The sequence below is a fragment of a genome, unplaced genomic scaffold (genome assembly GCF_019419815.1).
Source record: "Pyrus x bretschneideri cultivar Hongxiangsu unplaced genomic scaffold, Pyrus_bretschneideri_v1 Contig4, whole genome shotgun sequence".
Classification (NCBI taxonomy): Eukaryota; Viridiplantae; Streptophyta; class Magnoliopsida; order Rosales; family Rosaceae; genus Pyrus; species Pyrus x bretschneideri.
The window spans coordinates 10,333,749-10,405,837 of NW_025999723.1; the positions used below are offsets into that span (position 1 = coordinate 10,333,749).

Sequence of the window (72,089 nt, forward strand, 5' to 3'; positions counted from 1 at the left end):
TAAATTCAGTCAAGAAATTTGTAAATTCAAAATAAATTATTTAACAAGTAAACAAATCCACAAGAAGATCCCATGTGGTTCAACACGGCGTCGTATAACGCTGTGAAATATCGATACTCCCCTCCGTCGTTAACCCAACGGAGAGAAATAATAGACTTTATTTATAAAAAGCAAAGCAAAACAGAGTGCTCTGCTTTTTGGGTTTTGGATTTTCGAAACCATCAAACACCCATAAACGACCAAATTTTGAATCCAACACGCAGATTCAATCCCAGCTTATCCTCAAATCAAAACCCACCAAATTCTTCAAGTTTTCGACCAAACGGGTAGCCGAATCAAAACCCAGGATCCGAAATTTTTTATGGCTGGTCTGTATGTAAAAGCTGTGCCACCTGCGGATCTGAATAGGAACACAGAGTGGTTCATGTACCCTGGTGTTTGGACCACCTATATCCTCATCCTCTTCTTCTCTTGGCTTCTCGTGCTCTCAATCTTTGGCTGCTCTCCCGGCATGGCTTGGACCATAGTCAATCTCTCTCATTTTGCGGTGTCTTTCTCTCTCCTTTGTCTTTCTCTCTCTATGTGGTTGGTGGTGTGCATATGTTGTCTACTGGGTTTGATTTATTGGTGTTGTTTTCAATTGGGTTTGTGGAATTTTTTATGCTTGTTGATTAGAGGCTGTTGGATTTGATGCTTAATCATTCAAGTAATTGCATTTAGTTGAATTTTGTATAAAACCCATGTTGTAATTATTCAGCTCAATGATGATACGTTGTGTTTCCACGCATATGATTAGGTGTAGCTTTCGTAACTCTACATGGGTTATTTCGATTCTTAATTAGGGCGTTTCATGTAGTTATTGGTTTCATATGAGGTATTGTGTGGAGGGTGAAGACCTAGTTTGTGAATTTCTTGATTTAAGTTAGGATTTAATCCATTTTGTTATCCTGTAATAGAGGGTATGAGTTGGTTCTTGGAGTCGTCGGTAGTTTAGCTTAGAAAACGAGGTTAATCATGTGAAGCCTATTGGTGCGGATATGCTAATTTCACTATTTAGTTTGGTTGCTACTAAAATTTTAAGGAGAGTAGATGGATGACATTTGAATATTACAATTTCATTTTTTATTAGAGATGCAAATGTTACCTTAACTGAGCTGAGCAGTGTTTTTGAGGTCAGTTAGTTGTTAAGTTTTGGAAGACAATGGCATGAAAGGATTCCATACACTTAGTCCACGACTTGGGGGGATTGTCATTGTAACTCGTATCGAAAGCTATTCTTTGTTTTATTTTCAACGGTACTCTTATGTCCTATTTTCTGGGACTTGGGAGTTCAGGAATAAGTATTAGATATGTCCCCATTGATTGCATGCAAATAGATAATTCTTCAATTATGTGGTGCTATGGTTATAACTCATAACGGTTCTTCATATCCAATTAACGCACAGAACTGGTAGTTGTATTTTTAGAGTTGTATACTTTGTTGGAGACGACCTTGAGGTCGCCTTTTGTTCCCTAGTTTGGTATGATGTTTCTGTGTTTAATCATTCAACGGTCTATCCTGAATTATCTATTGATCAAAGGCTTTGGGCCAAATAACATTTTGATTTATAATCCTTATGCATTCTGTTCAGTCTTCCGCTTTGTTAGTTTGACCTCTTAACTCTAGGTTAGTCTCATTCAATTTCCATCTACCGTATTTGAAGAGTCTGGTTCTTCTTCAGATCACATATCACTTCTTCCACTGGAAGAAAGGAACTCCCTTTGCTGATGACCAGGGGATCTACAATAGACTGACGTGGTGGGAGCAGATGGATAGTGGAAAGCAGCTCACTCGCAACAGGAAGTTCTTAACCGTTGTTCCTGTGGTGCTGTAAGTTGATTTTTATGCTGTAAAATTAGCATTTTCAACTCTTTACACTAAGATTAAATATTATTGAACCTCTTGGCTGTTAAAGATTTTATTTAAATTAACCTGCCCAGCTCCAGAAGGCTGTTGTCAAACCTTTCCAACCATGTGTTTGTTGCATATACACTTTTGTTAAACTGTCCCAAACATACTACACCAAATATTTCAGGTCCAGTTTAAAGCTAAGCCTGTACGTGGGTTGGGACTCTGTACCAGACTCATTCAGGTGGCCAACTACAATAAAGAGGACACCAGTTGCTTCATTTCCTATTTAGAACTTAGAAGTTAAAAAAAATGAAAACTTGTGATAGTACATTTAGAATATTAAGAATTTCTGGTTCTGGTCTATTGGCTTTTTGGGATTACGCTGAACACTCCACGTGCAGTTCAGGCCAGATTTTACTGCTCTATACATACTACAATTTGTTTGTTTGTGGTTGCCTTATGGACCACATATCAGTGTTCCATATTAATGCCTGCAAGGAAGCCAGATTTTAGTAAAATCTACATAATTTTTGGATAAGAATATGACACCTCCATTTTTGATGTATGCATGTCCATGGAGCAGTTTGTGAACACATAACATAATCCTAGGTATGAGTTCAGTCATATCCTCTTGCTATTTTCAGCCTTTTTTACCATCAAATAATTCACGTAATCTTATTGATCACGTCAATATTTGGTATGGCTTGGATTCATCTACCACTAATATGTGCTTGATTGGCTTCCCAACTTAGAAGGATGGCGTTTGTAGATCCCCAAACCCATATACCAGGAGTGAGATTTAACCTGCTGCGGTTGGAGAAGTTAGCTTCCTAGATCTTGGTAATTTTGGGAGTCAGTTTCTCTTGGTCAGAATCATTGCCCGTGTTTTTGTTTAACACATTATTACCAAGGCATTGGAAATAAATAGAAATTTCTGAAGCTCTGATTATGATAAGATTTGTATGAACCTGCTGACAAATACCAGTCCCAAAGATAACAGTTTTTACTAGGATTATGTTTTGGAAGCTTTGTTAGAACAAAAACCATGTCGGTTCTCATTTTTGTCTTCCTTATATCCTGCCAGGTACTTGATAGCCTCGCACACAACGGACTACCAGCATCCGATGCTGTTTTTCAACAGTCTTGCAGTCATTGTGCTGGTCATAGCAAAATTCCCCAACATGCACAAAGTCCGGATCTTTGGAATCAATGGAGATAAGTGAGTTGCGCTTACATTTGGGTTGACATGTTCAAAAGCCAGAACATTGTTATCTTATTCGGATGGAGAGCTATATCGTTGTATAGAAGTTGGAACTCGAGGGATATTAGAAAATATAATGTTTTTTCTTTGTGCTTACGGTGTTTCAAGGTGCCTCCCAGATGATGGAATAATTGTATTATCTTTGTACAGTAGAGAAATTTTTATGTATGTGGGAGAGTCACTGTGCTATATGAGCGTATCAATTATTTTGTCTGTTTTTTCTCTTCGTAACTTCCATCTATTTGATAATTTTCCATCCTGAAAACGGTTTTATGCCTGAAATCGGTCAGGGACCACCTTAGATGTTCGACACACGTGTCGATGTTGAAATGCGGCACCAATGAGAGATAATTTGGTTGGTCAGTATTAGCGTCTAAACTCAATGTCTGCATATATTATAGCATGTGGATTAGTAATACTATATGACAGTACGACGTCATGGGTTTTTCTTCACAAGCGAAGCTACTAGTGTTGCTAATGGGAGGTCGTTTTCATTTTCTTTGTTTTGGTTAAACTGAAAGGGGTCAAAATCTTAATCTATCTTAACGTTTAACTTATTTATTTTTTATTAATTTTTTATAAATTCTCCTCACAATCACCACTTGCACTGAGGGTGGCCTTGTTGGAGTTGTGCCCTAAAAACTAATTTTGTAATATTGGATATATTATGTAGTAAATTCATTCTAATTAACTAATAATAAGGTCAAGTTTTGTTCATTTTTGAGTTTGGCTTTATATCATGGTGATAATATACTATGAATGAGTCTATAAGATTTAAGGTATGGAAGCAATATCCTAAACGAGGTTAGGACAAGAAGAAGTGTATTCCATAGTGATTTAGTCCTTTAAGAAAGTTTCAAGCCGTTTGGAGAGTCAACTAGACATTGACTATCTGGTAAAGCTTGTGTATATCGCATTAAGGTTAGCATGATATCACACTACGCGTGGTGGATGCTTATAGAAGTGTTTGTTTGTTGAACAAGTTCACTGAACATTGACCCCTAAGAAGCTTAAATGTACGAATGCTTACCATGTGTCTAACATTACAAAGTTTCGGGTTGTATATTCAAATAATACTTAGAACGGATGATTCATTGGATGCTTATAGATATGAACTTTGACTTTACATCAATGCCCTCACTACTTCGTAGGGCACGATAAAGTGTTGCTTGAGTTCATGTATACGAGGATGGAGATATATGAATGTGCATTAAGAAATCTATCACCTTCTAGTAATTGTTTAATAGAAGGTGATATATCTCAAAGACACTTGAAGATGTATCTCAAAAATCTCTTATCAAAGTAATCATTGATCAACATATGTTTGTAAGAACTATTTCAACATGAGATGGATCATGGCGATCATAGATGACAACATGTGATTGGACAAAATCCATATCACATGAATCTTGATCGGGATATAGATGACAGAAGAACCAGATTCCATTATAACTACAATTAAGGTCTGAAAGAGTTATGATTATATTACGAATACTTCAATCTAATCCAGGTAGCCATGAAATGCTGCTAGATGTCACTCATGGCTTGTGGAGTTGAATTAAGTTATTAATTAATTTCATAGTCAACTTTAGTTAGAACCTAAGGTCACACACTGATGATAGTACTAATGACGCCACGTGGATGATGATAGGATATAATTAATTGTTAATTATATTGGATTAATTATTTGTGCCTGATAGACTCATATTTATACAAGTTTTTATCACCTTAGTACTTGGATATGTATAGTTTTCATCCCTTAGTAGTAGTTTATTTGTGGTTTTCTTATTTTGTAGGATTAATTGCAAAGAAGGGGATTTTGAGGCTAAAAAGAGGAGTTTTGATAGCCTAAAAACGGTTCGGAAACATTCAAAGGAAGATCATAGGACATCAAAGTGGTGCCTAAGACAGGGAGGTGACACAATTTGGAGAATCTGGGATATGGGAGTTTCTGTCCAGCGACTTTGATGAACTAGAGGAACCTCATTGCATACCATAGATGGATGGAAAGATACGGAAGTCTTCTTTCAAATGGAGTTGGAATCATGTCAATCTGATATTCTTGCAATGAATTATGATCATCTTAGTGACTGTTGTTCTGATTTTCAGGTTTGGTTAAATTTGCAATTCAAGTGATTTGGGCCAAATATGTGCAGTTTATTTGAGTTGGAGATTTAAAGCCCAACAAGTAAATTAGTCTGACCATTTGATAGAGAAATATGAGCTGCCCTTTTAGGTCTATTAGTGTACCTAATCCTCATCAAAATACAAGTGAAGGGTGGAGATGAAAAGCAAAAAATAAAAAATAAAAATAAAAAAATTGGAGGGATTGAACGATTTGGGGGTTCCAAGTGGCTGTTGTGGAGAGAACAGCGAAAAAAGGGGAGAACAGCTGCAGACTTGAAGGGGCAAAAAAGAAAAAGAAAAAAAGAATGTAGAAGACGGGGAGGAAGGCACACAAGAGTTCGGCAGCTTGAGGAGCGCAAAATTCTCCTTCAGTTCAAGGGTTTCTCATGTTTTTCTTATCTTTAATTTTGTTTTCCATGACTATGTGTTTCTAAATTCTTTTGCTAAGGCTACAATGTAGCCATAACAAGAATATTTTGTGTTTTTAGCTATTTGATTATCCAAGACAATTTCCGTTATGTTGAATCTCAAATTTTGGGCTTAATTCGCTAGTTCTTTCGTTCTTGACGATTGGCCATCACTTGTATGAATTAATGAGTGTTTGTTGCAGGTTCATAGGCATCCACCCATGTTATATTCTTGTTCAAATCATGAATTTGAGATCACAATTTACTAGAAGCATACACCATGTTCTAGATTTTGTGTGGTTGTATAAAAGTTTCCATTGTACTTAAAGAACTTCAAGTTGTGAAATCTAGGCATACACCATGCTAGGTTGCTTCTTAGAAGAATATAATTTGATGCATACATCATGATCGGATTATAGAGTTGGGAAACTAAATCATCAACATAGGAGTTTAAATGGATAGTTGATAGCTAAGAATTGGAATAGGATTGTTATTGGTGAAATTGGATGCCTTAGTCATTAACGTCTTGTTGGTTCTTAAGTTTTACTGTTAGTGGCTTATTTATTTTCTTAAACTTTTAGCAATTTTATCTATTAGTATTAATCATCACAACCAATATTTCCTTTAATTTTCTTGCTCAATAATGTTTTCAATTTCACTTGTGCGTTAAGTGGTTAGTTATCGAATTAAATCACCGTTCCTTGTGGGATTCGACTCCGTACTTGCACTTTAATACTATCTACGAACTGTGGGCTTTATTTAATTAAAAAGGGTCCAAGTCACAAGCCCAAAGTGGACAATTGAATGACCTTGATGCAAGGCACAAGGCCTAGGCATCAATCCCTATAAAGAGGTGCGGCAGTGGTATTATGAATACCCACGTGTTTTCTCATATGTCCCTAATGCAATTGCGAATGCAATCAATTGCCCCCTTAGAGAAAAGAAAGAAAACCTTAATTGAAAATTCACCTAGTGTGCCACCCAAAATTATTGTTTGAATTGAGTGATCCTGCTAAGATAATTGAATCCCTTACTCTATCATCTATCATTGGTGTATTAGTGTTTATACTTCTAAAAGCTCAACATTTGAAGAGCTTAACGTGATCAACCATGAAGAGGAATAAAACAAGCATAAGGATGATCCTAAATGGTGCACACATGGTTAAGGATTCTTGTAAGTAATCTATTTGTCATCTTTCTTTATTGCTTTATCATTTACAACCAACTGGGTATATAATTGGGATAAAATATTGTATATTATTTATTATGTTTTGCTAATTATTTAATTATTGAAAAAAAATTACACATAGATTACACTTTTAATACTTAATTTTATATTGAGACAACACTTTTTAAACATTTCAAAGAGAGATAAAAGTTAATACATGTGGAAGATGACATCATTCCCTTTTTTCCTCTGGAGTTTAAGTTACGGTAAAGTCTTTTCACACTTCTATCTCATTCATCTTTTATTTTCCTTATCATCCATGAAAATTGGCCTGCTTTTTCCTTCTCTTTCCTTCTCTTTCTACTCATTTGATAGCCTACTACTACGTTTTAGCACCACAAAATATTTTCAACAAATTTATATTAGACTACCAAGAAAAAAAGAAAGCTTTGTTAGCATTAAGAAGAAGAACGCACAAGAAGAGTTATTAAAGAAAGTTGATAACTGGGTTATTAAACTACAAGGAAGGAAGGAACTTCCCTTCTCTTTCTTTACTATTAGGGGTGGGCACTGTGCTGTTCGGTGCAGTTCCACCATTAAATCGGAACCGGAATCGAAAAATATCAATGGTTCAATTCGGTGCGGTTTCGCTTAAATTTATTACTAGAACAACATGGTTCGGTCTACACCAAGGTTCTAAATGACTGTTACGCACTAGTTGGGTGGCGGGTTGGGGCCTAGCGCCTAGGTGGACTAGACGGTTTTATTATACATCTATAGTATTGGTCGATTAATAGTAAGAGATGAAAGTACAAATGGTTATAAGTCCATAGCACTTACTAAATATTTTTCAAGGATTTTGAATTTACAAGGAACTTAAAAAAGAAGTAAAAGTATTAAATATGTGTTATAATCTTATAGTCGTTGTAGGCTTGTAGGGGTGAAGGAAACTAGGCAACATAAAAGGGGAATGGGGCGCCACCACACTAATATTTAATATATTAGGTTGTTAGCTGTCAAATTTTAATAGAAGCAATTTAATAAAAATTTAAACAAAAAAAGTGGGGTGGTCACTGGTCACATCTATCACGTGGGTGGGAAATGAAGAGAGAGACTCATTTCTCTTTTCTTATTCGATGAACATAAAAGTCTGAAACACAGAACGCACAACTAGAACCAGAACGAAACCCAGAACAAGAACTCAGCTGCTCTCCAAAAAATATCTGCAAGGTCCAGACGCTTGTCTAGGCCACCTACTCACCTGCCTAAGCCACCCAAGCACGCCTAGGCTGCCCAAGCACCGCCTAGGCCGCCTTAGAGCCTACCTAATCCCTTTGCTGCTTTTCCTCCCAACTATGGGTTACTTGCAGCTGTTGGCCATCACGTAGTGCCTAGGCGGCCGCCTAGGCTGATTTTTAAAACACTGGTCTACATTAGTTACGATTCGGTTCTTGCCAGTTTACAGTTTCAAATACTAATTATTTGAACACCAAATCATCATGCATTTAAATACATCTTCTAAAATGATTATATAAAGTTGCATACAACACAAATCCTTTTTAATGCAAATGTCTTTGGCAGTGGCACCAAGTCAACAAAAAGAGGCAATTAAAAGAAATATGCATTGGTCGGTCAGCAAACAAAAAAAATCAGGAACTCAAGCAGCATTGGTCTCCTAATATTGGTAGCAACAACAAGTAAAAACAAAAATGCAAATGTCCTTGGCAGTGGCAGATTCTTTTTCAAATAGCAGCTCCTAATGTTGGCAGCTCCTGTACATAATCAAACAACATATAATCAAATCAAACAATAGCTTCTTTTTTTCAAACAGCAAGCAAACAACATACATCAAATAACAAGGAAACCACATATATGAAATAGCAAGCTTACAATTCAAATTAGTAAGTGCTAAAAAACTAAAGTTGCATACATACCATAAGTAGTAAAAGGTGATAAGTTATGATTGAATAGTTTTAAAAGCCCTAATACTAGATGCGCCACCATTCCTTTTTTTTTTTTTTCCTAGACATATAAAAATCAAGAACTCGTTAGAAAATAAGAAAGCAAGCATGCAACAAAACAAGAAAAAAAAAGTAATGAAAAATAAATATTCATACCTATTTCAAGTGTTTCATAAAACTCTATATCTTCTAAGATTGTCTTATCGTCTAAAATTGAGATGTTATCTGACATCAACCATTTTTGAGTACAAATTAATCTCTCTACCATTAGAGGAGTCAATGAAGAATGATATGAGTTCACACTCCTTCTTCCCAAGCTAAAGGTAGATTTTGAAGCTACTATTGAGATCGGAATTGCAATGACTTCCTTTACAATTAATGTCAACACTAGGTATTTAACACCATTCAATTTCCACCAATTTAAAATATCAAAATCTTGACCCACTTCTACTTTTTCACTATGATCTAACAAGTACCTATCAAACTCATGCTCCGAGACCACGACATTACTTGCTTTAACTTCTTTTTCCAACTTTCGTCAATTTCCGCTCGTTTTTCCCCTTCCACATTGTTTTGGATTGGCCCTACCAATAGTAGCTATAGTACTAGTAGTATTAGAACAACTATGAGCACTAAAACCACTTGGTTAGTTGGAAGAAGGAAACACATTCATCATATAGTTTCAAGATTAGGCTTTTTACCTCATCCTTCTTAACTACAGCTTCATCAATACTACACCCGCAACGCTTCAAAATATGTGCCACATAGCCCAGTTTATATCTTGGATTAAGTACAAGTCCCACAAACAATAAAGGATCTTTGATCACCCCAATACTTATCAATTTTTACCTTCATGCTTAGTGCCATTTCATGCAATATCAAGCTTGCATGGGTTTGAGTTAACAACATATCTTCTTTGACAAACAAATCATCTATTTCTTCACCAATTACAAACAAATCATAAAAAGTACTATGGCAAGCCGGATGTACAATAACACTCATCTTCAATGTGATTTGATATAACACTTCCAAAAAAATTGACAAAGATAGTGGCATTACTCCAATCTTCCATATTTGGTGGCTCATACCTCATTTTACTACTGGAAGATCCACCCACCGCTCTTCTCCCGGCAAATCTTCACCAAACCATGACAAGTATGCAATCTCATCATCTTCTCCCATTCTCACAAAAAACTTTTTCAAATTTCAAGGCGTTCGTTAACATCAAATAGGTGGAATTCCACCTAGTTGGCATATCTAAAAAATAAAAACAAGACCTTTGCGTTCATTTTTCTCCTTTTAAAACAACTCCTAAAAGTTTCCATCCTTTATGGAGAAGACGTTACATAAAGCAACGCATTCCTAATAATTACGATGGATTTATCCAACGTCATCAAACCATCTTAAACTATCAAGTTAACAATATGAGACAACACCTGACATATATGTGCTTTCCCTCAAGTATCAACCGTGAATTTTGCTAGTGATACATCTTTGTCTTCGAATAATTTATTGCCACCTTGTTTTATCGACCGTGATGGTTAGTTTATTCTCCATACCCCATTCTAGCAAACAAACCTCAATACTTTTTCCAATTGAGTTCCCCTTATGATTAGCTATGACACAAAAGTTTATTATTCTTTTGTATAACTTCCAATCACTATCTAGAAAATGTGCCGTTTTCACCATATAGTTTATCTTTTGAAGACTTGTCTAGGTGTCGGTTGTGAGGCTAACTCTGTTTTCAATTTTTCTTTCATTTCATCACACATGAGAACAAAGTGTCACACAAGTGTCCTACGAGATGGTGGATAACAATGGGGGCAAACAACACTAGAAAAACCTAAACCCTCTCCCTTTAACATGTGTAAACGGCAACTCATCTAAGACAACCATTTGTTTCAACGCCTTTATGCAATCCTCTTTAGTATTCCCCTTAGCCTTAAGATTACCTTCATTAAAAGACAAAATCTTTTACCTTTTATTCTTATTTATCCTCGGGTAACTCTTACATCTTCCCTCAATATCTTTTGTAACGGTTGAAGTACCATTTCCAGAAGGGTAAGTAGCAAAGGTAGTAGAGCAGTGCTTACACCTAGTTCTCTTTCTAACAATTGTTTCTTTGGTCCCATCTGGCTTCAAAATGCTTTCTATGTCATCATATTCAACAATATGCTCCCACACTTTTGCCCTATGCTTACTATTCCCAAAATGAGGCAATGGAGGAATACCACTTGGTTGAGTGGGTGATTGTGCTTAGGGTGGAGATGGTGGTTAGGGTTTTGGTGGAATTGGTGGTTGGGATTAGGTTTGAGTTATGGTGATGAAGAAGAAACAGATGTAGAAGAAGAACAAAAATCATGTGATTTTGATTGGTTTGTCATCCCTAAAATAAACCAAAAACAAAACTCAAATTCAATACAGAGTTTGTTAATCACATACATATATTGAATTATATAAATATACGTTCACACATACATAAGATTAGGGATGGGTAAAATACCCACAGGTATGGGTAACTGCGGTTACCTGGCCCATTTAAAATTAATGATTACAGTTATGGTAACCTTTTAAATAAATAAACGGTTATAGGTATAACCGTTTACCCGTTAAACTTAAATGGGTGGTTATGGGTATTACCCGCAGTTATAAATGGGTACCGGTTTAACCGTTTATTCTAATACACACACACACACACACACACACACACACACACACACATACATATAAAAGATTAAAAAAAACTAAAAAAACCTTAAAATTATTTGACAAATCTCAAACTCTCGTCACTCATCTCTCTCCTCACCGCCCTCTCTCTCATCTCTGGCAAAACAGTTGGTTATCCTCAATTAATCAAAAGAGAGGATTTATGGCTATCACTTGTCATTTTATTGATCCTTCATAGACACTACAAAGTCAAATTTTGAAGTAATTTATTAGTTCATATAGTACATGTGATACATGTGATACATTTTATTGATCCTTCGTAGACATCCTAAACCTTTTTTTGCATACTTTAGATTCAATGACATGCTGCATTATTAAGTTTGCATATTAATGACAAAAATGATCAGTTTTATTGTAAACCCCAATATCTCCTAATGACATGATAAAAGTAGATTAATTCTTAAACTCGTCTATTGTGTCATTCATCTCTGTTTTGCAAGAGACGGAAAGGGTAAAGTGGGTGAGCCTGCCATTGGAACACTGCTATACACATTGTTGAGACTTGAAGCTCGTATCAGAGTGATTTTCCTGACTTATGTAAATGTATAAATTAGATATATCCTAATCTCTCTCTATATTGAAATGGTATAAGGATTTAAAATATTAAAATACGGAAATGCATGTTAAATGTATATATAAATGGATAAAAAAAACGTGTAGACGGGTAAAAAAAAAAGAAAAAGAAAAAAAGGTAAATGGGTAAAAAAGGGTAAACGGGTAAATGGGTAAACGGGTATGCGGTTATGGTTAAATGAGTACACGGTTTTGGGTACGGTTAACCGTTTATAAACGGTTATGGGTATGAGTATAACCTTTATGCAATTACCCAATGGGTAAACGATTATGCCAGTATGGACTTAAATAGTTATGGGTAAATAACCATGATTACACGTCCGACATAATCATTGCCCATCCCTACATAAGATAGGCATGTATGTTAGAGTACAAACACAATATTGTTTTAAATATTAACTTAAAAGACTCTTATGATCCAACCGGCTCAACACCTTATATTCTCTAATTTGTGTCCCTGCTCAACACCTTATATTATGATGACTTAGTCACATTCATCATCTCCCTCCATACAATTAAGTTATTAACCTAGATAACGAACATATACAATTAACCCTAATCTGTTGAACTTTACATATTACAAATTCCATTTCAAAGTTGAACTTCACAAATTACAAATCAATATGTGTGTTTTTGTGTGAAAAGTTCAATATATTCCTAATCTCAAATATGAGAAAAGATAGAGAAAATACCAAGGAGGGAGGATGGAGGACGGAGAGCTGTGAGCAATTGCAGAGGAGGGAGGACGAGGGCCGTCGCGAAGAATTGAGGTTATGGGTTGCCTGAGGAATCACTGATGTTTTGGATGTGAGACCTTGAGTGAGGGTGGGTGAGGCTTGACTAAGTGAAAAAGGAAAACTGAATGAAAGTCTATAAGTGTGAAACGGTGGATGTGAGACCGTGAGTGAGGATAGGTGAGCCCTAATTGAGATAGGATTCACTGCTTTGCAACTTGGTGAAGCTAATTCGTCAACCTATTATACCATGACAAACACACACACACACATACATATATATAATCAATTTATTATAATAATAATAGTTCGGTTTGGTTCTAGCCAGTTCTTGTTCTTTAGAAACTAGAACTAAAACCCGTTTGAACCGATCTGCTTTGGTTTTTGATTAAATGTTGACTTTTTCGGTCAACGCGGGTTTTCTCGATTTTTTGTTTCATACAGTTCGATGCGGTTTTTCAGTTCAACGGCTTCTATGCCTACCCTTACTTATTGTTGTTGTTGTTGAACAATTTTATTAAGTGGATTCACTCCTCACCCTACTTCTTAAATAGCCTTTTTGTTTTTCTTTCTCTTAACAAAAAAAAAAAAAAAAAATTAATCAAATTCAGACAAAGTAAGGTGGTGGAATTGATTGAATTTTAAAATTTGATGTATAGGTTCTCCAAGTAGCAGGAAACAACAACTCTAAGGACCTCCATATTTCTTTTGTGTAGGTTGAATTGATTGAATTTTAAAATTTGATGTATAGGTTCTTCACATCTTCCGTAATAGAGAAACCATTATCCTTTATGTGGAAGGAATGATATATGCATACACAAGTTGAAGTGATTTTCCTCTTTATAAAGCACCTTAAGTAGTTAAAGAGCCTTAGTAGAAAAAAATCTTTAACCACTCTCTCTAATAACAGGTAAAATAGCACCATTGACCTAAGTTTATAGTTACTTTCAAGAAAAATGACCCATTGTACCTTAGGTTTGATAGAATCACCAGGGGAAGCAATGAACCCTCCCTTTGATGTTGTTCCCTCTCCAAATCATGTCGGTATTATGTTGTTATAAACTGATTCTACTAAAAATATACCAACTGATTCTACTTAAAAGAAAATATACAAAACTGATTCTACATATATTTGAAACTGATTCTATAAAAATAGTCGAAGACGGGTTGAACTGATTATGCAAAAATGGTTGAATACGGGTTGAACTGATTTTACACAAATGGTGGTCGAGGACAGGTTGAACTGAGTTTGCAAAAATTATCGAACACAGGTTGAATTGATTATGCAAAAATGGTTGAGGACTAATTGAATTAATTCAACAAAAATGGTTGATGACTGATTGAACTGATTCTGCAAAAATGGTCGAAGATGGGTTGAACTAATTCTGCAAAAATACACGAGGACTGGTTGAACTGATTCTGCAAAAAAAGTCAAAGACTGAATGAACTGATTGCAAACATAATCGAAGACGGGTTGAACTCATTATGCAAAAATGGTCGAAGATAGATTGAACTGATTATACAAAAAATGGTCGAAGATAGATTGAACTGATTATACAAAAATGGTCGAAGATTGATTGAACTAATTATGCGAAAATGGTCAAGGATGGGTTGAACTGATTCTAGTAATAAAGGGTACAAACTGATTCTATATAAATTTTCAAAGCTAATTCTGCATAAATGGTTGAGGATGGGTTGAACTTATGACACGTATTAATTTTGTTGGAGTTGTGAAGGTTGGTTTCTATTGACAACCCTAAAGCGTTAAGGTTATGACTAGTATTTTAAAACATTATGTTCATGTTTTTGGGCTGGGCTTTAGTTGTTTTTATGTTTTTGTCTCTCCTTGACGTGTTTAAAAACTAGTGGAGTTTCTTGAGATACAGTGAAATTTGTTGTCTTGTTATAAACTTCTTATTTAAGTGTGATTGTGTAAATCCTAAATTATATTTGATTCTAGTTATTCTTCCCTATCATGACTTGTATTCCTTGGAGGAGAAGGATTTCTTCTATTCCTTATCACTATAAATAAAGGCACTGCGTAGGGGGGGATAACACATGCTCTATACAACCATACAAACACACCTCTCTCTTTATATTTTTTCTGTGCCGCGGGCCCTATCTTCCTATCAGTTAAATATAGGCCACAACACGTTATCATCACGCTCATACCGCTACACTTAGGAATCTGACATGGAAGTTTTTTGCATTAAACTAGTTCATCAATATCACCACGCAATCAAGTTCTTTCAAAATAACGGTTTTTATCTCGATATTTTTGTAACCCTGATAGCATGAACATTCACCATAATGCATGACCCAACTTTACATTTTTCGAATTTTAGATTCTACATAAATTGTGTATGCATTATATCCATAATTGTTGAATTATGTGAATTGATATTGCCATGTATTGCATCATATATCTGTCCATACATTAAACTATATGTTGAAAAAATTATTTTATTTAGGGTTTTGTTGAAACCCAACCATGTCGCATGGGCTATCCTTTTCCCTGAGATGAGAAACCCAATTCTGGAGCCACAGCTCCAGGCCCAAGCCCTAAACCTGACGCCCAAACAACATTGCATCCCCTGCACCATCTAGTAGATGGCCTGCAGCCATGCCCAGCCACCACAGTTACCTTCCCAGACAACCTGAAGTTGTCACTGACGAGTCTTGACTGAGATTCATTTGAATCTCATCGGTTTTTCTTTCGAAATCTCGATTTAATTTTCAGGGTTCCTAAAAACAACGTTGAGAGTTTTTACTTTCCGTTCAAAATTTTGGATTGCCGTTAAACCACGACCTTCACCATGATTTTTTGCACCATAACATGACCACCTGAAGAGGTGGTGCTGGTTTTCTTCTCCTACGAGCTCACCTAGCTCACGCTGGGGTGTCTGGATAAAAAACCTAAGCCCACTTGGGCTTGGCCTGTCTTTCGGCAAGCACCAGCTCTTTGGACTTTGGCCATTCTCTCGGCCTAACACCGACCTATTGGCCATGGTGTTCCCACCGCACTCAATCCCAGCTGCTATGCTGGTGTATCCGTATCTGTTTTACAAATGACTGGAGCCCTTATTTGGGCAATGGCCATTTCGGCTTACATTTGTAGCCCACGTTTGTGCATATATAATTCTTACTTAAAGCCCGACCTGCGAATGACACCAGTCAAATTGGGCTTTGGTGTCTCTATGTCCCCACTGTGGCAGGACCCAACCCCCGTAGGGCTCTCCGAGTTCCCTGCACCCAACCACACCAAATCCTAGCTCGTAGCGAGTGATTTGGTGCACCTGGCTTGTGACGCACTCGATTGCACCGCCCGGGAACACATACAGTGTAAAGCAGCGGATTTGTACCTATTTGTCTTGGGCTTATAGCCCAGCCAACCTAGCCCAATTTTTGGGCATGGGCCGCACGTTTTAAATTACTCAGCCCACCCATGGGCTTTGGCCCATTATTTTGGGCCTCGAGTTTAAAGCTGCCCTATGGGTTATTTTTTCACCTATCATTTAATTTCGGCCCAAAGTCCAAATAATTAAGTCAATTATTATCAAGACTTGAAGATCTATTTGCATATTTTCTTGTTGCATATTTATGTATATATATTTGTGTTTATCTGCATGAACATATGAACCTGAAGTTCATAATTATTTTGAAACTTGAAGTTTCTAGAAACATGCCTTGTTTGAAAACCTGAAGTTTTCCTTCAAAACATCATCCATGAAAACCCGAAGGTTTTTTTTCATGTAAATTTAAAGCAATACATGTTCATTAGAACCTGAATGTTCTACTCCTATGTGAATGGATTGATTTTCTCTCCATTACACTAACCACATCTTGTCCATTTATTTTGTGATAGGAACATGTCAAATTTGAACAAACTCGACTTCACCACTTTTGAGATTTCTAGAAGAAACTACCTCATGTGGGTCCAAGATGTGAAGCTCCACCTCACTGTAAAGAATTTGCGTCCCAACATTGAAGATGAGATGGACAACCCGGTTGGCCAAGCTGAAAAAGCCACTCCTATGATCTTCATTTGAAGTCACATTCATGATGCACCACAAACCAAGTACCTTGCTGAGAAAGATCCACGAGCACTTTAGGTCACTTTGGCTAATCGCTTTGATCACCAAAAGGACATCTTCTTGCCTGAAGAAAGATATGACTGGCAACATTTGCACTTCCAAGACTTTAAGTATGTGAATGAATATAATTTTGAAGTTTGTCGAATTTGATCACTTCTCAAGTTTTGTAACGAGACCTTCACCAAAGAAGATCTCTTAGAGAAGACTTATTCGACCTTCTTTGCTACTAATATTGTCATGAAACAACAATATAGGGCTAAGAAGTTTACTAAGTTTTTAGATTTGATCTCTGTTTTACTTTTCACTGAAAAGCAAAATTAGTAGTTAGTGAAAAATCATCAAGCTTGACCTATTGGGATGATTGCTGTTCCTGAAGCACATTATAGCACAAACCAACACCCAAAACACCAATATAGGCATATAGGGGTAGCTATAAGCCACCCCGTCGAGGTCAACAGAGCCAAGGCCCACCTAAGGGAGGAAACCAAGCCCAGAAGCACATTAACCTCGTTCCCAAGGCCCCAAACTTCAAGAATAAGGGCAAAGCACCAGAAACCATGGATGCGGACATGTGCTATTGATGTGGTTCAAAGAACCATTGGTGCCGTGTTTGCTGACCTCCCCAAAAGGTTGTAGTTGAATATCATTCTCATCGTAAGAAGTTTGAATCAAACTTTGTGCAAGTGGAAGAACCAGAAAGTACAAAGATGGAGGTTTCTGACTTTCAGGAGGATACCAACCCTATAGAATATTAGAATCTTAGACATAAACTATTTTGAGTTGAATTTAGAACCCTAGGGGGGGAATTCCACCTACTGGCCGAATCCCTCATTGTTTTTGGTTTAATTTTGAACAATTTCCTTTATGTTTGGATTATTTGTTGGTGATTTATTTTTTGGATATTAAGTTTTTATTAATTATCATCCTTGAATACTAAATTATTTTGAATGGATATTTGTTGTTTTTAGAACTTTTATGCATGTGATCGATTCAAATTAATTTTTATTTCTAGGTATGACTAGTGGGAAAATTAATTGTCTGGCACATAGTGCAACCATGTACACCGTTTTGCATGATCGCATTTATTTCACTAACTTCATACCTAAGAATGCACATCTAACAACCCTCACATGCCCATCCAACCTGATTGAAGAATACGATAAGGCATGTATAATGTTGTCTAATGGTACAATCTTGACCATTGATGAGGCACTTAATTCTCCACGTTCGAGAAGAACGTTGTTGAGTTTCAAGAATATTAGAGATAATAATTACCACGTTGAAACCTATGTAGAAAACAGAGTTGAATTTCTATGGATCATTTTCTATGAATATGGCTAGAAACATATTCTAGAGAAGATGGAGCGTATCCCGAGTGGCCTGTATATTACGACCATACACCCTATAGAAAGCTACTATGTGGCCGACCCTACCTCTGGGACCGCACACGAAATTACACTTTGGCATGATCGTTTCGGACATCTTGGACGAATAGCGATGCACCGTATCCTCAAATCATCACATGAGCATCCATTAACTCGAAGTTTATGTTCAATTCAAGGAATCGCATGTCAAAATTGCTTTATGGGAAAGCTTATCATTAAGTCTTCTTATGACGAGATTCGTTCAAATCCTCCTATTTTTCTACAAAGGATTCAAGGGAACATTTGTGGATTCACCCTCTATGCGGACCATTTAGACATTTTATGGTTTTGGTTGACGTTTCCACACGTTGGTAATACGTGTGCTTGTTGTCCACAAAAAACGCTGTATTCTCCAAACTGTTGGCTCAGGTTATCAAGCATAGGGCTTACCACCCTGATTATCCAATCAAATCTATTTGATTGGATAATACTGGAGAATTCACATCTAAAACTTTTGATGACTATTGCATGTCAATTGGGGTTGAAGTTGAACATCCAGTACCCCATGTTCACACCCATAACGGCCTGGTAGAGGCATTCATTAAGCGCTTACCAATGATTGCTTGATCGTGGTTATACATACCAAGCTCCCAATCATTGCTTGGGGTCATACAATATTACACGCAACCATGTTGGTTCGCCTGAGGCCTGTTGTGACCCAACCATATAACTCATTTTAGTTGATTACCGGATACGAACCTAACATATCACATTAGCGTGTTTTTGATTGTGCGGTCTATGTGCCGATTTTGCCTCCCTTACGTACAAAAATAGGGTCTTAGTGAAAGATGTGAATCTATGTCGGATATGATTCTCCTTCAATCATTCGTTACTTAGAACCTTTGACAATCGATTTGTTTACCGCTTGTTTTGCGAATTGTCACTTCAGTCTTTCCATCATTAGGGGGAGATAAAAACGTCAACGTTCTCTAAAGAATGATGCGAATGATCGTGGATGACTCTGACTTTGTCTCATTTAAATCCCTGCACCGCTCCGTCTGAGACTGAAGTGCATCACATATTGGATTTTCAGAGCATAGCTCAGAGCATGCCATATGCTTTCATCGATCTAGCACGAGTGACAAGATCACATATTTTAGCTGTGAATGTGCCTGCAAAGATGGATGTACCAAATGTATGACGGACTTCCCTCCTGGAGGCCTGGGACGCCACTTTGGTCGATCCACGTATATTAGCAGCTAGCCAATCATTTGCCCCTACACACAAGTGTGGTAGACCACTTGGTTCAAATGATTCACACCATCGGAAGAGGAAACCCATGGCACAAGCCCCTGAAGAGCCTATTGTGAATCCGACTGTCACCTACTTATTCTATCCAACTTATGAGGAAATTCTAGATTATGGAAGCATTCTTCATGAGACGAATCAATTTCCCGAAAATTGTGAGATTTCGATCCACTATGCTAGCTTGGATGATGTTGAGTGTAGAAATGAGATGATCATCGATGATGCATTATCATATGCAGTAGCTACTAAGATCATGTTGAGTAATTACATTGAACCCCATTCCATTGATGAATTTCGACGTAAAAATGATTGACCAAACTGGAAATAAGCAATCCAAGTCAAACTCGACTCGCTTACGAAACAAGTGTTTGGACCTATAACTCATACTCCTTCACATGTGAAGCCCGTTGGCTACAAATAGGTTTTCGTTTGGAAGCGTAATGAGAAGAGTGAAATTATGCATTACAAAGCTCGTCTTATTGCGCAAGGCTTCTCATAATGCCTTGGGATTGACTATGACAAAACATATTCACCCGTTATGGATGTGATTACTTTTCGCTACCTTATCAGTTTGGTAGTTTCCGAAAAACTGAGTATGCAGCTGATGGACGTAGTAATTGCGTATCTCTATGGGGATCTTAATACAAAAATCTATATGAAAGTTCCTGAAGGACTTACATTGATGGATCAAATATTTCCAAACCCCGGAACATGCTCTCAATTCGACTGAGGAGTTCACTCTACGGTTTAAAGCAATCTGGAAGAATATAGTATAACCGTCAGAGTGAGTATTTGACTAGTCAAGGATATGTGAACATCGAACTATGCCCTTGTGTGTTTATTAAGAAGTCACATTCCGATTTGTGATTATTGCAGTATATGTCGATGACATGAATCTCTTGGAACTTCTGAAGAGCTCACGAGAATTACCGCACACCTGAAGTCAGAATTTGAGATGAAAGATCTAAGAAAAACTCAATACTGTTTTGGTCTCGAGATAGAGCACCATTCAGATGGAATCTGAGTACATCAAATGAAGTACACGCAGAAGGTCTTGCGCCACTTTAATGAGGATGAAGCGAAGCCTTCGAGTACTCATATGGTCATTCAGTTGCTATATGCAAAATGAGATCCGTTCCGTTCAAATGAGGATAATGAAGAGATTTTGGAGCCTGAAGTTCTTTATCTAAGTGCAATAGATGCTTTATTGTACTTAGCTCAAAGCACTAGACCCGAAATCTCCTTTGTTGTTAATCTTTTGGAAATATGCAGTAATGCACCAACATGTAGACACTGGACTGGTGTTAAAGACATATTTCGCTACCTTAAGGGTACCACAGATTTGGACTTATTCTATCCGTACGGATCCTCGCGTGATGACGCACACACCTTATCTCGGGTTGATTCTCACCTTATTGGTTATGCCAACGCATGATACTTATCTGATTCGCACAAAGCACGTTCTTAAATGGGTTATGTCTTTACCATTTGAGGCACCGCAATCTCTTGGAGGTTAACTAAAAAGACCTTAATTACTACTTCGTCTAACCATGCTGAAATTCTCACCCTACACAAAGCACCTTGGGAATGCTTTTGGCTAAGAGCAGTTGTGGGCCATATTCGAAGCTCATGCGATCTTTACCCCGTCATTGATGTCCCGACAGCGATTTATGAAGACAAAGCAGCATGCATCGAACAACCCAAGAAAGGTTACATCAAAGGAGACAACACCAAGCACATTGCGCCGAAGTTTTTCTTCTCACATCAAGAACAAAAGCATCAGAAGATTGAAGTCACACAAATCCGTTCATAAGACAATTTGGTTGACCTTTTCACCAAATCACTATCGAATACGACGTTTCAGAAGCTTGTTCAAGGAATTGGTATGCGTAAACTTTTTGAATTGTAACATTGTTAGTTCTCTTTGGAATTGTGTCAAACTCAGGGGAAGTATCCTAAAGTATACTTGCTTGATCTTAATGTGGTTTTGACGAGGCACCCACCTTAGGTTGGTCATATCCCTGATAATGTCCCGTAGACGTTTCATTTGACTTTGCATTACTCACGCATTTTTCCTTAGACTATGGATTTTGTCCCTACTCAGGTTTTTACCATGGCCTTAGGGTTTTTTTTGTGGCACTTAGTTCCTTCTGCAAGTTCCTACCTTATTATATAGACTAGCGTGTTCCAATCAGTGCGGACAAGTCGACTCCCTCAACCACTACATGATGCTAAATCTACTTGAGTATTTACACATTGAAGGGGGAGTGTTATAAACTTTTTATTTAAGTGTGATTGTGTAAATCCTATATTAGATTTGATTTTAGTTATTCTTCCTTATTAGGACTTGTATTCCTTGGAGGAGAAGGATTTCTTCTCTTTCTTATTACTATAAATAAAGGCACTCCGTAGAGGGAATAACACATCCTCTACACAATCCTACAAACACATCTCTTTCTCTATATTTTCTTTATGTCGCCGGCCCCCTCTCCTTATCAGTTAAATATAGGCCACAACATGTCTCTATATAAAGCTTCTTAATTATTCGAATTAATATGCCTAAAAAACCCAACAGGTGTTCCATTTGAAACTGATAACATTTAGTTAATCCACGTCCAATTAATCCAAGGTAAATTAGATTTTGAATTTTCCAGTGTAATCAAATCCGACTTGGTATATCTGATTACCATGAGATTTGATCCGATTTAATAACAATAAAAATTATACAAGTACGCAAATCTTTCATCAAATCTAATCCAATGAGCAATGACACATTTTAATTGATCCAAATGTCAAATAGAATTTGTACTTTGGAATATTTCATTCATTAGTGGGGCAATTTTACAATCATATGAAGAATATATATGATCTCAAGAGAAGGGTATTTGCAAGCAAAGATTTGAAAATACCAAATATTAATCGTAAATGTTACAAATATCTGAAGGAGAAGGAACATCCACAAAAATCAATGCACGCAAAATCATGTGAGAGATAAAAACTCTCAAAACAATTAATTGTGGGATAAAAACCTCGTTCTACTAACTAGACACTATAGAAAAAGACATCGCAACTCCAAATAACCTGATAAACCTAAAATATCGATTAATATGGAATCCAAGAAACTCAAACAGTGCACCTCTACTATAATGGTATAGACGACCTCACAACGACCAAACTTGCATATAGTGAGACCAAACGCGCCTGAAGCGAGATTACAAATCACACAGACAGAGTTCCTCTTGAGTTTCTGTAACTATTGCAAACACAAACTAAAGTCGACAAGATCCACTATTCTGTTCCACCTCCACAACAACCGTGCACTAATCACTGGTCGCCATCGACAAGTTCACCACTATACGAGAGATCGACAACAATCTGTTGGATTTATTCCTATTTAAATCAACCTTAAATGGTCTACAATATATAATAGGAATGTAATATTGGAGATTAATGTAGAAATTGTGATTTGATTTCCTAAAAATATCAATCTTATATTGGGTGTCTTGTAATACAAGTAAGATTGATGGAATCCTTGATTTTAAATGATTATAATACCTAACTAATAGGCTAAAAAGGTGGAATTTGGGATTTCTTTATGGACGGAACCTTAATACCTTAGCTAGTATAAATACTAAGGTCCCTGCAAACCCTAGATACACAACAAACGCTTCCCATAAAGTAGTTGTATCTAGCTAGGTGCTTTGTAGAAGACTTTGTGTTGCCACATCCCTCATCTTCTCCGTTTGATCTCCAATGTCTATCGCTTCATGATCAGGTCAGCTAACTCCTTCATTTGTGTTTTAATTATATAACCACATAAAGTTTACACAATCTTGCACTAATCAAAAGGTGAATCCACCACAAATTTGACAAGTTAAGAATGCCTAACAATAGATCCAGTCAAGGAAGACATATCCACCATTGAGCCAAACCAGATGAGATAAATCCAATGAAAATAAACAAATAGAACTTGTCAAGGCAGGAAAACGACTAGGACAATTAAGCAATTGTGTAAAAGTTCCAAGGAAGCCCCCAATGGTTGCAAGGAATGAATTGTCTTGGTGATTAGGGTCTTCTACTTTAACCTACTACGCCCCAGGTTTAGCCTCCCCGCTATCCTAGTATAAATTAAAGTATAATATCGCTTGTATAAATTTTATTTTATTATAAATTAAACATAGTTTTATCATTTGACTTAAATTATTCATAATTTGCTCAAATTTACATGTCTATATGGAAGAAGGTAAAAAAGTGAAACTCATCATACATGGTAATCAAACTTAAAATCTCTCACAAATCGTAGTACTAAGTGAAAACTAGAAGTTAATTACCTAGCGAAATTTCTAGGTCAATTATTATTCATACCAAAATTTCCTAGCACGTAGTGAGTGCAGCTAGGTTGGGCTCCCTAGAGGCTATAGCCATTATCATTGTTACTTACGACACCTCCATTTAGATAAGCCAGTGGACACTTAAAAGAATGGAGAGTAGAGGAGACCAGTGAGGGTTAGATGCCTTAAACCTTAAATAGGTCATTTGCTAGGGTGAGTGGGATTGACTTTAGTTATCGTTTTAGAGTCTTAAGGTGGTGAACCTTCTTTCTCTGCTTATTAGTCTACTAATCAGGTATTGTTAGCCGCATCATATGTAACTCCACCAACAATATTTACCTAAAAAAGAATTAAACCCTAACAGGTTAGCATACGAAAACTCCAAATTAAGATATGAAAATGTATGGACTGAGAGTTGGTGGAGAAAAGGGTTTATCGACACGCTTTCCCTGGAACCCACTAAACCAAAGGGAATGTTTGAGAGGTCCCATTTTACGTACCCTAAAATCAAAATTTAGAAGAGAGGAGGGGTGCCCTTTGTGGAGATTTCCTTTTGATTTTATCAATGTTTTTTATAGAAAGGCATGCAAGTTATGATGATCTTTCGTGGAAGGAGTCTTCTAAAACTGATCAGCGGCCGGCCGTGTGTTTCAACAAATTGATTAGGTTTGCTTTCGGTTGAGGCAGGTACTTAATTAAAATTGTGAATCTTTGTAGTTTATTGCTTATTAGTTTGGTGATGGTGTGTGAATTGTGTCTAAGAAACCCTAAAGTAAGAACATAAAATACTGGGTAAAAGAAGGTGTATTGGGTCTACCACCACTAGTACTAGTGCCCAGATCGGTTCTAATACATTAATAATTGAATTGGATCTCATTAGTGAGTCTGGTTGTTAATAGAATAAGTATTCATATGACAATTAAATTTAGGGTTTATATCATAAATGGTCTTTGAAATTGACCCACACCATCAAAATAGTTCTTGAAATTGAAAATCGATCAATGTAGTTCCTAAAAATAGGTGTCACGAATTATTGTGATCTTTTTGCCATAATTTTGTAAAAAATTCTGTTATGTGCCGATATGACACATAAATGGGGCACATGAGTTGTAAGAGTTTTTATCACAAATGGTCCCTGAAATTGATCCAAACGATCAAGATGGTCCTTGAAATTGAACATTACGTAGCCCTTGAAAATAGGTGTCACAAATCAATGTGGTCATTCTATCACAATTGTGTCAAAAATTCTGTTACGTGCTGATGGGGGTTTAATAATTAATTAAAAAAGTTGTAAAAACACCTTTTTGCACCTTGAGATTATCTCAAGGTAGAGCTTACCATTCTCCGTGTCACCAAGATCACCTGGGGAGCACCCAACAAGCTCTCCAAAATTAAAGTTGTCAAGTTGTCAATCGCCCAAACGTTGATGGTGGAGTCACAAAAGTCATCACCAATCCAAGCCGTCACCAAACGTGGTCTCAATCTTGGTCAATTTGATGAAGGGTGATTGAGGGGTGTAAAGATGGGCGTCTTGAAAATTAGTTTTTAGAGAAGAGATGGTGAAGGCTACCATTGATAGAGGTAGAGGAGTATGGGTTGGGATTGGCGGTGATTGTGGGGCTGAGTTTCTTGGTTGACAACTTTTTTAATTAATTGTTAAATTATTAGACCTATTTCTAATTTATTTTTTATTTAGTTGGACTTTTGGGTCCATTGTACCACATCAGTACATAATAAATTTTTTGACAAAATTACGATGGAAGGACCACATTGAATTGAGACATCTATTTTAGGACTATATTGATTAATTTTCAATTTCAGGAATCATTTGTGATTAAAAAAAAAAAAAAAAAACCCGCGAGACCTATTTATGTGCCACATGAGCACATAATAGAATTTAAAAAAAAATTGTGATGAAATGACCACATTGATTTGCGATATCTATTTTCAGGGACGACATTGATTGATTTTAAATTTTAGGAACAATCTGGATGACACAAGTCAATTTCAAAGATCATTTATGATATAAACCCTTAATTTTATTTAAAGGTAAAATTAAAGGTAGGCCTTCATCATTTTAGGTGCCCAATTTGTTCTCTAACGAAATGCTATCATAGCTGGAAGAATCTCAGTTGTGTATAGATAAGACGTCAACCTTAACCTCATACCTGCCTTATTCTTGTGTGCTTCGAGAAAAATCTGTGTTGAGTTGCTCTCCCGAGATAGACCAATCCATTTAAAGCATAGTGTATATGTTTAAGAAATAATATTGATTAATATACATTCATGTCGGCATTGTTAGGTAACAAACAACCTTAAATAAATTTTTATAGAAAGATTTTAGTGCATAATACTAATGAGTATTATTACGTGACAAAAATAACTTTAAACAAATATTTATAGAGAGAGAGCTTAGTAAACTATTCAGCATTATTATGTAACAAAAATTATTTCGAATAAGTATTTGTAAGAGAGAGAAAGAGAGTTGAGTAAATTATGCAGCATTATCACTTAACAAAATCAACTTCAAACAAATATTAAGAGAGAGAAGTTTTAATTCAATCTAGTTCATAGACAAAAAGGGAAAGCGCAACTGCGCAACTGATACACTAGTACATTAACTAGATCAAACAATCTATAAAATAATACAACAAGTGCATTATCAAATGCATGTCCTGGACTTGATAGAAGAATGCATGAATGCATGTCACGTTTCCAAGAGCCTTACATTCATTTGTTCTTCTATATCCCCTACTCGATATCAAGTACTGGATTTACAAAACCCTCTTGTAGAAAGCCAATCCAAAATAAGAAAAGAGAGGAATACATAAATACATACATACATACATATATATATATATATATATATATTAACAAATTAGAAACCACATTTTATCCTATCTGTTAGTTCTGAACAACTTCAAATAAGTAACCCAACTTTTAAAGGGCAAAAAAAAAAAATAAAAAAGGAAGAAACTAAAAGTGAACATACACTTTCTTTCTTGTCTTTTTTTTCTCCCTCATCCGATCCTTGACTTATTTAATCATCACCACGAGCCTCCACCTAATAAACCATTCCAATACCCTGTTGGGTTCCCTTGCCCCTTGTTCTGATGACGATCAAGTACTTCATGATGACCTGCAGTGCTTGAAATCTGTTTCAAGTGATGATCCCCAAATGGAAACAATATCCTTCCACCATTAACATTCTCATGATCATCCCCTCCATACCTATTTCCAAGCCCATCAACACAAAAACCAAGGCTTGTTGGTTTGAATTCTTGCAGCAAGAACCCTGCTGATGATGGTGGACAGAGTACCGTATTTGAATGATGATCAGGCATATTCTGGGTTGGCATGAATGAATTCACACCTCTAGAAGCAATGCCAGTCCTAAGAAGCTCCATAGCTGAAGGATTAGGAGCTGATGAGGAATTGGTACTATTGTTGTTTTCCATTGTAGTACCATGGTAATGTGCATCTATAGAATCAAAGGCCAGGTTAAGATCTTGGCCTTCATGGGTAACCCTAGGGTTTTGGTGAGAGGATGAAAAGTGTGAAAGGGTTGTTGGTGGGTTAAGATCAGGAATAGTAATCTTTGACGACACTGAAGCCGATGAGGATGTGGATTTCTTGTTCTTCCTTGAACCTCCTCCAACTGGGACATTTCTGAGAGTTCCACCTTCAGTCCAATACCTTCTGCATGTCTTGCAAAAGTACCTTGGTTGAGTGAGGCTGTAGTTGTTGTAGTAACAAAACTTGGTGTTGATTGAACTGCACCTTGGACAATTCAATTGCTCTTGAGGTCTTGCCCTTTTCTCCAACACTGACCTTGTGCATCCATTGGATCCCATCTCATGATCTTCCATGGGCTTCTCAAGTTCTCCACTTCCCTAATTATAATTAATTGACAGCCTCCCAATATTAAGAGAGTGAAATCAAAATTAAGAGCCCTAATTCATTTTAATGAAAATTAAGCAAAACGAACAATATATCCTACAGATGCACACGGATCTAGAAATCTAAATAAACAAAGGAGATAGATCATCATAACAAGTAGCTGCCTAGCTACCTCAGCTTTTTTAGTACTTAATTGGGGGAGAATCATATTGAAAAAATAAATAAAAATTACAAACAAAAACTACAAATAATAGGAACAAGTAATGCCTTTTTCAATCCCTTTATCAGTTATCACATGTGAAGGAAGAAAAAAGTTGAGCTTTCATGTATAAAGAACAAAATAACCTTTTATCTTTGGATAAAAGAGATCCATGTATCATGAAACTTTCAGTTGCCTTGATGAACATCATCTCTTATAGCTAGAAGTATGAAATAACCTTTTATCTTTGGATTAAAGATATCCAAATACCCCACACAGTAATTATACATATGTTTTAAACACTTTGGAGCTTGATCTATCTTTCTAACCAAGATTAATAAAATTTGGCTCATAGAACTAATGCACAATAAAGAAAGGAAAAAAGAATACATGAGAAGAAAAATTATAAATCCCCCCACCTGCAGCCATTGAGCAGTATCCATGAATTCAGAAGAGAAAAGGAAAGAAAGGAAGCTGATGACTTCACAGAGAGAGAGAGAGGGAGAAAGTGTTCACCTTCTTTGTCTGCAGCTGCTCTAAGCGGAACAAAGAATGTTTTAGATTGTCTTTTAGATTTTGTGTGCGCTTATTGCTTTATGCATTGGCTTACTTTATGATTGATGATGAAAGGAAAAATAAAGAAATGTCTTTATTTTGACTATAACCCCAAAAATGTCACTGCATTAGTGCTGTTAATTGTATTATTTTATGTGAGATTTTTGTCTGTTTTTGCTTGGAAAAATTCATTTTTATTCATCTTTTGTGGAATCATTAGTGTATGTGGTGATGGTGGTGGGTGGGTTTCTCTTTATTGACCTCATAATGCGAAAGTCTTGATTCTTGTTCTTCATTGTCACCCTCACTTTTAGATGTTTTCTAAGGACCATACATGAACATGGATTAATGGTTCTTTTCGTTCATCGAAAGTATTGTAATTAAATTTCTTAAAGTATCCTCGGTATGCTCAATTAAACGGGAAATGTTAGAGAAATCAAAATTTTAAACTAAATTTTGTAAATTGTATGACGTGATTATTGATGATTGAATTATTATTTAAGTGCTTATTTTCTATTGGCGACACATCATATGATTTACAAATTTGGTCTAAAAAATTGGTCTATCAACACATGTGGGTTTCATCTCTATTAGAGAGATAGTTCGTACAAACATAGTATACAAATAGGGTAAGAATAGCATTTTTGTTAAACATAATGTTAGGAGATCAAATTTCTAAACTAAATGATGTGGATGTTGATGATTGAATTATTACTTAAGTGTTGTTAACGTGCCTTATATCTTATCAGTGACACATCATTTAATTTATAAATTTAGTTTAAAAATTTAATCCCTTAACATTATATATATATATATATATATATGTGTGTGTGTGTGTGTGTGTGTGTGTGTGTGTGTGAAGATTTTAGTCATACAGTCCGGAGGAATAATTACCTACCATGAATGCAGTACTAGTAATTTGGATGATTGAGTCGAGTCTTCTCAACCTTTTTCTAAAGTGTGTGTATATATCTATATAATTTACCGAGATTGAGCTACTTTAATTATCCTTCTCAAAAACAACAAAGTAACAAATTTTCTTCTTTTTTAACAAAGTATCTTCAAAGATTGGCTAATGTTGAGGTACTTTAATTTAGCAGCTTTAATTAGCATATTCATATTTTTCAGCAGTATTATTGTTTTTCTCGTTTCTTTTTGGTATGTCATAAAGATATATAGACTAATTTGATAGAAGTATGGGACGAGTTTAAAGGCACAATCATATTATTAGAACCCTAATTGATTAATGATATTAGTAATTAGTTCAAGGAAACCTATTATATATATAGGGAATTGTTATTAGCACTCCAAAAATCTCATTCTACACTCCAAACTTTTTATATTAGGAAAGAAAAATACACTAGTGAGGAGTGTAGAATGAGATTTTGGAGTGCCAATAACACTTCCCTATATATATATATGTATGCATGTATGTATATACGTATGTATAGATCTGATGGAGGCTTGGACCAATCCATATTTTCATTACATAGACAAAAGTTTTCTTTTTTTTAGTACAACGATGTATTTTATACTAAGAGAGGGAGGAGTTCGTTTAAGTCACATAATAGGCAACCTAGTTTGGTATCGAATTCACCATCCACAAATTTGAACTAAGACCTCTCATTTATAAGTGAAGAGAAATACCACCATACTGAGTGGCTACATAGACAAAAGTTAATATATGTCGTATAAATTGAAAGAATAAAATCATTTAAACCTCTATTAATTAAGTCCATTTAGTGGTGCTAAAAAAACACTAGCATGCATGAAGTTGTTTGAAACACTAGCTGAAGTAGCATTAGAGTGAGATATACGAGAAGTGGTGCTAATAAACGTGCATATTCTCATTAGAAATAAGAAACAGATACTTATCAACTTTGGAGACTAATTAAATGGAAAATGAAAATTTGAAAGGAGTAAGGAGGAAGTGAGAGATTAGTAGGAGAGCCGACAATAAGCGACAAAAGGAAGAATGGGCGGGACCCAAATAATGCGCGATAGAAAAGAAAAGAGATGGAAAGAGAGAAAGCGGAGGAGTTGATAATAGAGAGTAATAAGTCCTAGTTTGGCTGTTGGGATGTCTTTTATGTGATGGTGACATCCAGTGGCATGCTTGATGATATTGAATCTGTTCGAAACAGCCAAACCCAAGGGACTCAAATTGCCTCCTTCTTTTTCAGAGTTGCAGGTTTGCAGATGGCCAGATTGCCACAGATGGGGTGTTCTCTTCAGTCTTTTCCTTCCTACCAAGTCCAATCCAACCCAACCAAAGTTAATATCCCACTGCCTCAACTAGGGCTTGTATAATGTGTGTTCCATTAGATTAATTCTATTGAAACTAATATACTTGTCCAAGTGGCACTACTGATGGTGCAGTACAAATGATTGTTATGTATTCAAATAGTCCATGATTCTGTCTGTTAAATAGTGTCATCGGCTGTAAGAAGGGTCTAGAATCTTTCGTATTATATGCCTCTTTTTAGTTTTTATCTCATAGTGGTGTACTGTAATTGTTCATTCATAAAGGAATGTATAATATTTTTTGCCGGACGCTGTTATTGTAATCTATATATCATCGGCACTAGTTGATCAATTAGCAATTGCTTTCAGACGGTAGTCATAAGGTTCATATGCAGGACATAAATAAAGTAGTAAGATCGTATGGTCGTATTTTCTTTGTTGATCTCAACAAAACACTATCGAGAATCTAAAATTTTAAGATACGTTCATTGTTTAGATTTTTGTTAGAAAGATAATTTGAAATAATTTAGTTCTGATCATAATTAACTACAATATCAATCCAGAAAATCTAAAAATATGTATAATAATTAAATACGATATGATTAACAATTCAAAGCCTTTTGTCTTTTGAAAAAAATATTATATAACTAATGCACTGCGTTGGGGGAGAGAGTTTTACATCTTTACACAAAATTAGTTTATTTTTGTTTACAGAAGACGAAATTAGCTTATTTTTTTTGTTCCTCTTTAAACTTGCTAGCTCTGAAGTGCAGCGGCAATGCGTCAAACATAATTATTGTATTGGAAATTATGAGTTAGAAGTGTTATAGCTAGCATATCCAACATGAACACATTGTTATACCTTTTTAAAGTTTAAAGTTTATCTTTTCTTGTAGAAAATGGGATGACACTGATTGATGGGGATCCGGTCACTAACTATTCTAATAAATTAAAAAAAAAAAAAAAAAAAAAAAACGAAAAAAATATAAGAAGATTATATAAATCAACATTTTGTTTTTTTTTTTTTTTCACGTTAATTTGAAAATATCTGTTAGGTACGTAATTCATTTCAAAAAAAAAAAACTTTTTGTGCATATGAGTAAGTTTTAAATATAAATTATTATATGATTTAGATGTACTTTATTAATAGTCACAACACACTCGTATTCACGTAAATGATTTACGTTAGCAAAATTGAATATTACAATCGATCTTGTAGAAGTTGACAAGACTATTCATGCATGTCTTGTCTTTTTGTTCTTTTATTTGTCTGGAATCTCTTAATTGTAGAGCATTAAAGTTATGTGATATTCTCCTATGAACATATGCATATGGGCTATTGGATTGTCGATCATCGTGTCTTTTGATTTTATGAACTAGACCTTGTCCAACTGAACGTGTGTGTATATATACTAATACTATGTTGATACTAATTGCCTTAGCACACGATTTGCTTGATTTAGCCTTTGTTCTTTAGGCTGAAGATGTTCCTATAGTTAGCGATACATAGGTTGATTAAAAGAAGAAGAAGGACAAATCATCCTTTCCTTATTGGATAAAGAAAATAAAGAAAGGGGGAAACAATAGAAAACAAGAAATGTGTTCAAAAGTAGTGATTAAAAGTCAGTTTCATGCATGGATCATCTTGAACCGCATTCCAAAGAGGAGGAGGAGTTTTGCATGATTTGGTTGGTGGCTGAAGGTGACAATAAACATCAAGGACAAAGTTGATGGATAAATTAAGTTAGTGGATTAATTTCATTGCAACGTGAAAAGCAGGGAATGGAAATGGTGGATGGGGACTTGCAATATTTACATGTTGTTTCATTTCACCGTCCGTGTATCCATCGAGTGAAAAAGAAAAAACTGACCACGAACATTTTTAGGAAATTTATTATTTTTATCGCCAACAACCTTCTTTTATTCCTAGCTATGCTTTTGGTTTTCTTTTTCTTTATTTATGAGAAATGATAGAAAGATCATATTTTGTAAACTACAAAATGTAATGGTTAATGGTTGAATTCATTATATGACGGTTGATAGTTTGATTTTTTTTTTTTAATGATTTAAAGAAAAAATTCAACCATTAACCGTTAAATTATATGATTTAAAAAAATAATCTCTCTAACATACTCTTTTGTTTATTTATTCCCCAACTCAAGTTAAAGCCCAACTCTTGGCCTCTTGATTCCCAACAAAGTTCTAGTTTTTCCTTCCTAATTAATTATTGTTTTCGTATATATCAAAAGAATATGACAAACATAACCTCATGTAGACCTATCAACCTATCGTTTCTTTCTGGAGCATTACTTAGAGAGACAAAAATACAACCAATATTATAAGAATTCCGCTACTTTTAAATTCTATAATTTTGAGACAAAAACTCAAAACCCACTGAAACCCAGCCCAAAAACATGAAACCAATCTGAAAATTATCATTCCATACCCCTAAGAGAGCCCAACATGCACAACTTCAATGAAATTACATATATGTTATCCATCAAATTCGCGCACCCCTGTGAGTGGTGGAGGCACAAGTCCGATTAACCTGTCAAATAGAAAACAGTTATGAGAAAGCCTTGGGGGAGGGGTGAGGTCTCTAGCCAAAGGCTATCCAACGATCAAATTAGTAAGCAAATATAAGACTCTAGCGGTGGGGAAAGAGAATTAGAGTGCGATAATTGCATTACCCATGACGAACCCTAAATGAGTGTATTTATACTAGCCGGGGGAGAGACCTTGTTAGGATAGAATCCTTGTATGAAGCCAGAGAATCCTAAAGGATATCTAGAAGTAGATATTGCATCCTCTTAAGAGTGTAATTAGTTGTAGGACATGCCAATCCCTAGATTGTAGGAACTGCAAGATAATGTAGAGATCTGCCTAACTTTGTGCTGGATCAGATCCTCTTATCTTGCGGAACAAACATAGTCAATCTTAGTGAAGTCACTCGAACTTCACTTACTGCCCTGGAACAAGATGATGGTGGTATCACTGCTTCCTCTGATCCAACTCCTCTTGGAGCTGTTGAGTCCATCTTCGGACTTCTTAGGTAACTGTATTCTGATCTTTCTTTGGCACTGGAAAATCATGGTCCCCCAAATACTCCTAACTATATATCTGAAAAAGAACTTGTTCCCCTTGAGGATGAATAGTTATCCAAGGCTTATATCCTTTGGAGTAAGCTGGAATACGTACTGTTTAGTCTTCTATCTTCATTTAGCGACCCGGTTCCGTGAAGTAATAGAGATGTTTTGGATTTAGACATGCTATCTCAAGAGTCGTGCCATAAAGGTTGCAATGATGAAGTTTGCATTTTGTTGCGTGTGTGTGAAAAACAAGAAATCACCTCTGATATTCTTCACTGATTTTAACTGTCAGATTTGTCGATCCCTAAAGAAGTCGGTCCATATTCAACAGCTAGATGACTCATCTTCATGCCAGTTATATAACCTCAAACTCTTCCCTTCATCCTTAAAAATCCCCAAAATAAAAAAGGGCTCCAACTTTCTTTACTTATTCATTCAAAAATTCTCCAACTGCCTTAATTGTTCTTAATGACATCTTTAAGCCGTTTTTCCTGCATTGTCCGATTCCCAGCGTCCGTGCACCAAAATTCATCCATGGTTTCTTGGATCTAGTCTTAAGGTTTCCCATGCTAGACCTTTTGAAGGGCATTTTGATTAGCTACGACATGCCTATTTGTGACCTTGCCTCAGCTGTCTTCAGACTCATCACGTGCTTCGAGCTTCGCAATTAATGGTACGGGGCTGACCTTGGCCTTCAAGAATTTAAAGTGCTATACAATGCACAGGAAAACTTCAATCGCTAGTATTACTTCACGCCAAGGCCTAGCCTTATTTGGGAACCATACATCCTGGATGTTCTTTCAAAGGACAAGGATTGGTTCAAATACATCCTTGTCATCTATGGTGATTGGGAGGGGGATGTCTCAAGAGTTAGAGTTAGGATTACTCCTTCTCCTAATCCACATTTCAGCAATGAGCTAGAAAATATAAGGGTGTGTTGGCTGGAATTAATCAACTGAGCAATGCAATTATCAACTGAGCATCGTAATTAGAAATGGTTGACCTCATCAGTTTGATTTGTTTTTAGCATGGAAAAAGTCCGCCATCACCCACTTCTCAAAACTCCCTATTCCAAATCTTGAATGAACCAAAACAAAGGATGTTCATAAGGGGATTCATTTCTTTAAACCCAAATTTCCCAAACTCTAGAAAGAAAAAGCGAAAGCGATATGTCTCCACTTCTTTAACAATCTTAGCTGCTCCTTATTAAACACGGTTGCAAATAACATAAGCTGTACCTGAAAATCTAGAAAATTAAGGAAGAGACTTTACCTGCCTCGCAATTTCTCGTTGAAGGGCCTCAACTTCCTCTGTTTTCCTTTCAATGACCATCACATCAGTAACTGGCTGACTCTAAACCCAAAGTACCATTGTCATAGAAGCAGAATGCTTTGTTACCATGTTCTAGTAGCGGAAAAATCACAAAATCCATCAAATTAGATGATTGTAGCTTCGAAATCAACGACGTATAGGTTGTCAGCGATCTACAAGTTTGCAGATAATGATGAGACGTCCATGGTAAAGAGTGTGGTGGTTCAAATGTGGCTAAAGGGTTGGTTTGAAGCTCAAGTTCCTATGAGATTCATTGGTGTGGGACCATGATTTTATGGACCATAACACATAACACCTCAGGTGGCTAGAAAGATGAAAATGCCCATAACACTTGACAATCAAGTGAACAAGCTAAGAACCCTGATGTGGATCAGAATATGTTACTCTTATAGGCTTCTTAGCTAGATTTGACTAGCCAGCCTTAGTCAAATTAAACTTCCAAACTACCATATTCAGGTTGGACTTCCGAACTACCATAGTCAGGTCGGACTTCTAGACTACCATAGTCAGGTCGGACTACCAAACTTCCATAGTGATAGGAGCATATTTATGCTAGTTAGTTATGTTGTTTCCTTGCATTTAGTTACTTAATTACTATCTATTTTAGTCTTTTAAGCTATTTTCGTATGTTTTTAGGTCCTAATGGCAAAAGGAGCAAGAAAGTGCATTTTGAGGCTATTTGAAGCAGTTTTTGGCGTGGATTGGATAGCTTAACTATGGAGCAATGTGGATGGACGAAATTGAAGTCAAGAGATGCTAGGAAAGGCTACAAATCTGGAGAAAGAAGTCCAAATGCAAAGAAGATAAGGAAATAGCAAGAAATAAGGAACCTTATCCAAATTTCCTTATCTTATCCAAACCTTATCCAACCTTATCTTATCTTATCCTATCCTAATCTTTTCCTACCTTAATTCCAACTTCAAAGAGGACTCCTTGTCACATTAAATCACCTAAATATCAAGTTCTAGAAGACCTATTTTCGTGCATTAAGTTTATGCCACACGTAACCCTTCTAGAAGTTCTAGAATCTGCCACAAGGACCATTCCTTGTCCTCCTTGGAATCTGATTGAAAGTATCCTTGTTCTTTGGTGATTTGGAGTCCTAATTCCTCTCATTTTCAGCCCAAATTCGTGCCTTCCCTTCACCCTATAAATACATGATGCCACAACACTCAAAAACCACCACCCTCTACCACAAATTCACACCACACCATCCACCACACCTCAAGAGCCTAAATTCACACAAATCCCCATTGTTGGCAGCAACGAAGGAAGGAGGAGCCACCTGGAGTGTTTCTAGGTGTATTCTATCTTTGTTTTCAATGTTTAATTTATATTCTTTTTGTTTTGTTGTAAACATGAGGAACTAATTTTGTTTTGGCTAGAGGAGACTTTGAAACCATGATTATATTTGCAATATGAATTGATTAATTTCAGTTGTGATTTCATAAATTGTGAATGCAATTTACTTAACCGTTTGATGGATAACTTATTCTTGTTTGTTGATTAAGGGTGCACACTTAATTTGCATGCTTGGATTTGGTGCTAGAATATAAGGGAGTTTCACATAATCGTTACAAACTTATATTCACAAGTAGTTAAGGTTGTTTTCACAATCATGTTTAAGTAAATTCCTAGCATGAGTATCATGATGTCATAGTTACAAGTGCTTTGTCAATACTTATGATTTTCATAGAACGTAATGATCTTTGATTGTATCTCTATTATGATGTCATGTAGGGAACTTTTGAAGAATGCTTTGGGTTGTCGTATGATGTCATCCAATCCAATAACTAAAGCAAAATCTGAGGGTTAATTAGTGATGTCACAGTTAATCTGGGGTGTTGAGGTTCATGGTTTATCGAAAAAGCAACTGGAAATCAATTTGTGTTCAAATGTGTCATGTGTGGAAAAGAATCCTCTAGCTAGCTAATCACCCATCCATATACCCAAATTCGTTCATAACTTTGTCTAGTTTAGTTTCTTTTTTGTTTTAATTCAAATTCGTCAAAACCAAAACCCCCCTTTGTTTTAAGTGTCAATTAGGTTAGAATATGAGTTATTGTGTGTTTTTGAGTATTTTGAGTCAAAACCAATTCTATTTTCGTCCAAATTGAGTCCTAGAGTCTAGTTTGAGTCTTTTTTTTATTGTTTTGTGTTGTTTTGAGTGTTTTAAGTTTGTTTTGAGTCATATAAGTTTAGTTAAAGAGTCTTTTGAGTTTATTTAAGTGTTTTTAAGTTTAGTTTTATGTTTTTAAGTCAGTTTAGAGTAGATCAGCAATCCCTCCTAATCCCCGGCCTAGAACGATCCCTACTTATATCTATACTACAATTGTCAAAAAGAGGGTTTAATTTGTGTGCTATATCACATCAAATTCCATAGTTAAGTCAAACTACCAGACTAGCCTTAAGGCCTGTTTGGGATTGAGGTGATTAAAAAAAAAGCTACTATGAAAAAAAGCTATGAAAATTTTTGGTGTTTGGTAAACTTTGAAAAGCAGCTTTGTTTCAAAGTTGAGGGTGAAAAAAAGCCCAAAACCAGCGGATGACAAGAAGCTGCAAATAGCAGCTTCCAAAAGCAGCTTATTTTCACCCACACACGGGTGAACAGTGTACACGTTTAATGAAAACCAACCGGGCCGCCTCTCCTTTTTCTTTCACATCCCTCGAATTTTCTCGGAAAATATCTCACTTTCTCGCCGGAAATTCGAAAGTAGAAACCCTAGCATTATCCGATTACTGCCGGAAAATTGAAATTGGGCGCCAAATTCTTCCGCGTTGCTAACGTTTGCGGAAATTTGGGTTGCAAAACTAAAATGGCGAAGACTCCTCCGCCAGCGAAGAGGAAATCCGAGAGATTTGAGATGAAGAAGTCGACGCAGAGCCCGCCGCGGCGGTCGCCGAGGGCGAAGAACCACTCGTCGACTTCGTCTGGTTGGAAATTGTCTGACGGTAAAAGCTCGGCGTCGTCGTTAATGGAGCTGCGGAATAGGGAAGTAGGGAAGAGCCAGAAGCAGAATGTAGTGGGAAAGAAGATACTGGATTATAAAAGTTACAAGGCAATGTTTCTGAAAAATGGAAAGAAGGATAATGCAGCAGGTAACTGGCCGGTTTCTTTCGTTTCTAGTTTTGGCCCTAATTGTAATTTTCTTATAATAATGTACATCTAGTAATATACCCTTTTTGGTCATTTCACACAGTCACAGCTGTTTTACAAAAAAGTTTACCAAACACTATGATACTGCTTTTTTTTTTTCCAAAAGCACTTTTACAAAAAAGTTTACCAAACACTTTGCTGCTTTATTTCACAGCCGCTTATTCTCACAGCACAGCCGCTTATTCTCACAGCAGTTTTTTTTCAAAGCACAGCAATACCAAACCAGCCCTTAGTAAGGTCAAACTACCAAACTAGCTTTAGTCTGATTAAACAAGTTAGACGAAGTCATAATACCAAGTGAAGTTAGACGAAGTATAATACCAAGTGAAGTCAGATAGTTATGGCTAAATAGAATCCTATCAAAGATATTACTTGTCTCCTAAATAAGGAAACCCTAATTCAAGTCAAATTAAAATATCTTAAGGATTAGGCAACAAAATCATGATCCTAAGAAGTTGGGTATCTTATCTTGGATTTTATCTTAGATAGTCTCCCGATTTAATTGGGATCATTTTCCCTACAAGGACTCTTAGGATCTCTATAAATACCTATTTGCAAGAATTTTACTATCCAAGAAGACTTCTCTACAACTCATAACGAAAGGCTATTCGTCAAGGATGGTTCACGATGTATTGCTCACTACACCATTCTTCCTTAGAACTACACTAGTTGTTTGATTCTTCTCCCTGAAGATATGCAGCCAATCCTTTTAGGATTCAACCACACCCCCACAATTAATCCAATTCTCCCCTCCTCGGATATCATAGGCATTTCGTATTGGATTGAACCTCTTTCTACGGATGTGTGCGAATTTGGTTCGAACAATTGGGAATCTTATGTTTCCACCATGATAACATCTCCTTGAAGAAGAAATACGACTGCATCTCTTCTAAAGAGGTCGTAGGGGTCACCAGAAATAGAGAGGGTTGCGAGGATCGAATGATAAGGATGATTCTAGTGAAACAGTGTCATTTTGATTCATGGTATTTGGATTTTATGGCTTGGCTTAGTGGCTAGGCAGTGTGACTCAAACGGTTGCAGGTCGTGACTCTCGTAGTGTGGTTTACGCAAATTAGGGTGAGACTTTGTTTTGCTTCTATTTTTTTTTTCTTTTTTTGCCTCACATAACCAATTCACCATAGCAACACTATATAATATAGCATGATATTGAACATATAGGAATAACAAATATTATGAAAAATAAATTTGGGGTTCATGCATTGCAATGAATGTTTCATGCTATCAAGGCTGGTTAAAATATCAAAATTAGAACCGTGTTTTAGAAGGTACTTGATTGATGAAACAAGGATTGCCTTTAAACTTGGTTGTAGAAGACCCTTCTCCAAATATGAAGTGCAACATCAGGAGCCTACTGCTAACGTGTTGTAGGTCTATTTTAGTAAGATAATAGGGAAAACATGTGGCATAGGGAGAAAGAGAGAAAAGAGAGTTGGGGAATTATGTGGTGTAGTTTCTCATTACTTTGTGCCTTTAATTATAGTAAACATAACGGGCTTTCTTGCCCTACAAGGATTACAAAGTCCAACATGAAAGATCTAAAACATAATCATAAATACAATCTATCAAGATTTACACAATCACACTTCTAAATTAAATAAAAACAGCAGTATGTTATAAGCTTTGTATTTAAGTGTGATTGTGTAAATTCTAGATTAGATTTTATTCTAGTTATTATTTCCTATTAGGACTTGTATTCCTTGGAGGAAAATGATTTCTTCACTCCCTTATTACTATAAATAAAGGCATCGCGTAGGGGTAATAACACATCCTCTACATAACCCTACAAACACACCTCTCTCTATATTTTCTCTGTGTTTCCAGCCCCCTCTCCCCTGTCAGTTAAATATAGGTCACAACACGTTATCAGCATGCTCATACCGCTGCATATAGGAATATGACATGGAAGCTTTTCTGCACCAAACCAGTTCATCAATATCATCATGCAATCAAGTTCTTTCAAACAACGGTTTTTATCTCGATATTTTTGCAGCCCTGATAGCATGAACATTCACCATAATGCATGACCCAACTTTACGTTTTTCAAATTTTAGATTCTACATAAATTGTGTGTGCATTATATCCATAATTGTTGAATTATTTGAATTGATATTGCCATGAATTGCATCATATATATGCTCATGCATTAAATTATTTGTCAATATGCATTGAATTATAATATGAAAAAAATAAAAAAATAAAAAAATAAAAAATTATGGGCTTGCAAACCCAGGCCCCTTGCTGATCACCTTAAGCCCATGTGACACCAGCCCAATTAGGCTTTGGTGTCCCCGTGTCCCTATCGCACCAAAACCCAACCCCCGCAAGGCTCTTAGGGTTCCCTGCACCAAGCCGCACCAGATCCCAACTTATAGCTGGTGATTCGGTGCACCTGGCCTGCGACACACTCGATCGCTCCCCCCTGGAACACATATGTTGTGAAGCAACAGATCCGTGCCTATTTGTATTGGGCTTGCAACCCAACCTAATTTTTAGGGCTAGGCTGCACGTTTGAATTTACTTAGCCCACCTGTGGCCTTTAGCTTATTATCTTGGGCCCTCGAGTTTAAATGCCTATATTTTTTAGGCTTTATGGGTTTATAATTTTTTCACCCACACTTTATTTTGCCCCAAAGTCCAAATAATTAATTCAATTTTAATTCTAGACCTAAAGATCTAGTTCCATATTTCTAAATATATATGTGTGTGTATGTGTGTGTGTGTGTGTCTCTACAGGAACATATGAACTAGGAGTTCATAATTATTTCGAAACTTGAAGTTTCTAGAAACATGCCTTGTTTGAAAACCTAAAGTTTTCTTTAAAAACATCACCCATTAAAACCTGAAGCTTTTTCTTGTAAACTTAAACCAATAAATGTCCATTAGACCCTGAATGTTCTACTCCTATCCTATGTGAATGGATTGATTTTTTTTTTCTCCATTACACTAACCACATTCTTGTCCATTTATTTTGTGATAGGGACATGTTAAATTTGAACAAACTCGACTTCACCGATTTAGAGGTTTCTAGAAGAAACTACCTCAAGTGGGTCTAAGATGTGAAGCTCCACCTCACCATAATAAATTTGTGTCCCGCCATTGAAGATCAGACGAACAACCCAGTTGGGGAAGTTGAGAAAGCCATTACCATGATTTTCATCTACAAACACATTCATGACGCACTGGGTCACTTTGGTTGATCACTTTGATCACCAAAAGGACATCTTCTTACCTGAAGCAAGACATGACTGGGATCATTTATGCTTCTAAGACTTTAAGTCCATGAATGAATATAATTATGAAGTTTGTCGAATTCGATCACTTCTCAAGTTTTGTAACGAGAATTTGACTGAAGAGGATCTCCTGGAGAAGACCTATTCGACATTCTCTGCTATTAATATTGTCCTGCAACAACAATATAGGGCTCAGAAGTTCACGAAGTTGAATTTCTGTGCATCATTTCCTACGAATATAGCCAGAAGTGTATTCTAGAGAAGATGGAGAGTATCCCGAGTGGTCTGTATACTACAACTATATGCTTTACAGAGAGCCACTATGAGGGCACACAAAATTACATTTTTGCATGATCGTTTGGGACACCCTGGACAAATAGTGATGCGTTGTATCCTTAAATCATCACACGGGCATTCACTAACCCGAAGTTTAGGTTCGATTCAAGGAATCGCATGTCACACCTGCACAATGGGAAAACTTATTATTAAGCCTTCTTATGACATGATTCATTCGAATCCTCCTTTTTTTTACAAAGGATTAAGGGGGACATTTGTGGATCGATTCACCCTCCATGCGGACCATTTAGATATCTTATAGTCTTAGTTAACGTCTCTACACGTTGGTCACACGTGTGCTTGTTGTCCACAAGGAATGTTGCATCCTTCAAACTGTTAGTTCATGTTATCAAGCTGAGGGCTCACCACCTTGATTATCCAATCAAATCTATTTAATTGGATAATGCTAGAGAATTCACATCTAAAACTTTTGATGAATATTGCATGTTGGTTGGGGTTGAAGTTAAACATCCAGTACCCCATGTTCATACCCAGAACGGCCTGGTAGAGACAGTTATTAAGTGCTTACAAATGATTGCTCGATCATTGGTTATACGTACCAAGCTTCCGATTGCTACTTGGGTTTATGCAATATTGCACATAGCCATGTTGGTTCGCCTGAGGCCTTTTGCGACTCAACCATATAACGCCCTTCAGTTGGTTACTAGATATGAAACTGACGTATTGCATCTGCACATTTTTGGTTGTGCGGTTTATGTGCCGATTTCGCCACCCTTACGTATAAAAATTGGACCTCAGTGAATGATGGGAATCTATGTTGGATATGATTCTCCTTCAATCATTTGTTACTTGAAACCTTTGACAGACGATCTATTTATCGCTCGTTTTTTGGAATGTCACTTTTATGAGGTAGTCTTCTTGGTGTTAGGGGATGATAAGATAGTCAACGTTCCTGAAGAACGACGCGAATTATCGTGGGCAACTTCCACATTGTCTCATTTAGATCCCCGCACCGCTCAGTCTGAAATTGAAGTGCAGCGCATATTAGATATTCAGAGCGTAGCTCAGAGCATGCCAGATGGTTTCACGAATCTAGTGCGAGTGACAAGATCACATATTCTAACTACGAATGTGCTTGCAAAGATACCAAATGCATGACAGACTTCCCTTCTGGAAGCCCAAGACATTAACTTGGCCGATCCACGTACATTAGTGGCTAGCCAATCATTTGCCCTTACACAGAAGTGTGGCAAACCACTTGGTTCAAGTGATTCATACCCCCGAAAGAGGAAACCCATGGCACAGACCCTTGAAGAGCTTACCATGAATCCGATTGTCGCCTACTCATTCTATCTAACTCATAAGGAAATTCTAGATTACGAAAATGTCATTGAAGAGACAAATCCACCTCCCAAGAATTATGAGATTTTGATCCATTATGCTAGCATGGATGATGTTTGATGTAGAAATGAGATGATCATCGACGATGCATTAGCATATGCAATAACTACTGAGATCATGTTGAGCAATGACATTGAACCTCGTTTCATTGATGAATTTTGACATAGAACTGATTGGTCAAGCTGGAAACAAGTAATCTAATTCGAACTTGATTTGCTTGCGAAATGTAAGATATTTGGACCTGTAGCTCTTACTCTTTCACATGTGAAGATCGGTTCCTCAAGTGGGTTTTCGTTTAGAAGCTTAATGAGAAGAACGAAATTGTGCATTACAAGGCTTATCTTGTTGCACAAGGCTTCTCACAACGCCCTATGATTGACTGTTATGAAACTTATTCACCCGTTATGGATGTCATTATTTGTCGCTACCTTATCAGTTTGGTAGTTTCTGAAAAACTGAGTATGCAGCTAATAGACATAGTAACTGCGTATCTTTATGGGGATCTTGATACGGAAATCTATACGAAAGTTTTCGAATGACTTATATTGACTGGATCAAATATTTTCAAACCTCACAACATGCTCTCAATTCAGTTGAGGCATTCACTCTACGGTTTGAAGTAATCCAGAAGAATGTGGTATAACCGTTTGAGTGAGTAATTGACTTGTCAGGGATAAGTGAACAATAAACTATGCCCTTGTGTTCTCATTAAGAAGTTACATTCTGGTTTTACGATTGTTGCAGTTTATGTCGACGAGATGAACCTCATCGGAACTCCTGAAGAGATTGAGCGAACTGCCGTGCACCTGAAGTCGAAATTTAAGATGAAAGATCTAGGAAAGACTCGATACTATCTCGGTCTTGAGATAAAGCACCGTTTGGATGGAATCTTAGTACATCAATCGAACTACACCCATAAGATGTTGCACCACTTTAACGAGGATAAAATGAAGTCTTTGAGTACTTCTATGTTCGTTCGATCGCTAGATGAAAAACGAGATCCCTTCCGTCCAAATGAGGATGATAAAGAGATTTTGGAGCTTAAAGTTCCTTATGTAAGTGCAATAGACACTTTATTATACTTAGCTCAATGCACTAGACCCAACATCTCCTTCACTGTTAATCTTTTGGCAAGTACAGTAATGCACCAACATGCAAAAATTGAACTAGTGTTAAAGACATCTTCTGTTACCTTAAGGGTACTACGGATCTAGGTTTATTCTATCCCTTCAGATCCTCGAGTGATGTCGCACCCCCTCATCTCGAGTCGATTCTTGCCTTGTTGATTATGCCGACGTAGGATACTTATCTGATCCACACAAGGCGTGCTCTCAAATGGGTTATGTCTTTACGGTTGGAGGCATCACAATCTCTTGGAGGTCAACTAAACAGACTTTAGTTGCCACTTCATCTAACTATGATGAAATTCTCGCCTTACACTAAGCAACTCGGGAATGCTTTTAGTTGAGAGCAGTTATGGGCCATATTCGAAGCTTCTGCGATCTTTACCCCATTGTAGACGTCTCAACAACAATCTATGAAGACAATGTAGCATGCATCGAATAGGTCAAGAAGGGTTACATAAAAAAAAACAACATCAAGCACATTGCGCTGAAATTCTTATTCTCACATTAACAACAAGAGCATCAGAAGATTGAAGTAACATAAATCCATTCACAAGACAATATGGCCGACCTCTTCACCAATTCACTACTGAAGGCAACGTTTTAGAAGCTTGTTCAAGGAATAGGTATGCGTAAACTTTCTAAGTTGTAACATTGTTAGTTCTCTTTGGAATTATGTCAAACTCAAGGGGAGTATCCTGAAGTATAGTTGCTTGATCTTAATGTACTCTTTTCCCACGATTTGGAGCATTTTTCCCTTTGGGTTTTTGCTACCTAACGATGTTTTGACGAGGCACCCACCTTTGGTTGATCATATCCCTGATGACGTCCCGTAGATGTTTCATTTGACATTGCATTTCTCACGCATTTTTCCTTAACTTATGAGTTTTGTCCCTACTTGGGTTTTACCATAGTCATCGGGTTATTTGTGAGACTTAGTTCCTGATACAAGTTCCTACCTTATTTGAGACTAGCGTGTTCCCAGAATTAGTGCCGACGTGTTGACTTCCTCAACTCTACATGATGTCAAATCTACTTGAGTATTTACACACTCAAGGGGGAGTGTTAAAAATTTTGTATTTAAGTGTGATTGTGTAAATCCTAGATTAGATTTGATTCTAACTATTCTTCCTTATTAGGACCTGTATTCCTTGGAGGAGAATGATTTCTTCTCTCTCTAATTACTATAATTAAAGGCACTGCGTAGAAGGAATAACACATCATCTACACAACCCTACTAACATCTCTCTCTCTCTCTCTCTCTCTCTCTCTCTCTCTCTATATATATATATATTTATTTTTTTTTCCTATATGCCCCCTTTCCCCTGTCAGTTAAATATAGGCCACAACACATAATAGGGTTTTTTTTTTTTTTTTTTCAATTTTTTGGGGAGGATCTGCATATACTTCCTTTTTTATGTTTGGGCCAGGTAGTTTTGGTTGGGCTCAACATGGGCCACATAATATGACAGTACTTTCTCAGGCTTAGCCTTATGAGTTAAGCCAGTTGAAAATTTGACCCAAGAAAAACAAAAAAAGCTTTTTTCCCATTAAAAAATTAAGAGGAATACTGACTGATAATGATTCGTTTGTTTATATTTAGTCTAGCCACGCTGAAGTTTAATTATTATAACAACTAAGACATGTTGCCATGTTTTCTTCACATGTCACGTAAACAAACTTAACGTACTATCTAAAAATTAGGTCCACAACGACGAGTAATTGTTTTTCTTGTTAATATAAGATGGATTGTGTACTCAAAGGAAGACAGTACTGCAGACAACAAAAAACCATGGAAGGTTTGGAAACACCCGGAAGGAACTGATAGAATGTTTGGGTTATTGAGCCATCAACAACCTACCATTGCTACAATCGAAATTTATCGTCACAAACGTGTCGTGCGTATGGACTGCGTACGATCTAGAAACGACATGAATGACGATATCACAATTGAATATTAATATCATGTTAACGATGTTCATTTTCATTAGATATTGTGGATATAAATTTCCGTCATCTTTGTGAAAATGCACTTACAAAATAATAACACCTAAGATTAAGATCAAAAGTCTCACGCGACCATGATGAATGGGAGGCTTTGGCTGAAGAATTTTCGATGCCAAAGTTAGAATTCTGAAAAGAATGTATTTAGGAGTTTGTGGGTAGCAAAATGGCTTCCTGAATTTTGAAGATAAAGTGGGTATTTATAGGAGAGAAGGAGGAAGTGGGCCGGCCCTCTAGTGTTTGTGGGTGGCTGGCCCTAGGGTTGTGTTTAAGTGGGAATATTCCAAGATATTTGTGTAAATAATATTCGAGTAATTAGGTAAATATCCTAAATAAATGGAATTAGAATTACTTACTTGAAAACTTCTCTGATTAGGAATGTATTTATGATAGGAATAATGAATTATTCTATCATAAATACCTATGACTTTTCCTAAGGGCAGGGTGCCTTGACTAGTCGTTGATCTCTGCTCTACCTCAGCTCCACGTGGTAAATGAGATTGCTCCCTACTCATTTAATATGGACAGTCTTGTCTTTCTTGGGAAAAAATCCACGTGTCAATTCCATAATTTTTAGAATTATTTTTTGCTCCACAATATTTCATCGAGATTGTTTGATATGAGATAGCTATTTAATAGATATTGTTAATTAGGCATCAACATATTGGTATTAATACGTCAATATAATATTGTTCATAATATTAATATTCAGTTAACATATCGCGGTTTGCTCCATATCTTGAATCCAAATAATGTGCAGCATGTGCAGGGGAGAAAAGGTTGTGCCACAATTTTGGCTTAAGACTATAGGAGGAGCCTTCTTAGCCTTCAGGGTAGGAAGACACGGTTGGTACTGTGCCGATTAGCAAGAACATTTGGATTCTCCTTGCTTGATCAGCTCACCATCACTGAATAGCAAGTGTCATAAGAATCCATTCTTAACATCCATGGCAGAATTCAAGAAATGAAGAATTTAGAAAGAGAGCTTCAGAGAAAAGAAAGAGAGAGCTTATTTTATTTCTTACACCAAACGGTTATTACAAGCCAAATTTATGTAATACACTAGGAGGGAAAAGTATTTATACAACTGAATTTAATTGAGCTAGCATAGGACTTAAGTCACTGCTTGTGTGGCATAGCTGATGTGGCATACTCATCCCTTGTGCAATAATACAAGTAGTTAACGAGATTTCCCATTCGACGTCGTTGCTTTCCTTTGAGATGGAAATTTTTTAAAGCTTATTATTTGGTGTAAATATATCGTTGTATCAAAATAAATTTATTTTTGTAACCTTATGATTCGGTGTTAAGGAAAAACGAGATTCTTTGCATTTTGAAACCAAAAACAACCATAAATTTATAAATCGTAGATCAAGTTAACGTTTCAAAACTAGAAGCTCTTCTAACATTAAGAATAGGCTAATCAAGCTCCTCCGAAGGTACTTTAGTACAAACCACACTACCTCAACACAAAAGAGGCATGCAATTATCAAAATTTATTTCATATTTAACTTTTTTTTTTCTTTTTTCCTGTCAATAAGTCTTTAACTACTGAGCTAGCGAGCCCACTTATCATGTAGTGATGATTAATTGTATCGAATTTTATCAAAAGTTACTGCTAATGGTAATTGCCATTTAATGTATGGTTACCTTTGTTTGGTCCCAGAAATTTCGACAAGGTAATCTGGTGGATAGAAAACTTCATTTTAATCCCTAAAAAAGATAAGTTTTAGACTATAACCTTGTGTAAGATTAAAATTCAATTTTAATTCCTCGTACATTTAATCATATCATTTATTAGTTATATTTTGATGTTTTATTTATCTTTTTATTTTTATTTTAATGTATTTAAATTTAATTTTTATTTCATTCATCATAATATATTTTAATGTCTACAATTAGGCAACTAATTTTTTTATAATATATATTCCGATAACAATTTTGTATGTTCTTCATTTAGGTACATTAATACATTTGAATATTTCGGTATATCATCGGTATAAACATATAGGTACATTGATTCAATATAATGCATTTCGTTACGTACATTTAGGTACACACATTTGAGTATTGACTTTTAGGTACATTAATTCAATATATTATATTTCGGTACATACATTTAGGTACGTATAATTTGGTACATACGTTTCGGTATTGACATTTAAGTACATACATTTTGGTATTGACATTTAGGTACGTACATTTTTGGTACATACATTTCGGTATTGACATTTAGGTACATTAATTCAATATAATACATTTCGGTACATACATTTAGGTTCATTATAATATATTTCTGTACAATCATGTAGGTACAAATATTTTGGTACAAAAACGTCAATTTTATATATTTCGGCACAATCATTTATGTACACTTATATATTTATATATTTTGTATCACAAATTTTTTTTAATATTTTCTTATTTACGTTCATTTATAATTAAAAAACTAAATATATGCATATTAATAAAATTAAAATTTAATGTGGAGAGATTAAATAAAAATGCAAATTACATAACAAAAATTGAATGTAAATTTTGATAAAAGTACATTCTAGGGATTAAATTGAATATGTAATTTAGTACAAGGTTTTTTTAAATTTTAATCTTTTCAAGAACTAATGTTCAAAAACCCCTCTGGTGAATGTCCCACTAAGAGGTACATTTTAGGTCCAATGGTACGTTTGGCGACAATGCTTGATGAAGAGCTAGAAGACTAGTAGTTGAGAGACTTGAATAGGATCATGCAATGAAGAGATTTTTCAGTGTGACCGGCACACAAGGTGGTATATCACGTGTTATTATATAAATGGTGGGATATGTGTGTTAAAAAATTAATAACTTAAAAAATAAAATTTTCCACCACTTACATAAAAACACATGATATATCACTCGTGTTCCCGTCATAATTAAAAATTTCTCCATGCAATGTTTGATGAAGAGCTAGAAGACTAGTGGTTGAGAGACATGAATAGAACCATGCATGCACGTACAATTGAGCTGCAAGAAACGACGTAATTGTACCAATTGGTTTCTTAAATTCGAATCCTTGTCCCTTGGATCCAATAGAAACCGAGCAAAAAAAGTACTTGTTTTTGCTTTAATCGGAGCATTGGATCTCACGAGTTCTACTGACATTTTGATATGATCTGATTTACAAATCAATTTTCTCAAGTTCCTCTCCATTAAAAACCATTAGACCAATTAATATTGAGTAAATGGAAGCATCTCATAGTTAATCACTTGGATTTTTTTACTGTTCTCCAGTTATGCATGAAAGAGCCACGTTGATCCACATAGCCTTTTAAGATAATGTAAAAAATTATGAGTGCCGGAGTACTAACTAATTTTATTTTTCTTGGAATGCTGATATCCCAATCCCAATGTTGTTTTCATTTGCCAATACAAAGGTGCCATTGAATTTTCCATCTTATTTTTTGATACAAAGGTGACTTTGAAATTAAATAAAAACTTTTACAAAGACCTTTAGTTTATATACCATAAACTTAGGAATTTTTATTGGCACGTCAGCAATTTAATTGTGTAGTTCAGTTATTTTATATTTAGAAAAAAAAAATACTCTTATGAAGATTCACAATTATATTTTTAAGATGCTAATAATAGTTCCATAAATTTAATGTTATTATTTTATTTTTTGTTGTTGAGTTTAATTAGTCCAACGACCACTAGTAATCAACACTAACACAATTCCTTCAAATTAAACACCTAATATGTAAGTTCAACAATCATGATACATTGTTAAGTAAATTGGAGAAATGGTCCTTGAATTATGATCCAATTGTAATTCAATAATCCAATTATTGAGACAACCAATTAGATACTTAGAACACACATCATATATTGCACCACATCTATTAAAATCATTAAATAAATTTGACAGCAGAAGACTTTGCCTTCAAATGACTCAGCGTCACGTAAGAAATTGAAGGCTCGGTTGAAGAGAGTTTGTTGCTATTTTTACTGTTGTATATCTCTTGACATCTTCTTTGGAGATTCTCTAAGACCATCTCCAAAAGAGATCAAATTTGAATTTGATAGCCTATGTGACACTTTGACATCTTTTAAAGTTTTACTCTCTACCCAGTATATCAAATTAAACTATTATTTTATTACACTATTTTCGTTTCATAATTGCTATTATCTATTTTATATTTACATATAAATAATTAATAATAAAAATTCATATTAATTAACAATTAAATGATTGATGACTAACTAGTACTAGTCCCAGATTCCAGCTGCTTCAATATCGTCCATCAGTGTTGATAGTCAAACTTGCCGGTTCCATCTCCAAGCCCTACATAAATAACGTCAACAATGGCTCGCCGTAAAAGCGAGCAGTTTGATCACCTGCATATGCATCATCATCCACCACATAATTTTCACATCCATTGATTTCAGCCCCTGCAAAATGCCATGGATGTAATTATCCAAATCTCTTAGAAAACAAGACCAGTTGGTTCTAATTGGGGTTGGACTTGCTAAGCTAATTAGGAGGTGGGCAACGAAAAAAGGGACTTAGATGAGAACTGAGATTGAGGTGGATGAGGGAGGGGACCGAATTTGCACACACAGAGAGAGAAAACACAGAGGAAGAGAAAATGGAGGAGAGAAGAAAACAACAAAAAAAAATATTTAATAATTAATTAAGAAATATTTGAAGCTGCTTTTAATTTGGCAGCAAGGTTAGATATGTCATTTTATGTCATTACCACGTCAGATCTGACTTCTTGATTAACAAATATTGATGTTGTCTGTTTTTTTACGGTTATTATTAATATGAATATTTTGACATATCTTTTGAAAATGTTTTAAACTAGTACAATTTCTTTTCTTATAGTTACTTCTATTCTAGCTTATTCAGTTGATTTGCTCTAGAGAGATACACACACACACAAAAGCGATGACATAAGAACAGGGCAAAGCCATATTTTCCATTCCCATTGAATAAAAGTTTCCAAGCATGCACACGTCGAATAGGGACCACCCACAACGTTGCAGAGTGTGGACTATTTGCTTGAAGATACTTCACACATACAACAATTAAACTGTTATATATGTTACCCTTTCTCTTAGAAAATTATTCATTTTCTTAATTCCAATCATACTCCCCCAAATAGTGGTGGAACGAGGTATGTTTATCAGCTGTGTAATTCAACCTAATAGATGAAGCATGATAATATATATTTTGAGACACGGTTTTAACATATATTTTGACACACGTTTTTGTGGCGTTTATTCTGTAATGTATTTTAACGATCCAACTATTTATCTTTTATGTCTTATCTCATAGATCATGCCTCCCAAAAAATACCCAAATTTGAAACCATATGACCATTGGATTAAATTTAGTGGTTTTGGATTTGTCCAATTTTCTGTAAGGATGATCTATGAATGATGATGTACTAAAATATAGACGGTTTGGATCGTTGAAATACAATATGTAGTGGACCCTACAAAATGGGTGTGAAAATATGTGTCATAAACGTGTGTCCCCGAATCCTAACACACACACACACACACACACACTATATATTCTTGTAATATTCTTTAAGGGAAGGGATATCCCCATTTTTGAAGAAAAAAATGGAGATTAGTTGTGGGACCCACTCCACATCGAATTTCAATGATCTGAACCATCTATTTTGTAAGTCTCGATTCATAGATCATCCTTGCAAAAATTCAATTCAATCTGAAACCATTTGCCTATTTAATTGTTACGATAAAATTTCACTAGTTTCTTAGAACATAGTGTTCATCAATTTCTTTGAACTCAATTATATGCCTCAAATATTTCTGATTTGGCCAATATTTTGCAAGAATGATCTATGAGGTACAACTTTGAAAATAACTTGTTCAGATCGTTGAAATTCAATGTGGTGTGAGTCCCACAACTAATCCTCATTTAAAAAAAATAAATAAATAAAGAATTGCTTTCCTTGAAGAGTCTGTGTAACCATTATATCTTTTCGGTTTGTTTATAATTGGCTTTCAATGATCAGGGCATAAATGATATGCCCAGTAATTAAGCAAAACAATTCTACAACTGGTCTGAAGGGCCAAAAGGAGATTTGATTTCTTTGTTATAAGTAGAGATAAAATATAACGGTAAGAAATCAAACGAAACATAGAAATATAGTACTGAAAATTTTCATGATGTATAGTTTAATTAATGTGTGTTTAAACTATTGTTATAGCTTTCATTTGACACTCTAAGCAAGTCAAGAGGCAGTATTGCAGGCTAGCTGGAGGACCAGGGGATAAAAAATATGGGTTCCTATGCGGTAATTATATGGTAGGAAACTAGCAATTTTAAAATCAAACACAATCGTACTAGTGATATGGTTCTTTATGGAAAAATGCAGCATGCATTCAAGCTGCATGCACGAGAAGGGCAGATAGCAAGAAGGACCGTTGAGTTACGTGCACAAACGTAAATTGGCAAAATTCAAGTAAGCATCTCAAAAACAATTATTGGCTTGTTATGTTGTATTAATTAGTACACATTTTATATTCAATTCAAATAAAGTAATCGTTTCTTGTTTTTATAGAACGTTCATAAATAAATGTTTTAATAAGAACATATTTTAAACCATTTGATCACATTGGACTAAAATGTTTATTAACTTTCATGCACCTCAACATTTGATGGGTGTTGGCAACAAGTTGGATCCATATCTTAGATAACTTTCATCATTATATACATGATGTTAGAGTAATGATCAAATTGGACTTATATCGTCAAATAAAATTTGTGATTGAAGATTAATTATAATTCAGACTACACGTTCATACAAGAATAATTTGATCAATGATTCATATTTACAGTCTAGTAATATAAAGACCTTGCGTGTGTGTGTGTGCGTGTATATGTTGATCGGCAGATAATAAGAGATGTACATTTTTCCTATATGAAAATAATACTTATAAAATTATCATTTTTTCTTTAAAAGTCTTTATTTATTCCTTCTTAACACACGTTAGCACTCCCAACAAATAAAAAGGGGTACAAGGTGTAAGAATCCTTTGTGCTCTACAGAGCATCAGAGTCCTCTTGTTTCCGGTGCTTTCCCTCTTATTCCCACTCTAGTTCTAAATATTCATATTCTTGAGAGAGAAGAGATCTAATTAGATAGAGTGAATCATGGGAAGGGCTCCTTGCTGTTCCAAGGTTGGTTTGCATAGAGGTCCATGGACTCCTAGAGAAGACACATTACTCACCAAGTATATTGAAGCTCATGGTGAAGGCCATTGGAGATCCTTGCCAAAAAAAGCTGGTATACATAATTATGTTATTGCTCATTTTCCACATTGTTATATAATTTCTTAGGTATCATGAATTATATATGGTCCTCATTGTTCTGTAATTTTTTTTTCATTTGTTGTACAATTATTTTTATCCTACATTTTTTGGTCAAAATAGGCCTCCTCAGGTGTGGGAAGAGTTGCAGGCTAAGGTGGATGAACTATCTAAGACCAGACATAAAGAGAGGCAACATAACCCCCGATGAAGATGACCTAATTATCAGACTACATTCACTTCTTGGCAACCGTTGGTCTCTCATCGCCGGTAGGCTTCCGGGTCGAACCGATAATGAGATCAAGAACTACTGGAACACCCATCTTAGCAAAAGACTCAGAAACGAAGGCACCGATCCAAACACCCACAAAAAATTATCTGAGCCGATAGCCAAAGAAAATAAAAGGAGAAAGAACCAAAGAAGCAAGAACAACAACAATAAGAAGGAGATGGTGATGACGAAAGACAAGAAGAACAAGAAAACAGCCCAACATGTGGAGCCACAAAAGCCTAAGGTTCATCTTCCAAAACCTACTAGGTTTACTTCCTTTTTATCCCTACCAAGAAATGACAGTTTTACTAGTAGTACTACAGTTACCACTGGGTCTTCAAGCCAAGACTTAAACAGAGGGGGAGGGAGAGAAGGAGGAGGAGGAGGTTTTGGTGTTAATACTTGGTGTAATAATGGGCTTGTGTTTTGTGTTGGTGATGAAGATCAAGATCATGATCCTATTAATTCTTCAGCTGATGGCGGTGATGATCATACGCTTGAAAATCTATATGAAGAATATCTACAGGCGCTTCTGAAGACAGACCATCATCATGATCATCAAAATCAACTTGAATTAGAGTCATTTGCCGAGTCACTGTTAATCTGAAAAAAAACAAAAAACATATTAGTATAAGATAGATAAATTAGTATGGTCGTCCCGCGCAAGGGTCTAATAATAGGGTTTGAATTTTAGGTTTTCACGTGCTTACCGTCTAGTTTGTAGCCATCTCTGTGTAATAGTGGACCTCTTTAATCTTTATTATATTTGTTAATTAATAATATTTGTGTATCTGAAAAAAAAAAAAAAATTATTTGTGAATATTTTAGGATGGTACTATCCACACATCTGTTTCAATTTCAGTATTTAGATCGAATGAATTAAAAAAATGACAAAAATTAACAAAAAGTATGTAAAAAGTAAAAATGAATGTGTATATAAAACCAGCCTATTTTGTATGATGGTGACTTGGGGGTTAAAGTAAATTAGTTACTAACAATTGAGTCCAAGGGTTTTTTACTTTTGGTTACATCTCTACTTTATAATTTGTATGTCTTCAGTTCTTCATTTTACGCGCAGACTCCTTAGGGAAAATAATAAGTCGAGTTGTGTCGAATTATTATTACGATTAATTTATTTTTCTTTTAACTTATAAGGAGAAATAACTTTGCATTCCTAATAGGCTTATTAATTGATTTTCTACTAAAACTGCTATTTAGTCATACTTTACTCCGTGGTACTAGCTTTGTCTCACTTTGCCCCATGAAACTATCAGTTTCGTCTCATTTAATCTCCGTTCACCTCATTTTTGTCTATTCCATCAAGTAAATGTTAAATTAAAAAGTGTCATGGACATTTTATTTGAAACAACTCTTTGTCTCCAACTTAGCTGCTAAAACAGTCCTAATTTTATTTTGATAACTCTAATTCAAACTCATGTCTGTCTCTCTTACAGATTGATACAGAGCTATAGTTGCAGCCATTGGATTCAATGAGTGGCTTAAATCAGATTTTGAAATACAACTCATTATTTTCTTTGAAACACATGCAACCCATTTTTGCTTTTACCATCATATGTAGCTATAGCTTCACACCAATGCACAAGAGAGACGGACTGGGCTTTGAATTAAAGTTATTGAAAATGGAATTGGGATTCTTTTATCAAGCAAGTTGGAGGCAAAGAGTTGTCTCAAAAATAAAATGTCCATACTACCATTTAATTTATCCTTTTTTACGAAATGGACTAAAATGAGATGAATTGACATTAAATGAAACAAAATTGACAGTTTATGGGATAAAATGAGATAAACTTGTTTCAAAAGGTAAAGTAAAACTAAAGCAAATAAATTAATATGCCGTTTTATTTCCAACTTTAAAAGTAAAAACATGACATGGTTAGAACTGGCATGCTTCATTTAATTTTTTTAATTTTATTGTTCTTAGTACTTTTATTATTTTTAAAGTATTGTTGTGTTGTTTGTAGTTATTATTAGGGGAATTTTGATCCATATTTTTAAATTTGTTAGGCCAAACATCCTTAGCCTTTAGACCTTTTTTTTTTTTTTTTTTTTTTTTTTTTTTTAAACTACTTTATGTTGTAGTCTTGTTAGATTAGGAATGTGATTGTGTAAATCATAGTATATCTAGGAATATCTTGGAATATTCTCTAGGGTTAGATATTATCCTATTAGATTTATAATCCTGTTAGGATAAAAAGTTTACTTTCCTTACTACTATAAATAAAGGCACAATGGAATGAAATAGAATACACCTCACAATTACATATCTCTCTCTTTCTCTACTATGATGCACCCCTTCTCTCTCCCCCCTCTATATAATTCAGTAAATTATGCATACAACACGTTATTAGTTGGCTTTTCTAGAATGATCTTCTACAAATTAAAAGGTTTTTGTTGTTTTCTGTCAATTAGGTACACTTAAAATAAATTAAGATATTTGAAACAACCTTGAAGCATGAAAACATTCCCCATGATGCATGAACCCCCTATATTTATATTTTCCTTCCAATTATATATATTGCATATGTGTTAATATATTTTGTCAATATATATATTTGTTCATGCAATATGCAATTATGCTATGCGGAATTTGTGAGTCAAAGCATTAAAATTAATTTAGAAGCAATTAGGATTTTTAACCCTAGAATTCGAAAAAACATATGGGATTTTTCGCGGCTCCACGCCACACCGCCTAGCCATGCTGGCTGGCCTGTAGCCACTTCATAGCTAGGATGGCGTCGTTTCGACGCCATGGACCTCTCGCAGCAGCCCCATGGGTTTGCTGCCATTCCATTGCAACCAGGCCTCAGCCTTGCTGAGCCGCCATCTGTCTCGGCCTGCGATCACCAAATCCAGCCCATGTGGCTGGGATTGCCTAGAATCAGCCCGCAACAAAGCGAGCTCTCGTTGGGCTTCGCACTCACCCATCCTAAGCCAGCTCCGTGCTGGGCCAGTGCACTCGCGTCTTTTATGGCCTATAAACCAGCAGCTTTGTTGCAGAACCTTTCCCAGACGCACGACCTATGGCCCGCAACCATGATTAGGCTGCTCCGTAGCCAACTTGTGGACCAATAAACCCCTTTTGGGGCTTTGTCCCGCACACAGCACCCAAGCCCATTGAGATTGGGCTATAATTTTAACCCAAATGTTATTATTATTTTTGCTTCCACGATCAACCCTGTATGGTCCCAATTTATTAAATTAATTAAAGTGACCAGTAGTATATTAATCTGATAATTTTTATTGATCTGAAGTTCACTTTTTGGCAATTAACGATGTAATAAATTATTTCGTTTCTTTGAACCGTTAATTATCTTTCGTAGTCCTGATGCACTCACACTTGGGTCCTGAAGCAATCCACAAATTCACTACACTTTATTGTATATTGTCTTCTGTGTTCTTGCAAGTACCCCTGTATATGAACCGAACATTTATAACTAAATCGAACTTGTAGTTTCAAATTTAATGCCTTTGAAACCTGAAGTTTTCATAAAACATATACACCCATAAAAGCCCGACGTTTTTCATGAAACCCATGTCTTGGAACTCGAATGTTCTAACTTTGATGCTTATAGATAATTCATTCTCATAGCACTAATCACAATCTTGTTCCCTCCATTCATTGGATTGTTGTACTGTCACAAGTTTGATTTTCCTGATCTGGATGTTTCTAATAGAAACCACTTTAAGTAGGTATAAGATGTGAAGCTCCACTTGACTATCAAGAAGCTGAGAAACCATTGAAGCCAACAATGGCATGGAAGAGCTGAATAAGCCTCCGCCATGATCTTCATTCGAAGACTTATGCTCGAAGCATTACCCACGGAAGTACTCCTGAACGAAGATTTCATGGCTCTTTGGCTCACTCCTACGGATCGTCTAATCATGTAAGATGTTGCCTGAAACACACCATGATTACATCCATGAATGAGTACGATTATGAAGTTTATAAATCCGATCGAATTTCGACTAGAGTATACTTTTCTCGTCTTTTCATATTTCTAACTCGCTCCTGAAGCAGCAGTGTAGAGAGCAGAAGTTTACCAAATTTTCAAATTTGATTACTACCATAAATATGAGAAAAAGCTATAGACGCAACCTCGACTAGAGTTTATCGAATAGTATGGACCCAACTTGGCTGGAGTCTACCAAACGGTATTGCTCTACTTCGGTAGAGGCCTACCGAACAGACCCCTCCGACTTCAATTGGAACCTACCGAACCCAAGTCTGGGTCTGTCTCTCTCACAATCCTAATTTTGAGTTTGTTTTTACAACATATGGTAGAATTAGGGCCTGCCAAGGTGTGGCATCACGCCCAAAGTGTGATCCTTGGCACCTAAGACCTAAAACTTCAAAAACAAGGGATAATATTCCCAAACCTCAACACTGCAGAATCTACTTCCGTCTCGATGGAATAGATAATTGGTTATGCACATGTTCGTGCTTTTACCAATGTCTTTAAGGAGTACCATTGTTTTAGTCAATATGTGAAACTAATTTTGCTCCACCAAACATCATTGGAGGAGCAAAATTTTGACATGGATGGCCTTGTTGGCCGAATCTCCTTAGTAAACCATTTACTTTGTGAACATTTTTTTATGTTCTTGGATTCACATTTGGTGTTTGTTTTAGTTATGGATAATCTTATCGATATTGTCCTTAAATATGAGTTAATTGAATCATGTTTCTTAATACATGAGACCAAATTCAATTAAACATGTGATTAGGTAAGAATGTGGGAAAGTTAGTTGTCTAGATGAATGCGATACTATGCACACTAACTTTATACCTAAATCACATCTCTAACAACGACTTCAGGTTTATCCAACCTAATTAAGAGCATTGGCATGCTCCTCGTTGTATGAATGGTACTAAATTACCATTTAAGAGACCTTATATTCTCCCCATTCCAGAAGAACATCGTTGAGTTTTAAGGATATTCGAGATAACAATGATCATGAATGAAACCACTGATGGAAAATAAAGTGGAATATCTTTGCACCACCTCCAAAATGAGCCTAAAGCTTTGATCTAGGGCGAATGGGCTATCTCCTAACTAGGAACATGCCACATATGGCCGACCTGTAGCGGGGTGATTGAGCAGTTTAATTGTTTTGACACGACCATTTGGGACACTTAGGTCGAACAATGATGCCACGACACATCTCCTTACCTAAAGTAATGATCTTGTGTCTACAAGCACACTTTGCCAAGCCCGCTCGTTTGGAAAATTTGATTTCTATATCATTCCTCGCAAAGATACAAAACAACTTTCTTTTCACAGTGGATTCAAGGGAATATATGTGGACTAATCCAACCAAAATGTGAACCATATAAATACTTATGATTTTGGTTGATGAATCGATAAACTGGTCATATGTTTGTCCACACATATTGCTGCTAAACCTCCTTACTGATTTTAAGGGTTCACCATCCTACTTATCCCATAAAGTCTAGAAAACTGGATAATGCTAGAGAGTTTATATCGAAGGTTTTGGATAAGTATTGCATGTCTTTTGGGTTTATGATTGAACATCGAATTTCCATGTTCACTCCAAATAAACTCGTAGAGTGATCATAAAGCTTAATTTCAATGATCGCCCGGACTTTGGTGAACGCACCAAGCTTTTGGTTTCTGCCTAGGGCTATACAATCTTGTACGCAGTTATGTTGGTCTGCCTTGAGGCACATTGCTACCCAACCATTTTGACATTACAATTGGTTACTGGGTACAAACCTGACGTTTTGTATTTACACATTTGGGTGTTCATTTCATGTGCCAAGTTGTGCCGTCAAAATGTACCAATATGGGTTTTCCCAGGAAGTTATGAATCTTTGTCAATTACGATTCTCCTTCACACTACCTCTCTTATAGCCTTTGTAATCAATCTCTTTACTGCTCATTTATAGATTGTCACTTCGATGAGACAGTCTTCTCACCATTAAGGGGAGATAAGAACGTCAACGTTCCTGTAGAATGACGTGAGTTTGCGAGGACGTTCCCCACTATATCTCTTCTTGATCCCAGTACCGCACAAGTGCATAAGCAAGTGCAATGTATTTTAGCTTTCAGAATGTTGCTCCAGACGCATTCCTCTGATCTAGCTAAAGTGACGAGATCATATACCAGCTACAAGCATGCCTGCAAGGATAGACGTAGTAACGGACGTCGAGTCAACATCCCCGAAGGGTGTGCCACCCATGTTGGACGGTTTGGCAGCCCCTGTTAGACGACCTGATACACCGGCGGATAACCAATCAATCTGTCTTAGCCTAAGCATGGCAAATCACTGGGTTTATAGGATTCACTTCCCTAAAAGATAAAGGTCATGGAACAAAATGAATATATACTTGATCGTGTCTCAAATCATTTCCATCTCATGAGATTAGTCTGGATTACTCCTGAGACTTGAAGTTCTTGGTCCAGTATACTAGTTTAGATGAGATAATGGAATTGAAATGAGATTATCATCGATGATTTTTCACTTATATGGTAGCTACGGACATAAATGAAAAGCAATAATATCAAATCATGTCTCATTGATTAGTGACAATGTAGAACTAATTGGACAATCGAAATTACAATCGAGGTTAAATTCCTTACCAAAGTGTGTTTAGACCTATCGTTCCTACACTGCCCAAGGTAACCCTGTTATGTTACTAGTGGGAAAGGAAATGTAATGAAATAGTGCAATATGATGCATGCTTTACGACGCAAGGCTTTTTTCAAACGCCCTGTGATTGACTGCAACATTACGAATGTGGTTAATATTTCTTTATGGGGATATGGAGATGGAGATTTACATGTAAGTTCTCGAAGAATTACATGGACTGGTTCAAATAGTTCCAAACCACGGAACACCCTCTTAGCTCGTTTGAGGCATTCAATTAAGGATTAAAGCAATCCGACGAATGTGGTATACCTGTCTAAGTTATTATTTGATCAATCAGGGACATAAATGAATACCTTTGCATGTTAAAATATGAAGTCTTATTCTAAATTGCTAGAGTTACAGTTTATGTTAAATGACATGAATCTCACTAAGACTCTGGAAGAGTTTGAGAAAACAGCCTCACACTTGAAAGCAAAATTTGAGATGATGGATCTTAGGAAAACTCGTTTATACCTTGACCTGAAGTTCAAGTGTTATTATGACAGTACTTTGGTTTACCAGTCGAACTATACCTCGAAGGTGTTACCCTTTGAGTATACCTATGATCTTCCATAAGCTATATACAAATGAGACCCTTGAAGAGGTTATAAAACCCTAAGTTCCATATCTGAGTCCAACTTTGCACTTTGTTGTACTTAGCTCATTATATTAGAAATGACATCTCCTTCGCTGTTGATTTAATGGTAAAGATGTAGCATCGTGCCTACACGAAACCACTGAATTGGTATTAACGACATTTTCCGCCACCCTAAAGGTACTACGGATTTGGGTAAATCCCAACGCATCCCAAGCGGATCCAACCCTCTTGATCCTCGAAATGATGCTTGCCTTGTTTGGTATGCTGACGCTGGTTACTTTTCAAACTCGTGCAAGGCACATCCCCGAATGGTTATGTCTTTACCGTTAGGGATATCGTAAAATCTTGGAGGTCCACGATATAACCTTAGTTGCAAAATCTTCAAACCATTCCAAGACTCACATCACTTCATTACGTCGCACGTGAGACATGTTTAAGATCTCCTGTTAAGCATATTCGAAGTACTTGCTGTTTTCATCCATCATTGAGTCCCAACGACAATCCATGAAGATTATGCTGCATGTATCAACCTAACCAAGACATGATACATTAACAAAGTCAATGCCAAGACATATTGCGTTTACATTTACATTAGCAAAGCATCATGGGATTGAATTTATGCAAGCCGATCCCGGACTACCTTGCCGACCTTTACACGATGTCATTACCGAAGTTAACCTTCCAGAAGCTTGTCCGAGGAATTGGTATGCCTAACTATTAATATGCAATACTTGTAGTTCTCATTTGGAAGTTCTGTCAAACTCAGGGGGAGTATCTAGAAGTATACTCACTTGATCTTAATGTACTCTTTTTCCTTGCGATTAAGAGCATTTTTCCCACTGGGTTTTTACTACCTAACTAGGTTTTGACGAGACACCCATCCTGAGCTGGTTATACCCTTGTGAACCCTGCGATTAATGTAACTTTTCACTTTTAGTTTTGACTTGGGTTTTACCATAGCGAGGTTTTGTGAGTTTTACCTTTTATGCATTTTTTTCGTTGATATGAGACTCACATTTGCTCATTGTGCTGACGACTTCATCAACTGTACTTACTTTATCGCTGAAGACCTGATGCGCCATTTGTTTGAGTATTTACACACTCAAGGGGAAGTGTTGCAGTCCTATTAAATTAGGAATGTGATTGTGTAAATCCTAGTGCATCTAGGGATATCTTGGAATATTCTCTAGAGTTAGATATTATCCTAATAGAGTTGTAATCCTATTAGGGTAAGGAATTTAACTTCCCTACTACTATAAATAAAGGCACAATTGGGTGGAATAGAATACACCTTACAATTACAAATTTTTTTCTTTCTCTCTACTATGCCACACCCCTTCTCTCTCTCTATCCTTTATATGATTAAGTAAATTAAGCCTACAACATTTTCTATAATTTTGGTGCCGTGCCCCTTTTTAAACTATCCTCTTTCTAAAATTCAAAATTACATGAATTGCCATTAGTCCACCAATAATTTATTCCAAAATAAGTTTCAAATCTCCAAAATCTAGCCTTTTTAAACTGAAATTATTATTATTTTATTATTATTATTAATCCAAAAGAAAGAGGGATAATTATTAAGTTATCAATCAATGATATGTACCAAATATTAAAATTAAATGTATCAAAAACTAAAATTAAACATACAAAAAACTAAAATCAAATGTATCAAAAACTAAAACTCAATCGACAATATGTACAAAACTGAACATACCAAAAACTAAAAATAAATGTATCAATTGATAATATGAACAAAGTAAACGTATGAAAACCAATAATAAACGAACCAGTAATGTATACAAATAATTCAATCAAAATAAAATGTATATATAAGCAAAATCTATCGTTTCACAAAAAATAAAAATAAAAGTATATATCTTCGAGATAAAATTAAATTTTAATTTTAGGAGAAAAAATATTTTGTAGGGAAAAATATAAAGTGGGCGCGTGAGGCTTAGGTTTTTGATCAAAGGTGTTGATTGTTTTGCAGGTGCATTTTCATCAAGACAGAAGACAGCGGAAATTTGCATCCACAAATAGGTGCTTTCATTGAGAGCTGATTCAAAATACTCGAAGAAACCTCTTGCATTAGTTTCTTGAATTTTCTGTTACGTTGAATTTCTCACACGGCGTATGAATTAATTTTTTGTAGAAAAGTTTCTCGATCAATCCTTGGAGAAAGGATACAATGGTAGGAAATTTAGAAACTACGATGAACGGAACCCCATACATGGAAGAATTTGGACCGGAGAGTGGAGACGAGGACATAGCCCCACGACAAAGATCTTCAAGGCTCAATGCAACAGCAGGAGGAGCCCTACCACCATGGAGCACCACCTTTGCCGTGACCCAGTAGCCGCGGCAAGGCCACTAGGCCACGACACCATTCCCACCAAACCCTAGGCAGGAGGCCCAGGTCCACTTCCAAGCCCCTTGGCAGGAGGCCCCGAACTTAGCAGCTACCACAGCAAGCCCTGGGCATGAGCCCCAGCCCAATGCAGTAGCAAACTTTGTTGCATAACAGGCTCGAACCCCAAAATTTGGCAACTGCTGCTAGCTAAGCAGCTCAGCGAGCTCAAGCCCAAGCCACTCAGCCAGCAGACCAAGATGTGGCAGCTCAACGACCAAGAGGGCCCACGGCCATGCAGATCCAAGGCGAGCAGGCGTTGATCTAAAGCACCCCGCGGGCCCGCTTCGACAACCCGACCTGCGGCTAACCCATTCCGAGGCCACCTTCAGCGGTCCAAATTCCAACCACAGGTCCTACGATTGACTCAGGGTTACTTACACCCCACTTTTCTGCAGAAATGCTTGCTCTGGGCTTAAGCTTTGTACCCGTAGTTCACTATACTTTCACCACGCATAGAGACACCCATTATCCAGACTCTTCCAATCTAAATGACTAGCACCACCTGCCTCAGCAGGTCGCCAATTTGACGAACGCCCTCACGCAGCAGACCAACTTGGTGAACCAACTCCTCGAGCGCATCGAGATGCAGTGTGCCCCATATGAAGTGTCCCGAAGTAGGACAAGAACGGAAGAACGTGAGTCATTCCAATGACGTCCCGACAAAGAGCCACTTAGCCCGCCACGAACCGAGCGTTCGGGTAGTGCACACTCTAGTTTGGGCCCTCGGGAAATGTCTTCTCCCACCTCAATGTGCAAAGAAGCATTCATTCCTGACTTGGCTCATGTGTCATTGTGAATTCGAGGTTGGGTCCACACTTCGACGAGCACTCAAGACCTTCTGAAAGAAACGCCCATACGAAGCTAATCCCACAAGAAGATTCTTCTATGAGGCAACGGAGTAGGCAGCCGCATGACGCACAGAGAAGAGCACGTGAGCAGTCCAGCTTAAGTTTCACTGGCAACTCTCACTAGGCGCGACGGCGAGCAGCATAGCTAAAACCACGTGCATCGCGATCGCGGTACAGATTAGTAGGACATGCCGAAGAGTAACATGGACCAACAGGTCAGCACCGAGGGTAGCAGGAAGCTTCGCTGCCCCCACCAGGTGCAAATCCAGGAGGAAATACAAAGGCTTGTAGCAGAGCAGCTGCGCAGATTCTAGCGCATTAACATTACCGACGATGCCCTCCGTAGAGATGTGGCCAACCTAAGCAGGTCAACCTTTATAGACGAGATCGAGTAGACGGAGCCACCGTGGAAATTTAACCTGCCACATTTCACTTTGTTCAGGAGATGAAGATCCGGATAGACATTTGATGCACTACCGAAGTGCCATGACCCTCTACACCAACAACGACACGCTCATGTGCAAAATCTTTGCTGCGACACTCTAAGGCGAGGCGCAAAACTGGTTCCACACCCTGCCTCCACGTTTAATCCGATACTTCAGTGAACTTTCCTTGGTTTTCACTAAGGAATATTTGTTCTACCGCTCAATCAAAAAGAAGTCTGACCACCTCTTCAACATGAAGAAGGACCCAAAAGAGTTACTCCTTACATACATCAAAAGATTTAAGGTGAAGATTGTCAGATGCGATGGCAGTATCGCATGCTCAGCATTCCGAAAATGACTTTTAGCAGATCACTTACTCTTCAGAAAATTGATTATGGACAAGAACCTGACCCTGGAAAATTATTACGCTTTAGCAGAGAAGCACGCACTGTGGGATGAGGCCAAGCAGTCCTACGAGAATGAGCAAAAACATAAGCGCATGGACTATTCTCCAAACAGAGATAACTCAGCGACTAAGGCATTCACCAAGTTCACAGTTCCGGTTGGTCAGATTCTCCGTCAGCTCAAGAATGAACCATGGTTCGAATTGCCGCCACCCATGAAGGGTGATCTTACCAAACTGGATCAGACAAAGTATTGCGCATTCCACCGATGGCTGTCACACTACCAACGGCTGCCTGAAATGGAAACAGTACCGCGAGAAGCTGACGAAAGAAGGTCGGTGTGACGAATACCTTGATAAGCCAGCTGCTCGGCCTACACAAGCAATGGAAGCCGACATTGAACCCCCATTGAAGATGATGCGGATTAATGGCATCTTTGCCAAGTCAGAGCATTCTCGGTCCATAATTAGCAATATGAATAAATGCTTAGAGGAATCCCTCATCACCTCCTAAACTATGTTTAGCCTTCTCCCAATAAGTTCGAAGTTTCAAGCAATTCGGTGAACAGGACCTCGCAAGCCGAGGATTATCTCTGTTATTATGCAGTTTCTACCTTCAACAAGAAGTTATTCACAAACATGGCTCAACTGCTACCTACAACAACTGCTCAAAGCTTTATCTGGGTAAGCTCTCTAGCGTGAGAGGGTAAACTAATTCCCCGACACATAGCAAGGTAAGCTCTCCAATGCGAAAGGGTAAATTAATCTTTTGACACCCTTCAGGGTAAACTCTCCAGTGTGAGAGGGTAAACTAATTCCCCGACACCCTTCAGGGTAAGCTCTCCAGCGCGAGAGGGTAAACCATTTTGGAATATCCAGACGTGGATGGGTTGTACGATTACTCAGGTCCTTCTGAATGCATCGGCAACCTGGGCCGGATAACTCCCAGAATTGGCCACGATAGTCATTCCACCGGAATAGACTTGGCCAACTGAAGAATTCAATTATGCGGAATCCCGAGTCTCTACCCGGAAGATATGCTAAGTGCAGGACCTCTGCCCATGAAAGAATTTCTGTGACAAGATGGTCTGTCCTCGACGCATAAATCTTCATGAGTGGCTTGATTTCAAAGTGTTGCAATACTAGTTAAGCGACTTGTGGGATCAAAGTTGCGACTCGGAAGGATATGGTCTCTGAGGAATGACTTTGCCTACACCTCACGCCAAAGAATGCCTCCGAGAGCCAGGGATGACGCCTAAAGTGGTCACGCGGGTCGTTTACTTCTGTAAGTAAGATGCTCGGCTGACGACCCTACGACTACAAGCCTAAGGTAGCCCGTAAGCCGATACTTACACCTGCTATGACTATGCAAACTTGCCAGCTTACTTACACGCAGAACATCTGACCGAAGGTCTATGGTTTAAGTTTTGATTAGACAAAGTCGAGTGTCATGACTATAGTAGCTACGTGGACCTCATCTGCTTCCTGCAAAAAGCACGAGTCCGACCAATGGCTCTATAAGTCAAAAATCTCACAATGTGCCTCAAGAGGGCCAAGGCTCAAGAAGCCACTAAAGTTAAGTGTCACAAATATAGTAGCTATGCGAACCTCCTCTACTTTCTACAAGAAACATGAGTCCTGTCATACGGCTCTATAAGTCAAAAATCTCGAAATATGCCCCGAGAGGCTAAAGCTCACGAAGCTACCCAGAGCTGAAATTCATAGCTATAGCAGCTACGTGAACTTGCCTGCTTCCTATGGAGACTGTGAGTTCGGCCGCTGGCTCTATAAGTTGGAAATCTTGCATTTTTTCTTTTTGTAGGTAAAGCTCTAGAAGCCCCAAAGCCAAAATTAAAGCCAAAAGTGACTGCGTGAGTCAACTGATCCATCGGAGTAGCCCACTCGACTGCCCCTCCTATGGTAAAGTTTTGCAAAACGCCTTAAGCAAGCAAGGCTCCCAAAGCCCCAAGGCTGAAACTAAAACCTAAGTGACGACATGGGGTCAACTGCTTCACTGAAGCAGCTCAACCAACCGCCCGTTCTACAGTAAAGTTTCGCAAAAGACATGGAAAAATGAAAGGATAAGGCAAAAACAAGGAAAGTTGTTTATTAAATTTATAGAAAGTTCAGGCCAACAAAGTTCAAGTAAAGCAAAACAAAAAGGAAAAGAAAAAACTCCTAAGTCTAAACAAAAAGAATACTCCTTAGTAGCCTGTGCAACCAATGGTTCTTCGACTGCCACGCTTTCAGTGACTGTGCCATTCCAAGTAGCTAAAGCTTCCATCAGCTTATCCTCAGTCGCCCCTACCTGGACTGCTCCACCAAGGGCAATCTCAAACAAGAAATCAAGCAGATGAACTGGAGAAATGGAGAAAGTCTCAAAGTCATTCTCGAAAAACTCATAATCCGACGGCCTACCCTGAAGATGGTTTACATAGCCAAGCTTGTAGAAATCGGCCTGACAAGAAGTAAGCGCCACTTCGTGACCAACATTTTCAATCTTCAGTTGCGCATTTTCCTCAACAAGCCTAGTATGAGCACCTTGCAGCTCATCCAGCTCATTTTTCAGGTTCACGCTAGCAGACAGCGCACCTTGCAAATCCACTTCCTTGGATTCAAGCTTACTATCAATCTCCTTAAGACGAGACACTTCAGTATGCATGAAGATAAGCTCTTCATCCTTGGTAAAATAAGCAGATCGTAGCTCTGAATTGACACGCTCAAGGTCCTCGACCATCGGAGAAACACAACTGATTTCCTCCTTTGCAGCTTCCAACATCACCTGAGTCGCACCAAGCCTAGTATTCATTTGGACAGCCTCCTTACGAACGATCTCCAACTGCAAAAAAGTGGGGGCAAAGACATCAGACCCCTTCAAAATAGTGAGTTCATATTCGAGCTTCTTGATCTCTTCAACAGCAGAGCGAAGCTGAGCCACCAACGCCACTTTGGCCTCCTTAGCACACTTGACAGTATCCTGATCAACGCGCATAGACTTAGCTGCCAGGATAAAAGTCTTATGCATTGTGGCAATTAGGGAGGACCTCATTGAGTAAGCAGGACGATTCGCAAAAGAGTCTAAACAGACGATATCTTTCCTAACACTATCAACAAACTTGGCACTTGCATCAACGTCCTCAAGCAGGTCAGCTTTCAGTAGCGTACAAACTTCGGGAAACTCTTCAACCTCAGACTTAGTGGATCCCTCACAACTGCCCATGTAAGCAGGTTTCCCCTTCTCAGTAGATGAGTGAGTCAAGGCAGAAGGAGGAGTAGGCCCAGATGCCACCTTAGCAGCAGAATCCACTTTCCCATTCTTCATAGCAGTGAGTCTTTCAGAAGCAAAGCCAGACTTAGCTCCCGACGGATGCTTCTATACAAACCCAGACACCAGAGGCACCACCGAATTTTTTCGCTGGGCAAGTTTTTCAGCAATGGATGCGGTCACCTTCGGAGCAGTAGGTTTCATAAGTTCAGGTTCAACGGTCATCTTCACCCCCTTGGGGGAAGTTAGATCAATGACAAGTTTCTCGGCAGCAGACGAGCTTCCAAGAGTCGTTGAAGAAGTCCTTGGCTTCTTCTCAACCGAAGGCTCATAAACAGGTGAGCAAGACCTCTTCTTCCCACCACCATTAACAGCAAGTTCTGCAGCAACGATCGGGCGAGCCAACGCCTCGTCCTTTATCCGCTTTATCTCTTCCCTCGGGGGCAGGCCACCTTTCTCCCAGCGATGAGGGCTGAGCAGCTAGCGCCACTCACGGTACTCAACTAGACTGCCCAAGGCAACGTGCATTTTCTTCATATCTACCGAAGTCTTTGGAGTTAAGCCAAACTCCAAATCTACATAAACTAAGAAATATGATCAATAAATTGAAGTGATGGAGCAGCTCAAAGAAAATTCAAGCAGGACATGAATGAAGCAGTTCACTTACCACTGATAAAGGTAGTCGGCACACGCAACTCAGGAGAAGAGTCACCTCTAAGCTATCTCTCGCCCACTAATTGTCACATTTGCTAGACGCATTGAACTATCTATGACGAGATCTCAGTTGCTCTACACCCTTCTTGTGGGCGATCTCAAAGAAATACTAATACTCGTTTATGGTCAAGCCAAGCTCAAAGAACCTGCTCAAGTTTGAGAATCCCACCATCGCACAAACTGCATTTAGGAAGCATTGAGCAGGCGCGCATTTCATGGAGCAAATCACCTCTTGGAAAAAATGCAGCATGGGAAAAGTAAATCCCAACACAAAGTAATATGGATGGAATTTGATAGCTCTCTTCCTGGCAGAGGCACCCTCTCCACATGGTTCATGGCCGTTATCATCCTTCACCCGTTTAACGCGAACCCCGGATGGCATCACATGCTTGTACACCTCAAGAAAATCCTGAAACAGCTCGTCAGAATTAATCTTGACATGCGCAACCTTGAAGTAACCCACCTTGTCGGAAGAACCACCTTGATGAAACAAAGGTGGAAGATATTCGTCACTTTTGCGATCAAAGGAAGACATCTCAAGATTTCTACAAAAAGCACAAAGGAAAAATATTTAGAAGGCAGCTCGCGAAAAAAAAAATATATATATATATATATACACACACAAAAAGCAGTAAGGCCCGAAGGTACCAGGCACTCCGCGGCTCAAGATGTCATAGCCCAGCATGGGGGAAGGCCCGCGCCTCCTTCCTTTTTCTCTTTCTGCGCACATCATGCTCCAAGTAAACCAAAAGGCTTGACAACCTGATCTTTTTTTGCTTCTTCTCGCCAACCACTGCAAACCCAAGTCTGCACCATCAAGTTTGGCCCGTGCCGAGCTCATTCAGAGAGGCTAGAGCTTCACGGCTCGCCCAGCCCAGGGCCCCTGCGCACCTGCCAACCCATGCTGCCCCACCTGCTGCACCGTGGCTTCCTTGCCACGCGCCTCTCACCACCTCGGCCCCCGCCGAGCCAATTTCTCAAGTCCCAAGACTTCCAAAAAAAAAACTCAAGAAGAAGAAATTTCAAGTTTTTCTTACCTTGGTACGACACAGAGAAAAAGAAGAACAACGAGAAATGACTCTTCGTAAGGGCAAAAAAAAGAAGAACGCTAGGGGAAGGGGAAGAAAAAATATCCTCTGGCTTCTCTTTCTTGTTGGAATAATGATTGTTCTCCAAATTTATTTAATCCCTACTTAAGGAAAAATTAAATAGGTATTGAGGGCAATTATTTTCCTTTTACTAGAAGAAATCTATTACCAAATCAAGGAAGAATATCAAGTTCAAATTAGTAACAACACTACAAACCCAAGCAGCTTGGGATTTCTACACCTACTGCCTTTTCCATGCGAGCAACACAGTAGGTGTGGGGCATTTGTGGAGCCTAAAATAATCCCAAAAATTCTAGAGGCGACACGTGGACTTTTATTCAAGAAGGACAAGATTGCCCTCAATAAATGGGTAGGCTTCTCAGCTGCACCCACGCATAGCTCACATCCCTGAAAGATTCAGCAGCTGAACACAGCAACCCACAACTCACCTGCCCTTAGCAAGGAACTAAAGATAAGGATTAATTATCCAAATCCTATCTTTAATACATTCCTAATTGAAGATTAACTCCAATCAAGTAAGTAATCCTAATTTAATTCAATTAAGGATTATTACCCTATTATCTCCTATTAAATATCTTGGGAATATTTGGATAATATTTCTCCATTAAACCCTATATGGCCGGCCCTAGCCCTATAAATACCCCCACATTCTACCAAATTGAAGAGGTTTTGGCAACCCTCTCGGAGAAACTAACTTAGGCATCGAAGATTCGTTGACCTAACCCCCCCCCCCCACCTCGTGGGTGTGTGAGGCTGAGGTCTTTGATCAAAGGTGTTGATTGTTTTACAGGTGCATTTTCGTGAAGACTGAAGACGGCGAAAATTTGCATCCATATAAATCTTTTATATTTGTTAAAGAAATAGTTAAACAAAATAAACATTTTCCAATATATATGCATTGTTTAGTGCATTATTGATTAAAGTAACAAAAGCCTGCATTTGCTCTTGCCCTAAATGACAAAGATATGTATGAAACGACCATATACTATATAGTTTTTGTCAGGTCATTTGCCACTCCTACATATACGAAAAAACTTATTGTCCTTTATGACATCATTCCTCTGTATACAGAGTTGCAGACGAATAATTAACCAAACCACTTGGAAAGAAAGAAGGGAAACTAATGCTCATTAGATTGCCTAATGGCGTTAGGTTTGTTGTCAACAATATTTAATAGCTTTTGTCCGGCTTCCCTCAAAATTTCTGGAATTAATCTAATTTATTTGTGGCATACAAATTATATCTTTTTAATATGCCATTTTTTTTAGATATATTTCGATTTTACTGAATTTTGGTGGTGAGGTCATTTTTCTTTCAAGCTAAAGGAAGTGAATTGTTATTGACATTTCAAAAATTTTATTCTACACTTCAAACTTTCTATATTTTGAAGAAAAAAAAATATACTTGTAAAAAGTGTAGAATAAAATTTTTAAAATGCTAATAACATTTTCACATACAAATTAAACTTTAACTAGATTTACCCTTCAATAATACGATATGATACTTCAGAACAGAATCAGTTTCCACCAATAAAAGCCCCCACATCTCAGCCAC

The 72,089-nt window shown here is 37.0% G+C and overlaps 3 protein-coding genes across 4 annotated transcripts; 2 read left to right on the forward strand and 1 right to left on the reverse strand.

The window, feature by feature from the left end:
* Nucleotides 1-361: 361 nt before the first annotated feature.
* LOC103927196 (ORM1-like protein 2) lies at nt 362-3,365 on the forward strand. Its single transcript, XM_009336091.3, has 3 exons — nt 362-547; nt 1,722-1,870; nt 2,976-3,365. Exons 1-3 carry the CDS (start codon nt 362-364, stop codon nt 3,112-3,114), a joined length of 474 nt encoding a protein of 157 aa, XP_009334366.1. The 3' UTR covers nt 3,115-3,365.
* A 23,132-nt stretch (nt 3,366-26,497) lies between these two features.
* Nucleotides 26,498-28,700, reverse strand: LOC103927195 (dof zinc finger protein DOF2.5-like). 2 transcript variants are annotated; one of them, XM_048565093.1, is made up of 2 exons: nt 28,562-28,700; nt 26,498-27,839 (listed from the first exon to the last, which is right to left on the reverse strand). In XM_048565093.1, exon 2 carries the CDS (start codon nt 27,813-27,815, stop codon nt 26,994-26,996), a length of 822 nt encoding a protein of 273 aa, XP_048421050.1. In that variant the 5' UTR covers nt 27,816-27,839; nt 28,562-28,700; the 3' UTR covers nt 26,498-26,993. The 2 variants fall into 2 exon arrangements, with proteins under 2 accessions (XP_048421050.1, XP_009334364.2); XM_009336089.3 differs by having other exon boundaries at nt 28,465-28,657.
* Nucleotides 28,701-53,538: 24,838 nt separating this feature from the next.
* On the forward strand, nt 53,539-54,871 carry LOC103927194 (myb-related protein 308). The gene is made up of 2 exons (XM_009336088.3): nt 53,539-53,797; nt 53,944-54,871. The coding sequence occupies exons 1-2, from the start codon at nt 53,665-53,667 to the stop codon at nt 54,696-54,698; spliced, it is 888 nt and encodes a 295-aa protein (XP_009334363.1). The 5' UTR covers nt 53,539-53,664; the 3' UTR covers nt 54,699-54,871.
* The last annotated feature ends 17,218 nt before the right edge of the window (nt 54,872-72,089 follow it).

Excerpts from the sequence above, each read along its gene's own strand:
- LOC103927194 (XM_009336088.3), top strand. The coding sequence starts at position 53,665 with ATGGGAAGGGCTCCTTGCTGTTCCAAGGTTGGTTTGCATAGAGGTCCA. Across the intron at positions 53,798-53,943 it reads ATCCTTGCCAAAAAAAGCTG|GCCTCCTCAGGTGTGGGAAG; the intron begins GTATACATAATT and ends TGGTCAAAATAG.
- LOC103927195 (XM_009336089.3), bottom strand. The coding sequence starts at position 28,488 with ATGGATACTGCTCAATGGCTGCAG. Across the intron at positions 27,840-28,464 it reads ATACTGCTCAATGGCTGCAG|GGAAGTGGAGAACTTGAGAA; the intron begins GTGGGGGGATTT and ends AATTATAATTAG.
- LOC103927196 (XM_009336091.3), top strand. The coding sequence starts at position 362 with ATGGCTGGTCTGTATGTAAAAGCTGTGCCACCTGCGGATCTGAATAGG. Across the intron at positions 548-1,721 it reads TCAATCTCTCTCATTTTGCG|ATCACATATCACTTCTTCCA; the intron begins GTGTCTTTCTCT and ends GTTCTTCTTCAG. Across the intron at positions 1,871-2,975 it reads ACCGTTGTTCCTGTGGTGCT|GTACTTGATAGCCTCGCACA; the intron begins GTAAGTTGATTT and ends ATATCCTGCCAG.